Raw genomic sequence first — 72,089 nt, forward strand, 5'->3', positions numbered from 1 at the left:
GATGAGGAAAGTTACAATGGAAGAAGTGGAGGAAACAGTCAGGAACATGAAAAGGAACAAAGCTCCCGGGCCGGATGGGTATACGGTAGAATTCTACCAAGCAGGATGGCATTTCCTTGCTGAAGAAGTTCTAGAAGTGGTGGAGGAAGCTAGAATCAATCAAAGAATATGGCCAGGTATAAACTCAACCCTGCTAACTTTTATTCCTAAAACTACCCAAGCGGATCAAGTTGAAGGCTTTCGCCCTATAGCTTTATGTAACGTTATCTATAATATAGTGGCATCAGTGGTCGCACAGAGGCTGAAATCTATTCTCCCAAGCATAATATCCCCAGAACAAACTAGGTTTGTAGAAGGAAAACAAATTCTGGATGGATTAGTGGTGGCCCAGGAAGTAATCCACACTTTGAAAATGAAGAAGGAAAAAGAAATGTTGATAAAATTAGACCTGTCAAAAGCCTATGATAGGTTAAGCTGGAGATATCTAGAAACCATCCTTCAAGCCTTTGGATTCTGCGACAGATGGGTGAAGTGGGTCTTAAGCATGATTTCCACACCGAATTTCTCCATCCTGCTAAATGGAGCCCCATCTGCTACTTTTAATGCTTCAAGAGGACTCCGACAAGGGGATCCCCTATCCCCCTTTCTCTTCATAATAGCAGCAGAAGGATTAGGTAGATACTTCAAAAAAGAATTAAGAGAAAGGAAAATCCAGGGTCTGAGACTATGGGGAAATCATACTACTGTCACCCACCAACAGTTCGTGGACGACATCATGATATACTGCAAAGCATCCTTGAATGAGGTGAGAAGGATAAAGAGAATTCTAGAGGTATTCATGGAAGGTTCAGGTATGGAGGTAAATAATGAAAAATCAAGAACATTCTTTTTTAATACAGTGGAACCCATCAAAAATCATTTAACCAGGATCTTGGGCTATAGAAAAGGGGAACTCCCAACAAAGTACTTAGGAACTATGCTAGACTCATCATCCCTCAAAATAGGAAACTGGAAATCCATCTTGGAAAAGATCATGAAAAGACTGGAAAATTGGTCCTTCCGTACTCTGAACCTTGCTGCAAGGGTCGTTTTGCTTAAATCTACCATTCAGGCGATCCCGATATATCCTTTATCAGTAATGGCAGCACCAAAAGGGATATGCAATAAACTGATAGAGATATACAGAAAATTCCTATGGGGAGGACCTAAGCAACAAAAGAAATGGGCTCTTTGTTCATGGGATAGCCTAACGATGAAGACCAACGAAAGCAATGAAATCAGAAGGGGAAACGCAAAGAATTAAGAGGCTTGTTAACTGTCTTTTTTTGAATTTAGACGATAATGCTCTGGTTTTGGAAATTAGTTTGCATGCCACAACAGTAGTAGTAAAGTTAGGTCTTTTAGCAGATCTTGGAAAGAATAGTTTTGGAAACATTTGGAGTGAAAGGGTTTAATGTCCTGCATGTTTTTTATGACAATATATAGAATGAAAAATAGTATTGAACGTTTGATGAAGAGGAACCAACAGATCCAGTTTCCCATCTGGGCGGATTGAGGTTTCTAAGTATGTATTTTTAAATTTGATGTAGATAATAGAAATGCAGTAGCTTACAAAAAAAAACAATTGAAAATTCTTTAAAACCGTTTTAAAATGTTTTAAAAACAATTTAAAAAGATTTAAAGTACTTTAAAATGTTTTTAAAACAATTTTAAACGCTTTAAAAACAATTTAAAATGCTTCAAAAGCAATTTAAAATGATTTTGAAACAATTTAGAACATTTTAAAAACAATTTTAAATAGTTTAAAATAATTTAAAAACACTTTAAAATGTTTTAAAAACAATTTTAAATTCTTTCAAAATGATTTAACAGCAATTTAAAAAGCTTTAAAGTACCTTAAAATGCTTTTTAAAATTCTTTCAAAACAATTTAAAATGCTTTAAAAACAGTTTACGAAACTTTAAAAACTATTTAAAATAATTCAAAATAATTTAAATTGCTTTAAGAACAATTTTAAATGATTTTGAAATGCTTTAAAAATAGTTTACAATGCTTAAAAAACAATTTAAAATACTTTAAAAATAATTTAAATTGATTTAATAACAATTTTAAATGATTTTAAAATGTTTCGAAAACATTTTAAAATGTTTTAAGAATAAGTTTAAGTGGTTTAACAACAATTGAAAATGTTTTAAAACCGTTTTAAAATGTTTTAAAAGCAATTTAAAAAGCTTTAAAGTACTTTAAAATGTTTAAAAAGAAAGCAAATTAAACACTTTAAAAACAACTTAAAATGCTTTAAAAAAATTTAAAATGTTTTTGAAACAATTTAGAACGTTTTAAAAACAATTTAAAATAGTTCAAAATAATTTATAAACAATTTAAAAAACTTTAGAATGTTTTAAAAACAATTTTAAATTCTTTTAAAATGCTTTAGCAACAATTTAAAAAGCTTTAAAGTACTTTAAATGTTTTTAAAATATTTGCAAAACAGTTTAAAATGCTTTAAAAACCGTTTACAATGCTTTAAAAACTGTTTAAAATACATCAAAAATAATTTAAATTGCTTTAAGAACAATTTTAAATGATTTTAAAATGCTTTAAAAATAGTTTACAATGCTTTAGAAACAATATAAAATACATCAAAAATAATTTAAATTGATTTAAGAACAATTTTAAATGATTTTAAAATGTTTCAAAAACATTTTAAAATGTTTCAAAAATAAGTTTAAGTTCTTTAACAACAATTGAAAATGCTTTAAAACCGTTTTAAAATGTTTTAAAAACAATTTAAAAAGCTTTAAAGTACTTTAAAATGTTTTTAAAACAATTTTAAACGCTTTAAAAACAATTTAAAATGCTTCAAAAGCAATTTAAAATGTTTTTGAAAAAATTTAGAACATTTTAAAAACAATTTTAAATAGTTCAAAATAATTTAAAAACACTTTAAAATATTTTAAAAACAATCTTAAATTCTTTCAAAATGCTTTAACAATAATTCAAAAAGCTTTAAAGTACTTTAAAATGTTTTTGAAATTCTTTAAACCCGTTTTAAAATGTTTTATAAACAATTTAAAAAGCTTCTCCATGCAGGGATTCAATAATCGAGTTTAGGCTTCTGTGATCCATATCAAGTTAGAGAAAGATTTCGGCGAAAATCACATGGAATCTCATTTGTCGACGCGTTTCGAACCAAATAGTGTGGTTCATCGTCCTGACGATGAACCACACTAGTTGGTTCGAAATGCGTCTACAAATGAGATTCCATGTGATTTTCACCGAAATCTTTCTCTAATTTAAAAAGCTTTAAAGTACCTTAAAATGTTTTTAAAACAATTTTAACGCTTTAAAAACAATTTAAAATGCTTTAAAAACAATTTATAATGTTTTTGAAACAATTTAGAATGTTCTAAAAACACTTTAAAATAGTTCAAAATAATTTAAAAACAATTTAAAACACTCTAAAATGTTTTAAAAACAATGTTAAATTCTTTTAAAATGCATTAACAAAAATTTAAAAAGCTTTAAAGTACTTTTAAAATGCTTTTAAAACAATTTAAAATGCTTTAAAAACCATTTACAATGCTTTAAAAACTATTTAAAATACTTCAAAAGTAATTTAAATTGCTTTAAGAACAATTTTAAATGATTTTGAAATGCTTTTAAAATAGTTTACATTGCTTTAAAAACAATTTAAAATACTTTAAAAATAATTTAAATTGATTTAAAAACAGTTTTAAATGATTTTAAAATGTTTCAAAAACATTTTAAATATTTTAAGAATAAGTTTAAGTGGTTTAAAAACAATTGAAAATGTTTCGAAACTGTTTTAAAATGTTTTTAAAACAATTTAAAAAGCTTTAAAGTACTTTAAAATGTTTTACAATGCTTTAGAAACAATACAAAATACTTGAAAAATAATTTAAATTGATTTAAGAACAATTTTAAATGATTTTAAAATGTTTCAAAAATAATTTAAAATGTTTTAAAAATAATTTTAAGTGCTTTAACAACAAATGAAGATGCTTTAAAACCGTTTTAAAATGTTTTAAAAACAATTTAAAGAGCTTTAAAGTACTTTAAAATGTTTTTAAAATGCTTTCAAAACAATTTAAAATGATTTTAAAATTCTTTAAAATAGTTTGCAATGCTTTAAAAGCAATTTAAAATACTTTAAAAATAATTTAAGTTGATGTAAGAACAATTTTAAATGATTTTAAAATGTTTTAAAATATTTCAAAAACATTTTAAAATGTTTTAAAAATAAGGTTAAGTGCCTTAACAACAATTGAAAATGCTTTAAACCCGTTTTAAAATGTTTTATGAACAATTTAAAAAACTTTAAAGTACTTTAAAATGTTTTAAAAACAATTTTAAACGCTTTAAAAACAATTTAAAATGCTTTAAAACAATTTAAAATGCTTTAAAACAATTTAAAATGTTTTTGAAACAATTTAGAACGTTTTAAAAACAATTTAAAATAGTTCAAAATAATTTAAAAACACTTTAAAATGTTTTAAAAACAATTTTAAATTCTTTTAAAATGCTTTAACAACAATTAAAAAGCATTAAAGTGCTTTAAAATGCTTTCAAAACAATTTAAAATGCTTTAAAAACTGTTTACAATGCTTTAAAAAATATTTAAAATACTTCAAAAATAATTTAAATTGCTTTAAGAACAATTTCAAATGATTTTGAAATGCTTTAAAAATAGTTTACAATGCGTTAAAAACAATTTAAAATACTTTAAAAATAATTTAAATTGATTTAAAAACAATTTTAAATGATTTTAAAATGTTTCAAAAACATTTTAAAATGTTTTAAGAATAAGTTTAAGTGGTTTAACAACAATTGAAAATGCTTTAAAACCATTTTAAAATGTTTTAAAAACAATTTAAAATAGTTCGAAATAATTTATAAACAATTTAAAACACTTTAGAATGTTTTAAAAACAATTTTAAATTCTTTTAAAATGCTTTAACAACAATTTAAAAAGCTCTAAAGTACTTTAATTTTTTTTAAAATGCTTTCAAAACAGTTTAAACTGCTTTAAAAACCGTTTACAATGCTTTAAAAACTATTTAAAATACATCAAAAATAATTTAAATGGCTTTAAGAACAATTTTAAATGATTTTAAAATGCTTTAAAAATAGTTTACAATGCTTTAGAAACAATATAAAATACTTTAAAAATAATTTAAATTGATTTAAGAACAATTTTAAATGATTTTAAAATGTTTCAAAAATAAGTTTAAGTTCTTTAACAAGAATTGAAAATGCTTTAAAACCGTTTTAAAATGTTTTAAAAACAACTTAAAAAGCTTTAAAGCACTTTAAAATGTTTTTAAATCAATTTTAAACGCTTTAAAAACAATTTAAAATGCTTCAAAAGCAATTTAAAATGTTTTTGAAACAATTTAGAACATTTTAAAAACAATTTTAAATAGTTCAAAATAATTTAAAAACACTTTAGAATGTTTTAAAAACACTTTAGAATGTTTTAAAAACAATTTTAAATTCTTTCAAAATGCTTTAACAACAACTTAAAAAGCTTTAAAGTACTTTAAAATGTTTTTAAAATTATTTCAAAACAATTTAAAATGCTTTAAAAACAGTTTACGACGCTTTAAAAAGTATTTAAAATAATTCAAAAATAATTTAAATTGATTTAAGAACAATTTTAAATGATTTTGAAATGCTTTAAAAATAGTTTACAATGCTTTAAAAACAATTTAAAATACTTTAAAAATAATTTAAATTGATTTAATAACAATTTTAAATGACTTTAAAATGTTTCAAAAACATTTTAAAATAAGTTTAAGTGCTTTATCAACAATTGAAAATGCTTTAAAACCATTTTAAAGCATTTTTTCACAATTATGCACAGGGCAGGAAGGTCACCAACACTATATGGAGCATGCCGAATCCAGAAGGTGTGGCTGACACATTTAGCAAACTCTCTCACCTGGGATCAACACATTTCAGGAATCTCTATAAAAACCCTCCAGGATCGACTCTTGCTGACATTATAAATATTGCTGGTCATTTCCCCAGATTTGTAAATGGGGATGAAGCAGAGGCACTATTTGATCCAGTGACTCCTGGGGAGCTAGAGGGCACCTTGAAATGGTTCAAAAAGGATAAAAGCCCAGGGCCGGATGGGTGGACCATAGAATTCTACCTGGCGTTCTACGAGCTTCTCAGCAATGACCTGCTAAGAGTCGTGGAGGAATGTCGGATATCCGGAACAATGTATAATGCTATCAACACGACTTTTATCGCCCTCATCCCCAAATTGGACTCCCCATCCTCCTTTGATGATTACAGACCCATCTCACTTTGCAACTGCCTCTATAAGATCATCTCCAAGATCATTGCCAATCGTCTCCGCCCAATCCTATCTCGACATATTGCTCCTCAACAATTTGCTTTCCTTGAGCACCGCCAGATTCATGAAGCTATTGGCTCGGCCCAGGAAGCCATCCACTCCATTTGGACCAAACACCTAAAGGCCATCACCCTTAAGATAGACCTGGCTAAGGCATTTGACCGTGTCAGTTGGCTATATATTAAGATGATTCTCATACACTTGGGGTTCCCCCACAACTTCATCACATGGATCATGGCTTGTATCACCACCCCTACCTTTAGTGTGCTCATCAATGGATCTGCGTCGCATTTCTTCCACTCTGAAAGAGGGCTCAGACAGGGCTGCCCCCTGTCACCACTACTTTTTTTTATTGTCATGGATGGCCTCAGTCGGTTGATTGCATCAGCTAAGAGGGTGGGTGATCTTGGTGGTCTCAAGATATCAGAGGACTGCTATCTCACTCATCTCCTGTTTGTGGACGATGTTATCATTTTTCTTGATGGCAGTATCAGGGACTCCCGCACCTTCTCAAAGATCCTATCCCTCTTCTCATCTGCCACTGGCATGCTAGCAAATCACTCAAAATCCTCCATCATATATACTCGCACATCCATCCAAGAGTCCCAATATGCGCACCGCTTGTTTCCTTATGGAATCACCCCACTTGATCGGGGTCTAAAATATCTAGGTTACTGGATAAAGCCTGTTGCTCAGAAAATTGCAGATTGGACTTGGCTAGTAACAAAACTGGAGAAGCGGTTAAAAATTTGGAGTCACAGATACTTATCAAAAGCTGGCAGGCTTGTACTGGTAAAATCTGTCCTTGAGGCCACACCTGTTTATTGGATGGCTCTTGCCTGGATTCCTAGGAACATCTTGGTCAGGCTACATCAAATATGTAACAGATTTCTATGGAATGGGAACCAAGACAAGAGGATTTTTTCCTGGGTGGCCTGGAACAGGATAGCTGTGCCTAAGAAATGGGGAGGCTGGGGCCTAAAAGACCTGCCTCTATTTGCCCAGGCACTTGCTGCAAAAATGGGGTGGACATTGATCACGGGACAAAATCTTTGGACGAGCATTACTTATCATAAATATATCTGGCCAATGAATATCATGGAATGGATTCGGCTCCCAAATTGGCCCAAAAATGGCATCTCTACAGTCTGGAAGGCACTACTACATTCACTGCCTCTTATCAGGGACAATTTGATCTGGAGAATAAATAATGGACAATCAGCCCGCATAGGTATTGACCCATGGATTGGGAGCGGTGGACGACATCGTTTAACCAGGAATCTTATACAGCATATACATGGCCAAAACATCAAGGTCATGGCAGATATAGCAGACCCTCACAATACCACCATTCTTGCCCAAGGATGGATGTCCGCACAACACCTCAATCTGCCCCATTGCTGGCACCACGAATGGACTGAATATATCACAGCACTCCTAGAATCTCACATAAGGATAAAAGAGGGACCGGATCAACTTATTTGGAACCAATCAGACAGCGGTACCTATACTCCAAAAGAGGGCTACCAAGTGTTGATTTCTCACAAAGTTCCTGACATGATTACTTTCTGGTGGAAGGCCATTTGGAAGCTTACAGCGCCACCGCGGGCCAAATTATTTTTCTGGTGCATACTAAAAAACAAAGTCCCCACAGCGGAGAACCTTATGCACCGAGCCATTCACGGGCCTACCTGGTGCTCGTTGTGTAAAAACGATGTTGAATCGACGATACATCTCTTTCTGAAGTGCACGGCCCTGAAGGAAATATGGCATAGCATATCATCAGTAATCCACTTCACGGGCACCTGGGAGGGCGACGATCTAAACAGAGTCTGGGAAGACTGGTACCAACGGAACAGGGGCTCCAAAATACAAAGTCTGCCTCTTATCATTAGCTGGCAACTATGGTTGACGCGGAATCGTATCATTTTTTATGGAAAAAACGCAATCTGGCCGCACATATATGCTCGCATTATAACTGTCTATAATGAAATGCCGGAACCACCTCAACCTCGTGCCAGAAGGCCCCGTGACCCGCCTATCATAGATAAAAATACCCCATGGGCGTTCTTTGATGGTGCGGCCCAACAGCAGGGATGTGGGGGAGGATTTATCCTCTACATAAACGAACAACACTATTATAAAGTAAAATTGGGATTGGGGACTGGATCAAACAATTATGTTGAACTCATTACTCTTCGTCACCTCATGCATTTCTCATTGGGCCACAATTGCATGAACATACATATATTCGGCGACTCAAAGATCATCATAGACTGGTTTAATGCTACAACTGAATGTCACACACACACACTCAGCAATATACTGGATGAAATAAATATCATGAAGGTACATTTTAATGACATTACTTGTACTCATATTTACAGGGAACACAACAGCTGTGCCGACGAACTATCCAAGGTGGCCACGACACTACCCCGAGGAGAGTGGATGATCCAGGAGCAGAGAGGGTCAAATGCTTTTCAATATTATCATCGGCCCTATATAGACCCTCAATACCACAGGGCGGACAGCCCATGATCTGAATATGATACAAACTGTACAGGTTTTTTGATTACATTTTGACGGAAAGTATATAACCGGCCCTGCGTGGCAATATGTATATAATCTAAACAAAAACTAAATGATCATCCTGCGTGATGAACTGGTTATCTATGCTGATATATATGTCACCTATTCTTGCTGAGCCATCAGGCTGACCAGACTATAGCATATGCATTCAGGTGCATCTACAATATGTAATTTTTCAAAGTATAATGAAAGATTACGATTTTTCCAGGGGAAAAAAGATTAAGTGCTTTAACAACAATTGAAAATGTTTTAAACCCATTTTAAAATGATTTATAAACAATTTAAAAAGCTTTAAAGTACTTTAAAATGTTTTAAAAACAATTTTAAACGCTTTAAAAACAATTTAAAATGCTTTAAAAACAATTTAAAATATTTTTCAAACAATTTAGAATGTTTTAAAAACACTTTAACATAGTTCAAAATAATTTAAAAACAATTTAAAACACTCTAAAATGTTTTAAAAAAAAAATTAAATTCTTTTAAAATGCATTAACAACAATTTAAAAAGCTTTAAAGTACTTTAAAATGCTTTCAAAACAATTTAAAATGCTTTAAAAACCGTTTACAATGCTTTAAAAACTATTTAAAATACTTCAAAAGTAATTTAAATTGCTTTAAGAACAATTTTAAATGATTTAAAAATAGTTTACAATGCTTTAAAAACAATTTAAAATACTTAAAAAATAATTTAAATTGATTTAAAAACAATTTTAAATGATTTTAAAATGTTTCAAAAACATTTTAAAATGTTTTAAAAATAAGTTTGAGTGGTTTAACAACAATTGAAAATGCTTTAAAACCGTTTTAAAATGTTTTAAAAACAATTTAAAAAGCTTTAAAGTACTTTAAAATGTTTTAAAAACAATTTTAAACACTTTAAAAGCAACTTAAAATATTTTAAAAACAATTTAAAATGTTTTTGAAACAATTTGGAACGTTTTAAAAACAATTTAAATTAGTTCAAAATAATTTAAAAACAATTTAAAACACTTTAAAATGTTTTAAAAACAATTTTAAATTCTATTAAAACGCTTTAACAACAATTTAAAAGCTTTAAAGTACCCTAAAATGGTTTTAAAATTCTTTCAAAACAATTTAAAATGCTTTAAAAATAATTTACAATGCCTTAAAAACAATTTAAAATACTTTAAAAACAATTTAAATTGATTTAAGAACAATTTTAAATTATTTTAAAATGTCTTAAAATGTTTCGAAAACATTTTAAAATGCTTTAAAAATAAGGTTAAGTGCTTTAACAACAATTGAAAATGCATTAAACCCGTTTTAAAATGTTTCATAAACAATTTAAAAAGCTTTAAAGTACTTTAAAATGTTTTAAAAACAATTTTAAACGCTTAAAAAACAATTTAAAATGCTTTAAAAAGAATTTAAAATGTTTTTGGAACGATTTAGAACGTTTTAAAAACAATTTAAAATAGTTCAAAATAATTTAAAAATACTTTAAAATGATTTAAAAACAATTTTAAATTCTTTTAAAATGCTTTAACAACAATTAAAAAGCTTTAAAGTGCTTTAAAATGCTTTCAAAACAATTTAAAATGCCTTAAAAACCGTTTACAGTGCTTTAAAAACTATTTAAAATACTTCAAAAATAATTTAAATTGTTTTAAGAACAATTTTAAATGATTTTAAAATTCTTTAAAAATAGTTTACAATGCTTTAAAAACAATTTAAAATACTTTAAAAATAATTTAAATTGATTTAAAAACAATTTTAAATGATTTTATAATGTTTCAAAAACATTTTGAAATGTTTTAAGAATACGTTTAAGTGGTTTAACAACAATTGAAAATGCTTTAAAACCGTTTTAAAATGTTTTAAAAACAATTTAAAAATCTTTAAAGTACTTTAAAATGTTTAAAAATAAATAAATTAAACACTTTAAGAACAACTTAAAATGCTTTAAAAACAATTTAAAATGTTTTTGAAACAATTTAGAACGTTTTAAAAACAATTTAAAATAGTTCAAAATAATTTATAAACAATTTAAAACACTTTAGAATGTTTTAAAAACAATTTTAAATTCTTTTAAAACGCTTTAAAAACAATTTAAAAATCTTTAAAGTACTTTAAAATGTTCGTAAAATGCTTTCAAAACAGTTTAAAATGCTTTAAAAACCGTTTACAATGCTTTAAAAACTGTTTAAAATACATCAAAAATAATTTAAATTGCTTTAAGAACAATTTCAAATGATTTTAAAATGCTTTAAAAATAGTTTACAATTCTTTAGAAACAATATAAAATACTTTAAAAATAATTTAAATTGATTTAAGAACAATTTTAAATGATTTTAAAATGTTTCAAAAATAAGTTTAAGTGCTTTAACAAGAATTGAAAATGCTTTAAAACTGTTTTAAAATGTTTTAAAAGCAATTTAAAAAGCTTTAAAGTACTTTAAAATGCTTTAAAAAAAAAAATTAAATGCTTTAAAAACAATTTAAAATGTTTTAAAAACAATTTTAAATTCTTTCAAAATTCTTTAACAACAATTTAAAAGGCTTTAAAGTACTTTAAAATGTTTTTAAAATTATTTCAAAACAATTTAAAATTCTTTAAAAATAGTTTACGACGCTTTAAAAACTATTTAAAATAATTCAAAAATAATTTAAATTGCTTTAGAACAATTTTAAATGATTTTGAAATGCTTTAAAAATAGTTTACAACACTTTAAAAACAATTTAAAATACTTTAAAAATAATTTAAATTGATTTAATAACAATTTTAAATGATTTTAAAATGTTTCAAAAACATTGTAAATGTTTTTAAAATAAGTTTAAGTTCTTTAACAAAAATTGAAAATGCTTTAAAACCATTTTAAAATGTTTTAAAAACAATTTAAAAAGCTTTAAAGTACTTTAAAATGTTTTAAAAACAATTTAAAATGTTTCTGAAACAATTTAAAATGCTTTTGAAACAATTTAGAACGTTTTAAAAGCAATTTAAAATAGTTCAAAATAATTTAAAAACAATTTAAAACACTGTAAAATGTTTTAAAAACAATTATAATTGTTTTAAAATGTTTTAACAACAATTTAAGAAGCTTTAAAGTACTCTAAAATGTTTTTAAAATGCTTTCAAAACAATTTAAAATGATTTTAAAATGCTTTAGAAAGAGTTTACAATCATTTAAAAACAATTTAAAATACTTCAAAAATAATTTAAATTGATTTAAGAACAATTTTAAATCATTTAAAAATGTTTCAAAAACATTTTAAAAATAAGTGTAAGTGCTTTAACAACAATTGAAAATGCTTTAAAACCGTTTTAAAATGTTTTATAAACAATTTAAAAAGCTTTAAATTACTTTAAAATGTTTTAAAAACAATTTTCAACACTTTAAAAACAATTTAAAATGCTTTAAAAACAATTTGAAATGTTTTTGAAGCAATTTAGAACGTTTTAAAAACAATTTAAAATAGTTCAAAATAATTTTAAAACACTTTAAAATGTTTTAAAAACAATTTTAAATTCTTTTAAAATGCTTTAACAACAATTTAAAGAGCTTTAAAATGGTTTTAAAATGCTTTCAAAAAACTTTAAAATGCTTTCAAAACTATTTAAAATAATTCAAAAATAATTTAAATTTCTTTAAGAACAATTTTAAATGATTTTAAAATGCTTTAAAAATAGTTTACAATGCTTTAGAAACAATATAAAATACTTGAAAAATAATTTAAATTGTTTTAAGAACAATTTTAAATGATTTTAAAATATTTGAAAAACATTTTAAAATGTTTTGAAAATAATATTAAGTGCTTTAACAACAATTGAAAATGCTTTAAACCCATTTTAAAATGTTTTATAAACAATTTAAAAAGCTTTAAAGTACTTTAAAATGTTTTAAAAACAATTTTAAACGCTTTAAAGACAATTTAAAATGCTTTAAAAACAATTTAAAATGTTTTTGAAACAATTTAGAATGTCTTAAAAACACTTTAGAATAATTTAAAATAATTCAAAAACAATTCAAAACACTCTAAAATGTTTTAAAAACAATTTTAAATTCTTTTAAAATGCATTAACATCAATTTAAAAAGCTTTAAAGTACTTTAAAATGCTTTCAAAACAATTTAAAATGCTTTAAAAACCATTTACAATGTTTTAAAAACAATTTAAAATACTTCAAAAGTAATTTAAATTGCTTTAAGAACAATTTTAAATGATTCAAAAATAGTTTACAATGCTTTAAAAACAATTTAAAATACTTTGAAATTTTTTTAAATTGATTTAAAAACAATTTTAAATGATTTTAAAATGTTTCAAAAACATTTTAAAATGTTTTAAAAATAAGTTTGAGTGGTTTAACAACAATTGAAAATGCTTTAAAACCGTTTTAAAATGTTGTAAAAACAATTTAAAAAGCTTTAAAGTACTTTAAAATGTTTTAAAAGCAATTTTAAACACTTTAAAAACAACTTAAAATGCTTTAAAAACAATTTAAAATGTTTTTGAAACAATTTGGAATGTTTTAAAAACAATTTAAATTAGTTCAAAATAATTTTAAAACAATTTAAAACACTTTACAATGTTTTAAAAACAATTTTAAATTCTACTAAAACGCTTTAACAACAATTTAAAAAGATTTAAAGTACTCTAAAATGTTTTTAAAATTCTTTAAAAACAATTTAAAATGCTTTAAAAATAGTTTACAATGCTTTAAAAACAATTTAAAATACTTTAAAAATAATTTAAATTGATTTAAGAACAATTTTAAATTATTTTAAAATGTTTCAAAAACATTTTAAAATGCTTTAAAAATAAGGTTAAGTGCTTTAACAACAATTGAAAATGCTTTAAACCCGTTTTAAAATGTTTTATAAACAATTTAAAAAGCTTTAAAGTACTTTAAAATGTTTTAAATACAATTTTCAACGCATTAAACACAATTAAAAATGCTTTAAAAACAATTTGAAATTTTTTTGAAGCAATTTAGAACGTTTTAAAAACAATTTAAAATAGTTCAAAATAATTTAAAAACACTTTAAAATGTTTTAAAAACAATTTTAAATTCTTTTAAAATTCTTTAACAACAATTAAAAAGCTTTAAAGTGCTTTAAAATGCTTTTAAAATGCTTTCAAAACAATTTAAAATGCTTTAAAAACCGTTTACAATGCTTTAAAAACTATTTAAAATACTTCAAAAATAATTTAAATTGCTTTAAGAACAATTTTAAATGATTTTAAAATGCTTTAAAAATAGTTTACAATGCCTTAAAAAAAATTAAAATACATTAAAAATAATTTAAATTGATTTAAAAACAATTTTAAATGATTTTAAAATGTTTCAAAAACATTTTAAAATGTTTTAAGAATAAGTTTAAGTGGTTTAAAAACAATTAAGAATGCTTTAAAACCGTTTTGAAATGTTTTAAAAACAATTTAAAAAGCTTTAAAGTACTTTAAAGTGTTAAAAAAAAAATTAAACACTTTAAGAACAACTTAAAATGCTTTAAAAACAATTTAAAATGTTTTTGAAACAATTTAGAACGTTTTAAAAACAATTTAAAATAGTTCAAAATAATTTATAAACAATTTAAAACACTTTAGAATGTTTTAAAAACAATTTTAAATTCTTTTAAAACGCTTTTACAACAATTTAAAAAGCATTAAAGTACTTTAAAATGTTCTTAAAATGCTTTCAAAATAGTTTAAAATGCTCTTAAAACCATTTACAATGCTTTTAAAACTATTTAAAATACATGAAAAACAATTTAAATTGCTTTAAGAACAATTTTAAATGATTTTAAAATGCTTTAAAAATAGTTTGCAATGCTTTAGAAACAACATAAAATACTTTATAAATAATTTAAATTGATTTAAGAACAATTTTAAATGATTTTAAAATGTTTCAAAAATAAGTTTAAGTGCTTTAACAAGAATTGAAAATGCTTGAAAACCGTTTTAAAATGTTTTAAAAACAATTTAAAAAGCTTTAATGTACTTTAAAATGCTTTTAAAACAATTTTAAACGCTTTAAAAACAACTTAAAATGCTTCAAAAGCAATTTAAAATGTTTTTGAAACAATTTAGAACATTTTAAAAACAATTTTAAATAGTTCAAAATAATTTAAAAACACTTTAAAATGTTTTAGAAACAATTTTAAATTCTTTCAAAACGCTTTAACCACAATTTAAAAAGATTTAAAGTACTTTAAAATGTTTTTAAAATTCTTTGAAAACAATTTAAAATGCCTTAAAAACAGTTTACGACGCTTTGAAAACTATTTAAAATAATTAGAAAATAATTTAAATTGCTTTAAGAACAATTTTAATTGATTTTGAAATGCTTTAAAAATAATTTACAATGCTTTAAAAAAATTTTAAAATACTTTAAAAATAATTTAAAATGATTTAATAACAATTTTAAATGATTTCAAAATGTTTCAAAATCATTTTAAAATGTTTCAAAATCATTTTAAAATGTTTTTAAAATAATTTTAAGTGCTTTAACAACAATTGAAAATGCTTTAAAACCATTTTAAAGTGTTTTAAAAACAATTTAAAAAGCTTTAAAGTACTTTAAAATGTTTTAAAAACAATTTTAAATGTTTTGAATACAATTTAAAATGATTTAAAAACAATTTAAAATGTTTCTGAAGCAATTTAAAATGATTTTGAAACAATTTAGAACGTTTTAAAAACAATTTAAAATAGTTCAAAATAATTTAAAAACAATTTAAAACACTGTAAAATGCTTTAAAAACAATTATAAATTCTTTTAAAATGTTTTAACAACAATTTAAGAAGCTTTAAAGTACTCTAAAATGTTTTTAAAATGCTTTCAAAACAATACTTCAAAAATAATTTAAATTGATTTAAGAACAATTTTAAATCATTTTAAAATGTTTCAAAAACATTTTAAAATGTTTTAAAAATAAGTGTAAGTGCTTTAACAACAATTGAAAATGCTTTAAAACCGTTTTAAAATGTTTTATAAACAATTTAAAAAGCTTTAAAGTACTTTAAAATGTTTTAAAAACAATTTTCAACGCTTTAAAAACAATTTAAAATGCTTTAAAAACAATTTGAAATGTTTTTGAAGCAATTTAGAACGTTTTAAAAACAATTTAGAATAGTTCAAAATAATTTAAAAACAATTTTAAATTCTTTTAAATGCTTTAACAACAATTTAAAAAGCTTTAAAGTACTTTAAAATGGTTTTAAAATGCTTTCAAAACAATTTAAAATGCTTTAAAAACCATTTACAATGCTTTAAAAACTATTTAAAATACTTCAAAAATAATTTAAATTGCTTTAAGAACAATTTTAAATGATTTTAAAATGCTTTAAAAATAGTTTACAATGCTTTAGAAACAATATAAAATACTTGAAAAATAATTTAAATTGATTTAAGAACAATTTTAAATGATTTTAAAATGTTTTAAAAATAAGTTTGAGTGGTTTAACAACAATTGAAAATGCTTTAAAACCGTTTTAAAATGTTTTAAAAACAATTTAAAAAGCTTTAAAGTACTTTAAATTTTTTTAAAAGCAATTTTAAACACTTTAAAAACAACTTAAAATGCTTTAAAAATAATTTAAAATGTTTTTGAAACAATTTGGAACGTTTTAAAAACAATTTAAATTAGTTCAAAATAATTTAAAAAATATTTAAAACACTTTAAAATGTTTTAAAAACAATTTTAAATTCTACTAAAATGCTTTAACAACAAATTAAAAATCTTTAAAGTACTCTAAAATGTTTTTAAAAATCTTTCAAAACAATTTAAAATGCTTTAGAAAACAATTTAAGAACAATTTTAAATTATTTTAAAATGTTTCAAAAACATTTTAAAATGTTTTAAAAATAAGTTTAAGTGCTTTAACAACAATTGAAAATGCTTTAAACCCGTTTTAAAATGTTTTATAAACAATTTAAAAAGCTTTAAAGTACTTAAAAATGTTTTAAAAACAATTTTAAACGCTTTAAAAACAATTTCAAATGCTTTAAACACAATTTAAAATGTTTTTGAAACAATTTAGAACGTTTTAAAAAAAAATTAAAATAATTTAAAATAATTTAAAAACACTTTAAAATGTTTTAAAAACAATTTTAAATTCTTTTAAAATGCTTTAAAAACTATTTAAAATACTTCAAAAATAATTTAAATTGCTTCAAGAACAATTTTAAATGATTCCAAAATGCTTTAAAAATAGTTTACAATGCTTTAAAAACAATTTAAAATGCTTTAAAAATAATTTAAATTGATTTTAAAACAATTTTAAATGATTTTAAAATGTTTCAAACACATTTTAAAATGTTTTAAGAATAAGTTTAAGTGGTTTAACAACAATTGAAAATGCTTTAAAACCATTTTAAAATGTTTTAAAACAATTTAAAAAGCTTTAAAGTACTTTAAAATGTTTAAAAAAACTAGATTAAACACTTTAAAAACAACTTAAAATGGTTCAAAAACAATTTAAAATGCTTTTGAAACAATTTAGAACGTTTTAAAAACAATTTAAAATAGTTCAAAATAATTTATAAACAATTTAAAACACTTTAGAATGTTTTTAAAAAAAATTAAATTCTTTTAAAACGCTTTTACAACAATTTAAAAATATTTAAAGTACTTTAGAATGTTCTTAAGATGCTTTCAAAACAGTTTAAAATGCTTTAAAAACCATTTATATTGCTTTAAAAACTGTATAAAATACATCAAAAATAATTTAAATTGCTTTGAGAACAATTTTAAATGATTTTAAAATGCTTTAAAAATAGTTTATAATGCTTTAGAAACAATATAAAATACTTTAAAAATAATTTAAATTGATTTAAGAACAATTTTAAATGATTTTAAAATGTTTCAAAAACATTTTAAAATGTTTCAAAAATAAGTTTAAGTTCTTTAACAACAATTGAAAATGCATTAAAACTGTTTTAAAATGTTTTAAAAACAATTTAAAAAGCTTTAAAGTACTTTAAAATGTTTTTAAAACAATTTTAAACGCTTTAAAAACAATTTAAAATGCGTCAAAAGCAATTTAAAATGTTTTTGAAACAATTTAGAACATTTTAAAAACAATTTTAAATACTTCAAAATCATTTAAAAACACTTTAAAATGTTTTAGAAACAATTTTAATTTCTTTCAAAATGCTTTGTCAATAATTTAAAAAGCCTTAAAGTACTTTAAAATGTTTTGAAAACAGTTTCAAATTCTTTTAAAATGCTTTAACAACAATTTAAAAAGCTTTAAAGTACTCTAAAATGTTTTTAAAATGCTTTCAAAACAATTTAAAATGCTTTAAAAACCATTTACAAGGCTTTAAAAACTATTTAAAATACTTCAAAAATAATTTAAATTGCTTTAAGAACAATTTTAAATTATTTTAAAATGCTTTAAAATTAGTTTACAATGCTTTAGAAACAATATAAAATACTTGAAAAATAATTTAAATTGATTTAAGAACAATTTAAATGATTTTAAAATGTCTCAAAAACATTTTAAAATGTTTTAAAAATAAGTTTAAGTGCTTTAACAACAATTGAAAATGCTTTAAAACCATTTTAAAATGTTTTAAAAACAATTTAAAAAGCTTTAAAGTACTTTAAAATGTTTTTAAAACAATTTTAAACGCTTTAAAAACAATTTAAAATGCTTCAAAAGCAATTTAAAATGTTTTTGAAGCAATTTAGAACATTTTAAAAACAATTTTAAATACTTCAAAATAATTTAAAAACACTTTAAAATCTTTTAAAAACAATTTTAAATTCTTTTAAAATGCTATGTCAATAATTTAAAAAGCTTTAAAGTACTTTAAAATGTTTTGAAAACAGTTTCAAATTCTTTTAAAATGCTTTAACAACAATTTAGCAAGCTTTAAAGTACTCTAAAATGTTTTTAAAATACTTTCAAAACAATTTAAAATGCTTTAAAAACCATTTACAAGGCTTTAAAAACTATTTAGAATACTTCGAAAATAATTTAAATTGCTTTAAGAACAATTTTAAATGATTTTAAAATGCTTTAAAATTAGTTTACAATGCTTTAGAAATAATATAAAATACTTGAAAAATAATTTAAAATGATTTAAGAACAATTTGAAATGATTTTAAAATGTCTCAAAAACATTTTAAAATGTTTTAAAAATAAGTTTAAGTGTTTTAACAACAATTGAAAATGCTTTAAAACCATTTTAAAATGTTTTAAAAACAATTTAAAGAGCTTTAAAGTACTTTAAAATGTTTTCAAAACGATTTAAACGCTTTAAAAACAATTTAAAATGTTTTTAAAATGCTTTCAAAACAATTTAAAATGTTTTTAAAATGCTTTCAAAACAATTTAAAATGCTTTCAAAATGATTTAAATGTTTTAAAAACAATTTAAAATGCTTTAAAAACAATTTAAAACGTTTTTGAAACAATTTAGAAAGTGTTAAAAACACTTTAAAATAGTTCAAAATAATTTAAAAACAATTTAAAACACTTTAAAATGTTTTAAAAATAATTGTAATTCTTTTAAAATGATTTAACAACAATTTAAAAATCCTTAAAGTACTTTAAAATGTTTTTAAAATTCTTTCTAAACAATTTAAAATTCTTTCAAAACAATTTAAAATGATTTTAAAATTCTTTAAAAATAGTTTCCAATGCTTTAAAAACAATTTAAAAATACTTTACAAATAATTTAAATTGATTCAAGAACAATTTTAAATGAATTTAAAATGTTTTAAAATATTTTAAAAACATTTTAAAATGTTTTAAAAATAAGATTAAGTGGTTTAACAACAATTGAAAATGATTTAAACCCGTTTTAAAATGTTTTATAAACAATTTAAAAAGCTTTAAAGTACTTTAAAATGTTTTTAAAACAATTTTAAATGCTTTAAAAACAATTTAAAATGCTTTAAAAACAATTTAAAATGTTTTTGAAATAATTTAGAATGTTTTAAAAACACTTTAAAAGAATTCAAAATAATTTAAAAACAATTTAAAACACTCTAAATGTTTTAAAAACAATTTTAAATTCTTTTAAAATGAATTAACATCCATTTAAAAAGCCTTAAGGTACTTTAAAATGCTTTCAAAACCATTGGAAATGCTTTAAAAACCATTTAAAATGCTTTCAAAACAATTTAAAATGATTTTAAAATTCTTTAAAAATAGTTTGCAATGCTTTAAAAACAATTTAAAATACTTTACAAATAATTTAAATTGATTCAAGAACAATTTTAAATGAATTTAAAATGTTTTAAAATATTTCAAAAACATTTTAAAATGTTTTAAAAATAAGATTAAGTGGTTTAACAACAATTGAAAATGATTTAAACCCGTTTTAAAATGTTTTATCAACAATTTAAAAAGCTTTAAAGTACTTTAAAATGTTTTTAAAACAATTTTAAATGCTTTAAAAACAATTTAAAATGCTTTAAAAACAATTTAAAATGTTTTTGAAATAATTTAGAATGTTTTAAAAACACTTTAAAAGAATTCAAAATAATTTAAAAACAATTTAAAACACTCTAAATGTTTTAAAAACAATTTTAAATTCTTTTAAAATGAATTAACATCCATTTAAAAAGCTTTAAGGTACTTTAAAATGCTTTCAAAACAATTGGAAATGCTTTAAAAACCATTTACAATGCTTTAAAAACTATTTAAAATACTTCAAAAGTAATATAAATTGCTTTAAGAACAATTTTAAATGATTTAAAAATAGTTTACAATGCTTTAGATACAATTTAAAATACTTTAAAAATAATTTAAATTGATTTAAAAACAATTTTAAATGATTTTAAAATGTATCAAAAACATTTTAAAATGTTTTAAAAATAAGTTTGAGTGGTATAACAACAATTTAAAATGCTTTCCCCGGCTGCGGGTGATTAGTCTGCCCATAAATGAACGGGCCGCCTCATTAAAAGGCAAGTGGCAGCCCGCTCCAGACGTGTGGACGGAAGCGTCTCGAAACCGCCTCCTTCGTCCAGCTCAGTTAAATGCAGCCATTACTTCGCATGGGAGAATGGTCACCCGGCATTCTATTTCATTCGGCTCCATCGGCTCGACGATGCATTATGCAAGGGTGGTAATGGTGGGTATGGTCTGTAACTGGTCTCGGGGTTTAGCCTGCAACTTGCTCAGCTTGTGGATGAGATTGTTTTGGCCGAGTGTGCCAGGCTTTAGACCTTGGCCCTCTGTGCAGAAGGCCTTGGTCTTCATCCTGGCTCACTCTGGCTCTCTGGTTTATCTGCTTCAAAAGAATTTGGCACCTGTGCGGTCTTGTTGGCTCCAAAGTTTCTGGGCTCTGTACCATACTCTCAGCGTCGCCCTGGTTCACTTCGGTCAGCATTCGGGGGTGGTAAGCTCTGGTTTTTCCCTGTCTGTCATTTCAATTGATATTTCCTCACCTGGTCGGCTTTTGTGTGGCGAAAGGCTCCTTTGTACACCAGGCAGCACGATACCAGAATGCCGCGAGAACGAATGCGGTAACCTTGCCGACGGGGAGGCTCAAGAGGTGGCGCTCGTGGACGAGCTTCTCCTCCGCGGTCCTCAGCCTCACTCGGTTCTCCTTCCGAAGAAATTAACTCTCTAGGTGCTCGGAGGGGCCGCGACAGAGGACGAGGGCGGGGTGGCACAGCGATGTGCTCGCTCGGCTCTCACCCTTCCATGCGGTTCCGGTTCCCCTGTGTTTTGGATAACGCCACCTTTTATGTTACTGTTCGGCTCGAGAAATGCGAGCACACCGACCTACCAGCAGCTCCAGCGGAGCCACGACCACCCTCGCCTGTTCAAAGCTCTCGACTGCAACCTGCGGAGGCCTCGGGTGCGGCTGCGGGAGCAACGGCTGGAACAAGCGAGCTTGCATGCAATGAACCTCCCCACACGGATACGAGCGCCTCTGTTCCCTACGCCTGCCGAGTGGTGGAGGAACAACCGTCCACCTCCATGGATGAGTAAGTCCTCTGCTTGGCTGCGCTTTCAATTCCAGAATGGCGGCTCCATGGTTTTTGCACGATACTTATCATCGTATGTAATGTCGGTCAAGTGTCTTGGGATGGGTATGAATGGTAGCTCTGAGTCTGTAATGGGAGCGGGTAGCATAGCTCAATGTCTGTTACGTGTCTTGTCTTTGGATCATTGGGAAGTTCCCTGTCGTTTTGGCAGGGACAGAAAGCAATCTGCGTGTAACTAGTTTGTTATCTGCGTGTAACTAGTTTGTCATGTGTCCGGGTCTAGAGTCAGTGGACAGCTCCTTAGCTCCACAGTTTTCAGGTTTATGTTCAGTCATAGCGCGCTCAAATGTTCAGTGGCGGCCATCTTAGCATGGCGGTTGTACTCCTTTGTAACAATTTTTGTATAATATAATAGCAGTAGTCAAATTTACAAAAAAAAAAAAAAAAACAATTTAAAAAGCTTTAAAGTACTTTAAAATGTTTTAAAAACAATTTAAAAAGCTTTAAAGTACTTTAAAATGTTTTAAAAACAATTTGAAACAGTGTAAAAACAACTTAAAATGCTTTAAAAACAATTTAAAATGTTTTTGAAACAATTTGGAACGTTTTAAAAACATTTTAAATTAGTTCAAAATAATTTAAAAACAATTTAAAGCACTTTAAAATGTTTTAAAAACAATTTAAATTACTTTAAAATGTTTTAAAAACAATTTTAAATTCTACTAAAACGCTTTAAAAACAATTAAAAATTCTTTAAAAACAATTTGAATTTTTTTTTGTAGCAATTTAGAACGTTTTAAAACCAATTTAAAATAGTTCAAAATAATTTAAAAACACTTTAAAATGTTTTAAAAACAATTTTAAATTATTTTAAAATCCTTTAACAACAATTTAAAAAGCTTTAAAGTACTATAAAATGGTTTTAAATTGCTTTCAAAACAATTTAAAATGCTTTAAAAACCATTTACAATGCTTTAAAAACTATTTAAAATACTTCAAAAATAATAGAAATTGCTTTAAGAAATATTTTAAATGATTTTAAAATGCTTTAAAAATAGTTTACAGTGGTTCAGAAATAATATAAAATAGTTGAAAAATAATTTAAATTTATTTAAGAACAATTTTAAATTATTTTAAAATGTTTCAAAAACATTTTAAAATGTTTTAAAAATAAGTTTAATTTCTTTAACAACAATTGAAAATTCTTTAAAACTGTTTTAAAATGTTTTAAAAACAATTCAAAGAGATTTAGAGTACTTTAAAATGTTTTTATAATGCTTTCAAAACAATTTAAAATGCTTTCAAAACGATTTAAATGCTTTAAAAAGAATTTAAAACGTTTTTGAAACAATTTAGAAAGTTCTAAAAACACTTTAAAATAGTTCAAAATAGTTAAAAAACATTTTAAAACACTTTAAAATGTTTTAAAAACAATTTTAAATTCTTGTAAAAACTTTAACAACAATTTAAAAATATTTAAAGTACTTTAAAATGTTTTTAAAATGCTTTCAAAACAATTTAAAATGATATGAAAATTCTTTAAAAATAGTTTGCAATGCTTTAAAAATAATTTAAAATACTTTGAAAATAATTTAAATTGATTTAAGAACAATTTTAAATGATTTTAAAATGTTTTAAAATATTTCAAAAACATTTTAAAATGTAATAAAAATAAGATTAAGTTCTTTAACAACAATTGAAAATGCTTTAAACCAGTTTTAAAATGTTTTATAAACACTTTAAAAAGCTTTAAATTAATTTAAAATGTTTTAAAAACAATTTTAAACGCTTTAAAAACAATTTAAAATGTTTTTGAAACAATTTAGAACGTTTTAAAAACAATTTAAAATAGTTCAAAATAATTTATAAACAATTTAAAACACTTTAGAAAGTTTAAAAAAAAAAATTAAATTCTTTTAAAATGCTTTTACAACAATTTAAAAAGCTTTAAAGTACTTTAAAGCGTTCTTAAAATGCTTTCAAAACAGTTTAAAATGCTTTAAAAACCATTTACAATGCTTTAAAAACTGTTTAAAATACATCAAAAATAATTTAAATTGCTTAAAGAACAATTTTAAATGATTTTAAAATGCTTTAAAAATAGTTTACAATGCCTTAGAAACAGTATAAAATAATTTAAAAATAATTTAAATTGATTTAAGAACAATTTTAAATGATTTTAAAATGTTTCAAAAACATTTTAAAATGTTTTAAAATAAGTTTAAGTGGTTTAACCACAATTGAAAATGCTTTAAAACCATTTTAAAAGGTTTTTAAAATGCTTTCAAAACAATTTAAAATGCTTTAAAAACCGTTTACACTGATTTAAAAACTATTTAAAATACTTCAAAAGTAATTTAAATTGCTTTGAGAACAATTTTAAATGATTTAAAAATAGTTTACAATGCTTTAAAAACAATTTAAAAAATGGTTTAAAATTGTTTTAAAATGTTTTAAAAACAATTTGAAAAGATTTAAAGTACTTTAAAATGTTTTTGAAACAATTTAGAACATTTAAAAACAATTTAAATTAGTTCAAAATAATTTAAAAACACTTTAAAATGTTTTAAAAACAATTTTAAATTCTATTAAAACACTTTAACAACAATTTTAAAAGCTTTAAAGTTCTCTAAAATGTTTTTAAAATTCTTTCTAAACAATTTAAAATTCTTTAAAAATAGTTTACAATGCTTTAAAAACAATTTAGAATACTTTAAAAATAATTTAAATTGATTTAAGAACAATTTTAAATTATTTTAAAATGTTTTAAAATGTTTCAAAAACATTTTAAAAATAAGCTTAAGTGCTTTAAATATAGTTGAAAATGCTTTAAACCCTTTGAAAGTGTTTTATAAACAATTTAAAAAACTTTAAAGTACTTTAAAATGTTTTAAAAACAATTTTAAACACTTTAAAAACAATTTAAAATGCTTTAAACACAATTTAAAATGTTTTTGAAACAATTTAGAACGTTTTAAAAACAATTTAAAATAGTCAAAAAAAATTAAAAACACTTTAAAATGTTTTAAAAACAATTTTAAATTCTTTTAAAATGCTTTAACAACAATTAAAAAACCTTAAAGTACTTTAAATTGCTTTCAAAACAATTTAAAATGCTTTAAAAACCATTTACAATGCTTTAAAAACTATTTAAAATACTTCAAAAATAATTTAACTTGCTTTAAGAACAATTTTAAATGATTTTAAAATAGTTCAAAGTAATTTAAAAACAATTTAAAACACTGCAAAATGTTTTAAAAACAATTATAAATTCTTTTAAAATGTTTTAACAACAATTTAACAAGCTTTAAAGTACTCTAAAATGTTTTAAAAATGCTTTCAAAACAATTTAAAAGTGATTTTAAAATGCTTTAAAAATAGTTTACAATGCTTTAAAAACAATTTAAAATACTTCAAAAATAATTTAAATTGATTTAAAGACAATTTTAAATCATTTTAAAATGTTTCAAAAATATTTTAAAATGTTCTAAAAATATGTGTAAGTGCTTTAACAACAACTGAAAATGCTTTAAAACCGTTTTAAAATGTTTTATAAATAATTTAAAAAGCTTTAAAGTACTTTAAAATGTTTTAAAAACAATTTTCAACACTTTAAAAACAATTTGAAATGTTTTTGAAGCAATTTAGAATGTTTTAAAAATAATTTAAAATAGTTCAAAATAATTTAAAAACACTTTAAAATGTTTTGAAAACAGTTTCAAATTCTTTTAAAATGCTTTAACAACAATTTAAAAAGCTTTAAAGTACTTTAAAATGTTTTTAAAATGCTTTCAAAACAATTTAAAATGCTTTACAAACCATTTACAAGGCTTTAAAAATTATTTAAAATAATTCAATAATAATTTAAATTGCTTTAAGAACAATTTTAAATGATTTTAAAATGCTTTAAAATTAGTTTACAATGCTTTAGAAACAATATAAAATACTTGAAAAATAATTTAAATTGATTTAAGAACAATTTGAAATTATTTTAAAATGTCTCAAAAACATTTTAAAATGTTTTAAAAATAAGTTTAAGTGCTTTAACAACAATTGAAAATGCTTTAAAACCATTTTAAAATGTTTTAAAAACAATTTAAAGAGCTTTAAAGTACTTTAAAATGTTTTTAAAATGCTTCCAAAACAATTTAAAATGCTTTCAAAACGATTTAAACGTTTTACAAACAATTTAAAATATTTTTAAAATGCTTTCAAAACAATTTAAAATGCTTTCAAAACTATTTAAATGCTTTAAAAACAATTTAAAATGCTTTAAAAACAATTTAAAATGTTTTTGAAACAATTTAGAAAGTTTTAAAAACACTTTAAAATAGTTCAAAATAATATAAAAACAATTTAAAACACTTTAAAATGTTTTAAAAACAATTTTGAATTCTTTTAAAATGCTTTAACAACAATTTAAAAATCCTTAAAGTACTTTAAAATGTTTTTAAAATGCTTTAAAATGATTTTAAAATGTTTTAAAATATGTCAAAAATATTTTAAAATGTTTTAAAAATAAGATTAAGTGGTTTAACAACAATTGAAAATGATTTAAACCCGTTTTAAAATGTTTTATAAACAATTTTAAAAGATTTAAAGTACTTTAAAATGTTTTAAAAACAATTTACAATGCTTTAAAAACAATTTAAAATGTTTTTGAAACAATTTAGAATGTTTTATAAACACTTTAAAATAGTTCAAAATAATTTAAAAACAATCTAAAACACTCTAAAATGTTTTAAAAACAATTTTAAATTCTTTTAAAATGCATTAACATCAATTTAAAAAGCTTTAAGGTACTTTAAAATGCTTTCAAAACAATTTGAAATGCTTTAAAAACCGTTTAAAATGCTTTAAAAACTATTTAAAATACTTCAAAAGTAATCTAAATTGCTTTAAGAACAATTTTAAATGATTTAAAAATAGTTTACAATGCTTTAAAAACAATTTAAAATACTTTAAAAATAATTTAAATTGATTTAAAAACAATTTTAAATGATTTTAAAATGTTTCAAAAACATTTTAAGATGTTTTAAAAATAAGTTTGAGTGGTTTAACAACAATTGAAAATGCTTTAAAACCATTTTAAAATGTTTAAAAAACAATTTAAAAAGCTTTAATGTACTTTAAAATGTTTTAAAAACAATTTTAAACAGTTTAAAAACAACTTAATGCTTTAAAAACAATTTAAAATGTTTTTGAAACAATTTGGAATGATTTAAAAACATTTTAAATTAGTTCAAAATAATTTAAAAACAATTTAAAGCACTTTAAAATGTTTTAAAAACAATTTTAAATTCTACTAAAACGCTTTAACAACAATTTAAAAATCTTTAAAGTACTCTAAAATATTTTTAAAATTCTTTCAAAACAATTTAAAATGCTTTAAAAATAGTTTACAATGCTTTAAAAAAAAAATAAAAATACTTTTAAAATAATTTAAATTGATTTAAGAACAATTATAAATTATTTTAAAATGTTTTAAGATTTTTCAAAAACATTTTAAAATGATTTAAAAACAATTTTAAAATGTTTTAACAACAATTTAAGAAGCTTTAAAGTGCTCTAAAATGTTTTTAAAATGCTTTCAAAACAATTGACAATGATTTTAAAATGCTTTAGAAATAGTTTACAATGCTTTAAAAGCAATTTAAAATACTTCAAAAATAATTTAAATTGATTTAAGAACAATTTTAAATCATTTTAAAATGTTTCAAAAACATTTTAAAATGTTTTAAAAATAAGTGTAATTTCTTTAACAACAATTGAAAATTCTTTAAAACCGTTTTAAAATGTTTTATAAACAATTTAAAAAGCTTTAAAGTACTTTAAAATGTTTAAAAAAAAAAAACGCTTTAACAACAATTTAAAATGATTTAAAAACAATTTGAAATGTTTTTGAAATAATTTAGAACGTTTTAAAAACAATTTAAAATAGTTCAAAATAATTTAAAAACACTTTAAAATGTTTTAAAAACAATTTTAAATTCTTTTAAAATGCTTTAACAACAATTTAAAAAGCTTTAAAGTACTTTCAAAAAAATTTAGAATGCTTTAAAAACCATTTAAAATACTTCAAAAATAATTTAAATTGTTTTAAGAACAATTTTAAATGATTTTAAAATGCTTTAAAAATAATATACTATGCTTTAGAAACAATATAAAATACTTGAAAAATAATTTAAATTCATTTAAGAACAATTTTAAATGATTTTAAAATACTTTCAAAACAATTTAAAATGCTTTCAAAACGATTTAAACGTTTTAAAGACAATTTAAAATGCTTTAAAAACAATTTAAAACACTTTAAAATGTTTTAAAAACAATTTTAAATTCTTTTAAAATGCTTTAACAACAATTTAAAAATCTTTAAAGTACTTCAAAATGTTTTTAAAATGCTTTCAAAACAATTTAAAACTCTTTCAAAACAATTTAAAATGATTTTAAAATTCTTTAAAAATAGTTTACAATGCTTTAGAAACAATATAAAATACTTGAAAAATAATTTAAATTGATTTAAGAACAATTTTAAATGATTTTAAAATGTTTCAAAAACATTTTAAAATGTTTTAAAAATAAGTTTAAGTGCTTTTCAAAAACATTTTAAAATGTTTTAAAAATAAGTTTAAGTGCTTTAACAACAATTGAAAACGCTTTAAAACCGTTTTAAAATGTTTTAAAAACAATTTAAAGAGCTTTAAAGTACCTTAAAATGTTTTTATAATTCTTTCAAAACAATTTAAAATGCTTTCAAAACGATTTAAATGCTTTAAAAACAATTTAAAATGCTTTAAAAACAATTTAAAACAATTTAGCAAGTTTTTAAAACACTTTAAAATGTTTTAAAAACAAATTTAAATTCTATTAAAACGCTTTAACAACAATTTAAAAAGCTTTAAAGTACTCTAAAATGTTTTTAGAATTCTTTCAAAACAATTTAAAATGCTTTAAAAATAGTTTACAATGGTTTAAAAAAAAATTAAAATACTTTAAAAATAATTTAAATTGATTTAAGAAAAAATTTAAATTATTTTAAAATGTTTCAAAAACATTTTAAAAATACGTTTAAGTGCTTTAAAAACAATTGAAAATGCTTTAAACCTCTTTTAAAATGTTTTATAAACAATTTAAAAAGCTTTTAAGTACTTTAAAATGTTTTTAAAACAATTTTAAACACTTTAAAAACAATTTAAAATGCTTTAGAAACAATTTAAAATGTTTTTGAAACAATTTAGAAGGTTTTAAAAACAATTTAAAATAGTTCAAAATAATTCAAAAACACTTCGAAATGTTTTTAAAACAATTTTAAATTCTTTTAAAACGCTTTTCCAAATATTTAAAAGCTTTAAAGTACTTTAAAATGGTTTCAAAATGCTTTCAAAACAATTTAAAATGCTTTAAAAACTGTTTACAATGCTTTAAAATCTATTTAAAATACTTCAAAAATAATTTAAATTGCTTTAAGGACAATTTTAAATGATTCTAAAATGCTTTAAAATAGTTCACAATGCTTTAAAAACAATTTAAAATACTTTAATTGATTTAAAAACAATTTTAAATGATTTTAAAATGTTTCAAAAACATTTGAAAATGTTTTATAAATAAGTTTAAGTGGTTTAACAACAATTGAAAATGCTTTAAAACCGTTTTAAAATTTTTTAAAAACAATTTAAAAAGCTTTAAAGTACTTTAAAATGTTTTAAAAATAATTTTAAACTCTTTAAAAACAACTTAAAATGCTTTAAAAACAATTTAAAATGTTTTTGAAACAATTTAGAACGTTTTAAAAACAATTTAAATTAGTTCAAAATAGTTTAAAAACAATTTAAAACACATTAAAATGCTTTAAAAACAATTTTAAATTCTATTAAAATGCTTTAACAACAATTTAAAAACCTTTAAAGTACTCTAAAATGTTTTTAAAATTCTTTCAAAACAATTTAAAATGCTTTTAAAATAGTTTACAATGCTTTAAAAACAATTTAAAATACTTTAAAAATAATTTAAATTGATTTAAGAACATTTAAAATCTTTCAAAAACATTTAAAATGTTTCAAAAACATTTAAAAATAACTTTAATTGCTTTAAACACAATTGAAAATGCTTTAAACCCATTTTAAAATGTTTTATAAACAATTTAAAAAGCTTTAAAGTATTTTAAAATGTTTTTAAAACAATTTTAAATGCTTTAAAAACAATTTAAAATGCTTTAAAAACAATTTAAAATGTTTTTGAAACAATTTAGAACGTTTTAAAAACAATTTGAAATAGTTCAAAATAATTTAAAAACACTTTAAAATGTTTAAAAAAAAAAAAAAAAAATTCTTTTAAAACGCTTGAACAACAATAAAAAAGCTTTAAATTACTTTAAAATGCTTTCAAAACAATTTAAAAAGCTTTAAAAACCATTTACAATGCTTTAAAAACTATTTAAAATACTTCAAAAATAATTTAACTTGCTTTAAGAACAATTTTAAATGATTTTAAAATGCTTTAAAAATATTTTACAATGCTTTAAAAACAATTTAAAATACTTTAAATTGATTTAAAAACAATTTTAAATGATTTTAAAATGTTTTAAAAATAATTTTAAGTGGTTTAACAACAATTGAAAATGCTTTAAAACCGTTTTAAAATGTTTCAAAAACAATTTAAAAAACTTTAAAGTACTTTAAAATGTTTAAAAAAAAAATTTAATGCTTTAAAAACAACTTAAAATGCTTTGAAAACAATTTAAATTTTTTGAAACAATTTAGAACGTTTTAAAAACAATTTAAAATAGTTCAAAATAATTAAAAAATAATTTAAAACACTTTAAAATGTTTTAAAAACAATTTTAAATTCTTTTAAAACGGTTTAACAACAATTTAAAAAGCTTTAAAGTACTTTAAAATGTTTTTAAAATGGTTTCAAAACAATTTAAAATGCATTAAAAACCATTTACAATGCTTTAAAAACTGTTTAAAATACATCAAAAATAATTTAAATTGCTTTAAGAACACTCTTAAATGATTTTAAAATGCTTTAAAAATAGTTTACAATGCTTTAGAAACAATATAAAATACTTTAAAAATAATTTAAATTGATTTAAGAACAATTTTGAATGATTTGAAAATGTTTCAAAAGCATTTTAAAATGTTTTAAAAATAAGTTTAAGTGGTTTAACAACAAATTAAAACACTTTAAAATGTTTTAAAAACAATTTTAAATTCTATTAAAACGCTTTAACAACAATTTAAAAAGCTTTAAAGTACTCTAAAATGTTTTTAAAATTCTTTCAAAGCAATTAAGAATGCTTTAAAATAGTTTACAATGCTTTAAAAACAATTTAAAATACTTTTAAAATAATTTAAATTGATTTAAGAACAATTTTAAATTATTTTAAAATGTTTTATAAACAATTTAAAAAGCTTTAAAGTACTTTAAAATGTTTTAAAACAATTTTAAACGCTTTAAAAACAATTTAAAATGCTTTAAAAACAATTTAAAATGTTTTTGAAACAATTTAGAATGTTTTAAAAACTATTTAAAATAGTTCAAAATAATTTAAAAACACTTTAAAATGTTTTAAAAACAATTTTAAATCCTTTTAAAATGCTTTAACCACAATTAAAAAGCTTTAAAGTACTTTAATATGTTTTTAAAATGCTTTCAAAACAATTTAAAATGCTTTAAAAACTATTTACAATGCTTTAAAAACTGTTTAAAATACATCAAAAATAATTTAAATTGCTTTAAGAACAATTTTAAATGATTTTAAAATGCTTTAAAAATAGCTTACAATGCTTTAGAAACAATATAAAATACTCTAGAAATAATTTAAATTGATTTAAGAACAGTTTCAAAAACATTTTAAAATGTTTTAAAAATAAGTTTAAGTGCTTTAACAACAATTGAAAATGCTTTAAAACCGTTTTAAAATGTTTTAAAAATAATTTAAAGGGCTTTAAAGTACTTTAAAATGTTTTTAAAATGCTTTCAAAACAATTTTAAATGCTTTAAAAACAGTTCGCATGGAGTAGCTCAAGTGGCAATGGCCGTGGAAATGAAGTCTCACCGAACCGGAGATCTTGGGTTCGATTCTTGTGCTACCCTCCCAGGAAATGGGGTGAATAACGGACATGTAAAAACTCGAAAATGAGAAGGTCCCACCTAAGCTTACAAAAAAAAAAATTGCTTTAAAAACAATTTAAAATGCTTTAAAAACAATTTAAGATGTTTTTGAAACAATTTAGAACGTTTTAAAAACAATTTAAAATACTTCAAAATAATTTAAAAACACTTTAAAATGTTTTAAAAACGATTTTAAATTCTTTTAAAACGGTTTAACAACAATTAAAAAGCTTTAAAGTACTTTAAAATTCTTTTAAAATGCTTTCAAAACAATTTAAAATGCTTTAAAAACCGTTTACAATGCTTTAAAAACTATTTAAAATACTTCAAAAATAGTTTAAATTGCTTTAAGAACAATTTCAAATGATTTTAAAATGCTTTAAAAATAGTTTACAATGCCTTAAAAACAATTTAAAATACTTTAAATTGATTTAAAAACAATTTTAAATGATTTTAAAATGTTTCAAAAACATTTTAAAAAATTGAAAATGCTTTAAAACCGTTTTAAAATGTTTTAAAAACAATGTGAAAAGCTTTAAAGTACTTTAAAATGTTAAAAAAAAAAATAAACACTTTAAAAACAACTTAAAATGCTTTAGAAACAATTTAAAATGTTTTTGAAACTATTTAGAACGTTTTAAAAACAATATAAAATAGTTCAAAATAATTTAAAAACAATTTAAAACACTTTAAAATGTTTTAAAAACAATTTTAAATTCTTTATAACGCTTTAACAACAATTTAAAAAGCTTTAAAGTACTTTAAAATGTTTTTAAAATGCTTTCAGAACAATTTAAAATGCTTTAAAAACTGATTAAAATACATCAAAAATAATTTAAATTGGTTTAAGAACAATTTTAAATGATTTTAAAATGCTTTAAAAATAGCTTACAATGCTTTAGAAACAGTATAAAATAATTTAAATTGATTTAAGAACAATTTTAAATGATTTTAAAATGTTTCAAAAATATTTTAAAATGTTTTAAAATAAGTTTAAGTGCTTTAACAACAATTGGAAATGCTTTAAAACCTTTTTAAAATGTTTTTAAAATGCTTTCAAAACAATTTAAAATGCTTTAAAAACCATTTATAATGATTTAAAAACTATTTAAAATACTTCAAAAGTAATTTAAAAGTAATTTAAATTTCTTTAAGAACAATTTTAAATGATTTTAAAATAGTTTACAATGCTTTAAAAACAATTTAAAATACTTTAAAAATAATTTAAATTGATTTAAAAACAATTTTAAATGTTTTTAAAATGTTTCAAAAACATTTTAAAATGTTTTAAAAATAAGTTTATGTGGTTTAACAACAATTTAAATTGCTTTAAAACTGTGTTAAAATGTCTTAAAGACAATTTAAAAAGATTTAAAGTACTTTAAAATGTTTTAAAAACAATTTTAAACACTTTAAAAACAACTTAAAATGCTTTAAAAACAATTTAAAATGTTTTTGAAACAATTTAGAACATTTTAAAAACAATTTAAATTAGTTCAAAATAATTTAAAAACAATTTAAAACACTTTAAAATGTTTTAAAAACAATTTTAAATTCTATTAAAACGCTTTAACAACAATTTTAAAAGCTTTAAAGTTCTCTAAAATGTTTTTAAAATACTTTCAAAACAATTTAGAAGGCTTTAAAAATAGTTTACAATGCTTTAAAAAAAAATTAAAATACTTTAAAAATAGTTTAAATTGATTTAAGAACAATTTTAAATTATTTTAAAATGTTTCAAAAACATTTTAAAAATAAGTGAAGTGCTTTAACAACAATTGAAAATGCTTTAAACCCGTTTTAAAATGTTTTATAAAAAATTTAAAAAGCTTTAAAGTACTTTAAAATGTTTCAAAAACAATTTTAAATTCTTTTAAAATGTTTTAACAACAATTAAAAAGCTTTAAAGTACTTTAAAATGCTTTCAAAACAATTTAACTTGCTTTAAGAACAATTTTAAATGATTTTAAAATGTTTTAAAAATAAGCTTAAGTGGTTTAACAACAATTGAAAATGCTTTAAAGCTGTTTTAAAATGATCTAAAAACAATTCAAAAAGCTTTAAAGTACTTTAAAATGTTAAAAAAAAAAAAAAAAATTAAACACTTTAAAAACAACTTAAAATGCTTTAAAAATAATTTAATTTTTTTTGAAACAATTTAGAACATTTTAAAAACAATTTAAAATAGTTCAAAATAGTTTAAGAACAATTTAAAACACTTTAAAATGTTTTAAAAACAATTTAAATTTCTTTTAAAACGCTTTAACAACAATTTAAAAAGCTTTAAAGTACTTTAAAATGTTTTTAAAATGCTTTTAAAACAAATTAAAATGCTTTAAAAACCGTTGACAATGCTTTAAAAGTTGTTTAAAATACATAAAAAATAATTTAAATTGCTTTAAGAACAATTTTAAATGTTTTTAAAATGCTTTAAAAATAGTTTATGATGCTTTAGAAACAATATGAAATACTTTAAAAATAATTTAAATTGATTTAAGAACAATTATAAATGATTTTAAGATGTTTCAGAAACTTTTTAAAATGTTTTAAAAAATAGGTTTAAGTGCTTTAACAACAATTTAAAATGCTTTAAAACCGTTTTAAAATGTTTTAAAAACAATTTAAAAAACTTTAAAGTACTTTAAAATGTTTTAAAAACAATTTTAAACACTTTAAAAACAACTTAAAATGCTTTAAAAACAATTTAAAATGTTTTTGAAACAATTTATAAGGTTTCAAAAACAATTAAATTAGATCAAAGTAATTTAAAAACAATTTAAAACACTTTAAAATGTTTTAAAAACAATTTTAAATTCTATTAAAATGCTTTAGCAACAATTTAAAAAGCTTTAAAGTACTCTAAAATGATTTCAAAATTCTTTCTAAACAATTTAAAATGCTTTAAAAATAGTTTACAATTCTTTAAAAAAAAATTAAAATAATTTAAAAATAATTTAAATTGATTTAAGAACAATTTTAAATTATTTTAAAATGTTTCAAAAACATTTTAAAAATAAGTTTAAGTGCTTTAACAACAATTGAAAATGCTTTAAACCTGTTTTAAAATGTTTTATAAACAAATTAAAAAGCTTTAAAGTACTTTACAATGTTTTAAAAACAATATTTAACACTTTAAAAACAATTTAAAATGCTTTAGAAACAATTTAAAATGTTTTTGAAACTATTTAGAACGTTTTAAAAACAATTTAAAATAGTTTAAAAACACTTTGAAATGTTTTAAAACAATTTTAAATTCTTTTAAAATGCTTTAGCAGCAATTAAAAAGCTTTAAAGTACTTTAAAATGCTTTCAAAACAATTTAAAATGCTTTAAAAATTGTTTACAATACTTTAAAAACTATTTAAAATACTTCAAAAATAATTTAAATTGATTTAAGAACAATTTTAAATGATTTTAAAATGCTTTAAAAATAGTTTACAATGCTTTAAAAACAATTTAAAATACTTTAATTGATTTAAAAACAATTTTAAATGATTTTAAAATGTTTCAAAAACATTTTAAAATGTTTTAAAAATAAGTTTAAGTAGTTTAACAACAATTGAAAATGCTTTAAAACCGTTTTAAAATGTTTTAAAAACAATTTAAAAAGCTTTAAAGTACTTTAAAATGTTTAAAAAACAATTTTAAACTCTTTAAAAACAACTTAAAATGCTTTAAAAACAACTTAAAATGCTTTAAAAACAATTTAAAATGTTTTTGAAACAATTTAGAATGTTTTAAAAACAATTTAAATTAGTTCAAAATAATTTAAAAACAATTTAAAACGCTTTAAAATGTTTTGAAAACAATTTTAAATTCTATTAAAACGCTTTAACAACAATTTAAAAATCTTTAAAGTACTCTAAAATGTTTTTAAAATTATTTCAAAACAATTGTGAATGCTTTAAAAATAGTTTACAATGCTTTAAAAACAATTTAAAATACTTTAAAAATAATTTAAATTGATTTAGAAACAATTTTAAATGATTTTAAAATGTTTTAAAAATAAATTTAAGTGGTTTAACAACAATTGAGAATGATTTAAAATCGTTTTAAAATGTTTTAAAAACAATTTAAAAAGCTTTAAAGTACTTTAAAATGTTTAAAAAAAATAAATTGAACACTTTAAAAACAACTTAAAATGCTTTAAAAACAATTTAGAACGTTTTAAAAACAATTTAAAATAGTTCAAAATAATTTAAAATCAATTTAAAACACTTTAAAATGTTTTAAAAACAATTTTAAATTCTTTTAAAAGGCTTTAACAACAATTTAAAAAGATTTTAAAATGCTTTCAAAACAATTTAAAATGCTTTAAAAATCGTTTACAATGCTTTAAAAACTGTTTAAAATACATCAAAAATAATTTAAATTGCTTTAAGAACAATTTTAAATGATTTTAAAATGCTTTAAAAATAGTTTACAATGCTTTAAAAACAATTTAAAATACTTCAATAATAATTCAAATTGATTTAAGAACAATTTTAAAATATTTCAAAAAAAAATTAAAATGTTTTAAAAATAATATTAAGTGCTTTAACAACAATTGAAAATGCTTTGAATCTGTTTTAAAATGTTTTAAAAACAATTTAAGAAGCCTTAAAGTACTTTAAAATGTTTTAAAAACAATTTTGAATGCTTTAAAAACAATTTAAAATGCTTTAAAAACAATTTAAAATGTTTTTGAAACAATTTAGAATGTTTTAAAAACAATTTAAAACACTTTAAATTGTTTTAAAAACAATTTTAAATTCTATTAAAACGCTTTAACAACAATTTAAAAAGCTTTATCCCGGATGCGGGTGCAATTACTGCCTGTTAATTACAGTGCATGCAAACGCGGCAGCTGTCCAAACACTTGGACGGATCCGGTAGTCCACACAATTCAATATCAGCTGATATGAAAGGAGAAGATTGTGGAATTAAGGCTCTGGTTGCAGCATTTAATGTTCATTCGGTTCGAGATCCTCAGCCAAGCGATTTAACCATGGCGTGCTCTCTGGTGTTTGCAGCTGATATTTGCAATCCTGTCTTCCTCTTCTCGTTATGCTTTTCTAATGCAGCCCAGGCCGCTTCTACCTGGATCTCCGACAACCAAGCACATAAAAGCTTGTTTCATGGCGTTGTAATCTCATGACTTATAAAAGCCATGCTTGGAATTAACACACAATGCTATAAAACCATACTTTGTTAACACATGGTTTTCTTCAAGAAACTCTTAAAAGAAACATTGTCATGCGCATACCGTATATATATATATATATATATATATATATATATATATATATATTCACTTACCACATCCGCATCAATTCTTTGGTATCGGCACGGCCTTTATTCTTTACCATAGACCGGCTTTCATATATGTATATTTTACACAGGCTCTGGTTAGACGCAGAGTTACCATGGCAAAGCTATACAACCCTGCCTCGATGTTGCTTCTAGTTGGAGTGTATTATATCATGCCTTGATGTTGCTTCTGTTGGAAATAATACTGAGAGGGGGGGTGATTCAGTATTATATAATTCTTTTAATAAATCTTCTTTATTTGTTCTTTGAATTATTTTTGCATGTCAGTACCATAAAATAATGAGCATGAACAAAAGAAAACAGATAGTCACACCAAAGAACACAAGATGTAAGGTGGAAACCCAATGTGGGTGAAAACCAGCTGCCGCAATATGTCTCTATCTTCTTTCAAATTAGATACTCCTTTTACAATGGTTTTGTACTGGTGCAGTCCTTTACCAGTACGCAGGCTGCAACCTGCAGAGAGCTACAACTCTCTCTCGTTTTCCAGTCTCTCCTGGAAGGGAGCTACAACCCCCTACTTCTTTTCTTACAAGGACCACTTTTCATAAATTTTCAAACTGGATCCATAAGCATCAATTGATCATCAAGTATAAGAGAATCACCCAATCAACTGTAGTAACCAGATCAACAATAATAGGACCAAACCCAGAACACAACAATGATAAACAAAGATTTTAAGAGAAGTAAGCACCCTGCTCAACTGCTTGCCTGCTTACGTAAGCACCCTGCTCAACTGCTGGCCTGCTTACTGTACTCACCCTGCTCAACTACTTGCCTGCTTACAGTACGCACCCTGCTCAACTGCTAGCCTGCGTACCGGACGCACCCTGCTCAACTGCTAGCCTGCGTACCTCGCTCTGAGTCTATTGAACTGCCTGCGTATGTACGCACCTGCAACCCTTCTGTGCCTGCGTACCGGCGCACCTGCAGCTCTTCTGTGCCTGCGTACTGGCGCACCTGCAGCTCTTCTGTGCCTGCGTACCGGCGCACCTGAACCCTTCTGCGCCTGCGTACCGGCGCACCTGAAACGCTTCGTTCCTGCGTATGTACGCACTTTTCTCTTACTGCACCTGCGTACCTCCGGGCATAGATGATTTCAAGACTTCAGAAGTAACCCAAACAGTCAGATCTACATATCTGAACATGCACCGAAGAGATCTCGGTCCATTAGTAGATTCGCCTTGTTTAGATCTAGACCAGATCTAGCCCTCATAAGATATTCAACCCAAAACATGCTCAAGCCAAATGATCTCCTTTGCTTTATATAGGAAAGCTCTTCCTTAAATCATGGATCAATACCACGAGCCGACACCATAATAACACAATACCGTCGGCTAAATACCAAGAGTAAAACATAAGAAAACCCCACATGTACTTTTCTCTGCCTTGAAATGTGTGCACTGGGGGGACGCACCTCCTGAACGGCTGGCCTGCGTATCTGGACGCGGTCCCTGCATGGTGTACCTGCGGGTACGCACCTCCTGAACTGATTTCCTGCGTACTTCTTGATTTTCAACAAATTGAGAGTCTTGCCACGGGAGTTGCCATCAAGTACAACATCTGTAACATATAGCCATACCAGAAACATAATGCCAACAGCTTCTGGTTGGAGTGTATTTAATTGTAATTGCGCAGGCAACCGATGGCCCGATACACTCGTATGCGGCCTCTAATATGTCGCTGCTCAACCGATTCCCACATCTCAACCTTCTTATGCAATCGAACTATATATATATAACAGTCAACGATTCCCATGCCTCAACCTTCTTATGCAACCGAACTATATATATATAACAGTTACATGTTATAAGTCGGGCACAGGCATAACAAATTTATAGAACCTTTTTTCCGCCAATAAAGCTTCCGGCGCAAGTAAACATACTGCAGGCATATGAATTTTCAAATGGTTATTACACATACGCATACCACTTACGCCCATCCGCAAGTTACCCCCGTCGATAATCATGGACCGAGCGTTACCATATAAAAAAAGCGCGGCTCTTCAAGGAGTAACAGCTATACACATTCGCCTTATATTCTGTCCTGGTGCACATATATATGGATAAGCCCGAATCATAATAATAACGCCGAGCGCCTCACTACCAAGAAAGCAATCGCTTTATTCAACACACCCAGTTTATTATGCGTGGGAAAACGATATCCACAATTCAGTCAAAACAAAGGATTGTCATCTGATTTTAATGAAATCAAATTAGAATGCACAGTCAAATGATAAGCGGAGAAATAAAAAGACCATTCACGCCTTCCAATCCACAGTTAAATCAACCATTGGATACATGTATAGTATCATATCTCAGAATTCATTAAACGCAATCAAGTTCATCCATAACTGAATTCAACATACTCATATTTACATAAAACAAGCATACACAACAGTTATATTCATGGCCAGATATGCAAATCCATGGCCCTTTTACAAACTGCCCGAAGGCTCCCAAGGAGAATCCTTGCTCACTTCTCACACTCACTCCTCACACACCCTCCTTGCCTTCCATGCCTTTGAGGCTCCCTAATTTATTAAACTTAGCATGATAAAAAAATCCTAAAATCACTCAACTAAAGCTCATGCAATGCATACATATGGCAAAAGCATCTTTTCAGCTTTATTCCATCTTTTTTCCTGTTCTAGAATAGAAAAGCTGTCCTTATCACTTAAAGGTCCACATCCACTCCTTTATGCCTAAAAGCTCTCCTAGTTTTATTTATTTATTTTGAGAATATCTAAGTTACTTGGAATTTAGGAAACTAATGCATGACCCCTATGTCTATTATTTACAATAATTTCCTTTTGGGTTGATGCTCCCGCATCATTTTCGCACCCATGCTCTGTTCAGGGTGTATGGAAGCCCCTCTGGTTTCGTAACTTGGTTTATTTCGCCTGCACCTGGTTTCTTAACCTGATTTATTCTACATGTGTCTGGTCTCTTAACTTGGTCTATTCTGCCTGTGTCTGGTCGCCCTCTCTCCAATTCTGGTCATCCTATTTACCTAAGCTACCTGCGCACCCTGCAATGGCTCGACGTTGAGGCGTCCCCCGGCGTGGAAGAAATTCTGGTACTCGTGGCGTTTCTTGGCGTCGTGGTGGCTCTGCCCCTCAGAGCATCACTCCTTTAGCCTCTGCCTCTCCATCCTCTCCGCCTTCTAATCATTCTCGGTCCTCTCTGAATAGTTCCTTTCAAACTACCCGGTTCAGGTTCAGAAGTAGGCTCAATAGGCCTTTAATCTCAGCTACTATCACTGTAATTTTCTCGGAGGAGGAAGATGAGCTTACGATCTCGGATGACACCTCCAGGGCTCAGTCTCAGTCTCAGGATACAAGCGAATTTCAGGGTGACATGGCTGGAGTAGTCCTCAATGACAATTCCAAGCAGAATGAGGATGGCCTTCAGGAAGCCCCTCAACCCCAGTCAACTTCTCCACAAGAGAAAATTTTTGCTTGTGAACCAGTGCGCTTTTTTGGAAGCGTTATGAATCTTGTTATTCCCCTTGAAGGCAGTATGATGGGAGCTGAAGACAATGAAATGGTGACCTGGATTGGCTCCCCCAACCAGGCAAACGTGGACGCGACAGGCTTTCCTCCGCAGAAATAAAGACTCCTGGCTTAAAATGCCATCACCGCAGTCCCTCTTCTGTTTTTTGGTACTCAAGTTATGTTTCCATGGTCCTTTCTATGCACATCTCAGGCTTCTTTTTGATATCAGCCTTAAAGGATAGTATTTCTGTAAGTGATCAGCTACCTCTGAAGCATAGATCAACTATAGGACAGTCTAGTTTTTTGTCTCTCAAGCTCACTTCAATTCTTGCTTCAAAAACTCTCAATTATGTAAAAGGACTGAAGTTTGCTATATGCATAAGTCTCTTTGGTGATGGGCAGGCTACGGCCCCCTAAGAGGTTTAATCCTCTCTGTAAATATTTTTAACTTTTTTAATAGAATAGTCTTTATCCAGAAGAAGAAAAAGAAAAAGAAAAAAAAAACAACAACAACAATTTAAAAAGATTTAAAGTACTCTAAAATGTTTTTAAACTTATTTCAAAACAATTTAAAATTCCTTAAAAATAGTTTACAATGCTTTAAAAACAATTTAAAATACTTTAAAAATAATTTAAATTGATTTAAGAACAATTTTAAATTATTTTAAAATGTACTAAAATGTTTCAAAAACATTGTAAAAATAAGTTTAAGTGCTTTAACAACAATTGAAAATGCTTTAAACCCGTTTTAAAATGTTTTATAAACAATTTAAAAAGCTTTAAAGTACTTTAAAATGTTTTAAAAATAATTTAAAATGCTTTAAAAACAATTTAAAATGCTTTAAAAAAAAATTAAAATGTTTTCGAAACAATTTAGAACGTTTTAAAAACAATTTAAAATAGTGAAAAATAATTTAAAAACACTTTAAAATGTTTTAAAAACAAATTTAAATTCTTTTAAAACGCTTTAAAAACAATTAAAAAGCTTTAAAGTACTTTAAAATGCTTTCAAAACAATTTAAAATGCTTTAAAAACCGTTTACAATTCTTTAAAAACTATTTAAAATACTTCAAAAATAATTTAAATTTCTTTAAGAACAATTTTAAATCATTTTAAAATGCTTTAAAAATAGTTTACAATGCATTAAAAACAATTTAAAATACTTTAAATTGATTTCAAAACAATTTTAAATGATTTTAAAATGTTGCAATAACATTTTAAAATGTTTTAAAAATACGTTTAAGTGGTTTAACAACAATTGAAAATGATTTAAAACCGTTTTAAAATGTTTTAAAAACAATTTAAAAAGCTTTAAAGTACTTTAAAATGTTAAAAAAAAAAAAATAAACACTTTAAAAACAACTTAAAATGCTTTAAAAACAATTTAAATTTTTTTTGAAACAATTTAGAACGTTTTAAAAACAATTTAAATTAGTTCAAAATAATTTAAAAACAATTTAAAACACTTTAAAGTGTTTTAAAAACAATTTTAAATTCTATTAAAATGCTTTAACAACAATTTAAAAATCTTTAAACTACTCTAAAATGTTTTTAAAATTCTTTCAAAACAATTGAGAATGCTTTAAAAATAGTTTACAATGCTTTAGAAACAATATAAAATAATTTAAAAATAATTTAAATTGATTTAAGAACAATTTTAAATGATTTTAAAATGTTTCAAAAACATTTTAGAATGTTTTAAAAATAAGTTTAAGTTCTTTAACAACAATTGAAAATGCTTTAAAACCGTTTCAAAATGTTTTAAAAACAATGTAAAGGGCTTTAAAGTACTTTAAAATGTTTTTAAAATGCTTTCAAAACAATTTAAAATGCTTTCAAAACAATTTAAACGCTTTAAAAACAATTTAAAATGCTTTAAAAACAGTTTAAAATGTTTTTGAAACAATTTAGAACGTTTTAAAAACACTTTAAAATGGTTCAAAATAATTTAAAAACAATTTAAAACACTTTAAAATGTTTTAAAAACAATTTTAAATTCTTTTAAAATGTTTTAACAACAATTCAAAAATCTTTAAAGTACTTTAAAATGTTTTTAAAATGCTTTCAAAACAATTTAAAACGCTTTCAAAACAATTTAAAATGCTTTAAAAATAGTTTACAATGATTTAAAAACAATTTAAAATACATTAAAAATAATTCAAATTGATTTAATAACAATTTTAAATGATTTTAAAATATTTCAAAAAAAAATTAAAATGTTTTAAAAATAAGATTAAGTGCTTTAACAAGAATTGAAAATGCTTTAAATCCATTTTAAAATGTTTTAAAAACAATTTAAAAGGCTTTAAAGTACTTTAAAATGTTTTAAAAACAATTTTAAACGCTTTAAAAACGATTTAAAATGCTTTAAAAACAATTTAAAATGTTTTTGAAACAATTTAGAATGTTTTAAAAACACTTTAAAATAGTTCAAAATAATTTATAAACAATTAAAAACACTTTAGAATGTTTTAAAAACAATTTTAAATTCTTGTAAAACGCTTTAGCAACAATTTAAAAATCTTTAAAGTACTTTAAAATGTTTTTAAAATGCTTTCAAAATAGTTTAAAATGCTTTAAAAACCGTTTACAATGCTTTAAAAACCGTTTACAATGCTTTAAAAACTCTTTAAAATACATCAAAAATAATTTAAAATGCTTGAAGAACAATTTTAAATGATTTTAAAATGCTTTAAAAATAGTTTACAATGCTTTAGAAACAATATAAAATACTTTAAAAATAATTTAATTTGATTTAACAATTTTAAATGATTTTAAAATGTTTCAAAAATAAGTTTAAGTGCTTTAAAAACAATTGAAAATGCTTTAAAACCATTTTAAAATGTTTTAAAAACAATTTAAAGGGCTTTAAAGTACTTTAAAATGTTTTTAAAAACAATTTTAAAATGTTTTAACAACAATTATAAATTCTTTTAAAATGTTTTAACAACAATTTAAGAAGCTTTAAAGTACTCTAAAATGTTTTTAAAATGCTTTCAAAACAATTGAAAATGATTTTAAAATGCTTTAGAAACATGTATGTATAGAGGAGGCTCAAGTCATTGCCAAAATTGCGCAGTTTCACCATCGCAAATTTAGAGAGGCCCTGGAGATTGAGAAAAGGCCGAACAATCTTAATAGGGATGATGGCTGGAGGATTAGCAGTTGCTGGGTCCCAGCCTTGTCTTCCTAGCTTCCTCTTCCCTTTTTGTTAGGTCTTAGGATTTCTGTCTTCCCCCTCCCTTAATTTTTATTTTGGCAGATTGGTCCTAATATTTTGGAGTGTTTGAGTCGTTAATTTGTTATGAATTAATTTCGGGCTAATTATTGTATTAACCTGTTTACTATTGAGCATTTTATAATTGGATTTTGTCTCCCTTTAACTATTGTCTAAAAACCCCTTTTAAACCTTATTGACATAGTTAACCTTAATATTAAATATGGATAAATTATGATATACCTATAATATTAGTTATAGTAATAAACATGGACTTTATCAACCCTGAATTATGGTATTTATCCTGTAGTAATAACATATTTACCTAGGGTCTTAGTTATCTTTAATATTTTATTGGAATTATTAAATATTGAACTAATATTGATTATTTGACCATTAAGTTTATAAGATAAACTATAATATTCCAATAATATTAGTTATTCTATTATTAATAAACTTGGCTTTAACAACCCTATACGAGGGTATTTACCTATTGTGACTAAATTCTAGGAATAATATTGATTTAACAATTTTTTTAGAATTATAAATTATTTAGTAGATATAGATTATTTAATATACATACATTATTGTTTATAACTTATTATCTTGATGGACCATTTTATTTAAATAATGAATATGATATACTCTAAAAAAAGCAAAATAATGATGATATAACTTACCAAGGACCATTGAATTTTTATCACACAACTATCTAGGTAAATATTTTCTTAAAATAATTGATTACCTTTTACTTGTATTTAAATTATATTGGATTAATATTAAATTTAGATTATTTAATATATATAATTTATTAATAACCATTATAATTAAAATATTAATATTATACTATGAATTCTCTTAATATTTGAGATAATAATAATAATATATCTATTTTTAATTAACAATTGAATTCCTTTATTTACCTTTGTCGATAAATATTATTAACCATTTTAGTGGTTTGACCATGATCATTGGTCAAAATTAGCCGTTAGCATTATAGCTGTTGGAATCTCTGCACACTCTATTTAATCAAGCTAAGCCAGATTGGTCTTCAACTTGTCCTAACGATGAACCACACTGGTTGGTTCGAAACGCGTCGACAAAATATTGGTTATGTGATTTTGCCGAAGATTATCTATACAATTTAAAATGTTTTTGAAACAATTTAGAACGTCTTAAAAACAATTTAAATTAGATCAAAATAATTTAGAAACAATTTAAAACACTTTAAAATGTTTTAAAAACAATTTTAAATTCTATTAAAACGCTTTAACAACAACTTAAAAAGCTTTGAAGTACTCTAAAATGTTTTTAAAATTCTTTCAGAACAATTTAAAATGCTTTAAAAATAGTTTACAATGCTTTAAAAACAATTTAAAATACTTTAAAAATAATTTAAATTGATTTAAGAACAATTTTAAATTATTTTAAAATGTTTCAAAAACATTTTAAAAATAAGTTTAAGTACTTTAACAACAATTGAAAATGCTTTAAACCCATTTTAAAATGTTTTATAAACAATTTTAAAAGCTTCAAGAATGCCTCGAGAACCACCATCTGAAATCGGAAAATGAAGTGATCACAAAAGAAGTCCTTGACAAGGAGGCAGATCTTCAGCAAAAGCTTCTCAAAGCAAGTTCGACCGAGGAAGAGTATTGGAGGGTCAAATCTCGGAGGCTTTGGCTCAAGGCAGGAGATAGAAGCTCTGCCTTCTTGCACAAGCAAGCTCAAGCTCGGAAAAATTTCAACTCCATCTCCGAAATTAAGGTAGAGAACACCAATCACAGTGATCTGCAAAGTATAAAAAATGCTGCCTTCCTCCATTTCAAAAACCTGTATAGTGAGAAAGAGGCCCTGGGGCAAACTTCCACCTTAGTCAATGAGGTGCCCACTCTGATATCGGCTAGAAAGAACCAGTCCTTGGAAGCAGAAGTCACCAACGAAGAAATCAAAATCGCTCTTTTTGCCATGGAACCTGACAAGGCCCCGGGCCCAGATGGCTTCACTGCCAGATTCCTGCAGAATTGTTGGCAGATTGTGGAAAAAGACTTGTGCAGAATGATCCGGAAATCTCAAGCTTGTCAGAAATTAGGGGGTAGCACCAATTCAGCTTTCCTAGCCCTTATCCCTAAGGAAAAAGGAGCCAACACCTTCTCCAGATTCCGCCCCATCTCCCTTTGCAACATAGGCTACAAACTGATAACAAAAGTGATTGCCAACGGGCTGAAAACTATTCTTCCTTCCATTATTCCAGAGAATCAGGGAGGTTTTATTCAAGGAAGACAGATAGTGGATAATTATATCCTAGTCCAAGAGGCGATTCACTCAAGCTTGACCCGGAAAGAGAAAGGAATGGTTGTCAAATTAGACCTGGAAAGCGCCTTTGACAGGGTGAGACACAGATTTCTGTTTGATGTTTTGCATAAGTTTGGGTTTGGGGCCAAATTCATCAGTTGGATCAAGGCATGTATCAGTGAGCCATGGATCGCCCCTTTGGTGAATGGGAGGGCCGCTGACTTTTTCAAAGCCTCCAGAGGGCTGAGGCAAGGGTGTCCCCTATCCCCCTTGCTCTTTGTCCTCCAAGCCTCTGTCCTCAGCTTCCTCTTGAATAAAAAGCAGACTGACCAAGAAATATTGGGACTAAACATAGCAAGAGTTGTTAAAAGCATAAATCATGCACTGTTTGTGGATGACTCTCTCCTGCTGGGTGCTGCCTCCTTACCCTTGGCTGTAAGATTCAAAGAAGTGGTGGATGCCTACTGCGAAGATTCAGGAAGCAACCTCAACAAAAGCAAATGCCACATTTACTGCTGGAATGCAACGATCAGATCGATTCAAGCCATATCTAACTGTTTTGGTTTTGCAGCCTCTTTTACATAGTGACGAAATTGGAGGGAGAAAATGAAGCAATAGCATACAACAGCAGTATCATAGGCAATTACTCGGTAGATTCTTTCCTCGGCAATTTCAATGCTCATATTTCACCTTACTTAGAAAATTCAGTTTTGTCCCAAGTTGAAAATTTTTCCCAAACTGATAATTCAAAATGTGTTAATTTTTTATATAACCCTATAAATACATCTTTGTTTTGGAAATTATATTTTGATGGCTCCAAATCTAACGAGGGAGTAGGAGCAGGATGCATTTTGATTAGCCCAGACGGAAATAAGACCATGCTTACGTGCAGACTTGAATTCGATTGCACAAACAATACAGCAGAATACGAGGCCTTAGTACAAGGCCTATACAAAGCAATCGGGTTGAAAGTTAAGTACCTTCAAGTCTTTGGAGACTCTGAGATCGTCGTCAAACAGGTACGTAACACCATACATTGCCTATCAGGTCATTTGAAGCACTATCAATCTTTAGTATAAGATCTGACTGCACATTTCATATCATTCAATATTTCGTCAATCCCAAGACTCCAAAATGCGAGCGCAGACCTGTTAGCTAACGTAGCCTCTAGACTTATTCCCTCCAAAGATTTTAGTCCAGATAAATTCTCAATAGAATTAATCTTTAGACCATCCATCCCTGACAACATCACCAACTGGAGAGTATTCAACGATGATCCTGACATTGTAAATTTCCTCACTTCTGAAGGATCCTACTCAAACCAAATAATTGACGAAGACCATCATGATCACCAAATACAACAAAATAGCACTGATAATGCTATACCTAAATCGGTGGTTAAGTTAGAAGACTTATACGATTTGAAAAGCCGGTTTAAAAAGTCTACCAATTCTAAACTTTACAGTTCGACTCTGAACTATGAATTAGTGAACCTAGGAACTGATGAGAAGCCACAAAACGTTAATCTAGGCCACGGCCTAGCTCCTGAAGAAAAATTAGCGTATATCCGTCTTCTGAGACAATACAAAAACGTTTTTGCCTGGAATTATGATGAGCTGAAGACATACGACACCTCTATCATTCAACACACTATCCCTATGATTGACAACGAAAAACCTGTCCAGCAGAAGCTCAGAAAAATCCACCCCAATCTAGAAAATCAGATAAAAACTGAGCTAAATAAGTTGTTGAGACCCAGAATAATTTTCCCCGTCGGAAATTCCAAATGGGTATCCAATATGGTGCCCGTTAGAAAGAAAAACGGAGATATTAGAATCTGTATCGATTTCCGGAATCTCAACAAAGCCTGTCAAAAAGAAAATTTTCCCCTCCCACCTATGGAGCAAATATTACAGGCAGTAGAAGGCTCAGAATTAATGTCTTTTCTGGATGGATTTTCAGGATACAATCAAGTGCTGGTACACCCCGATGATCAGTTAAAAACCACATTCCGAACCAAGTGGGGCACATACGCATATCGAAAGATGCCATTTGGTCTAATCAATGCTGGCGCTACCTTTCAGAGAGCCATGGACATCGCATTTAAAGGTTTAGTCAATAAATCTGTAGTGATTTACCTGGATGATATAACAGTGTACTCCAAGAAGCGAAGCGACCATATCAAAGACTTGAAACAAATCTTTCAACGATGTTTAAGGTACGGGATTTCACTTAACCCAAAGAAATCTTTTTTCGCATTAAGTGAAGGGAAATTGCTAGGATTCATAGTGTCAAAATCTGGTATTCACATTGAACCTGACAGAATCAAAGAATTTTCCGAAATATCCATGCCTCATAACAAAAAAGCCATGCAATCTTTCCTTGGTCAAATCAATTTTGTAAAGAGAGTTGTCCCAGATTTTTTACGTATTGTTTCTCCTTTGCAAAATATGATAAAAAAGAATTCAAATTTTAAATGGGGTCAAGACGAGCATGAAGCATTCAACTCGATCAAACAAGCCATCATTAACGCTCCATCTTTAGCGACCCCAAATTTTTCAGAATCTTTTATCTTATACATATTCGCCTCAGAGAAATCTTATGCCGCGATTCTAACTCAAGCAAATCAAGAGAAGGCGGAAGCTCCAATCGCATTTTTTAGCTCGAACTTACAAGGTGCTGAACTCAATTATTCAGACGTGGAGAAACAGGCATATGTTGTTTTCAAAGCGATCAAGTATTTCAGACCTTTCTTACTTAAATCCCATACCAAAGTTGTAGTACCGTTTCCGGCGGTAAGAAACCTTCTGATACAGAAGGATGTGGGCGAAAAGAGAGAAAATTGGATTACCGCTTTACAAGAATACGATCTTGAGATCAAGTCAGCAAACATCGTAAGAGGTCAAGGCTTCTGTAAGATGTTAGCTGGAGCATCGCAAATTCCTGAGAACTCATCTGAAGAGGTACATACGTATGAGGTAAGCCTAAACAACGCAGAATCATTATATGCTGACACCATTTATTATCTTAAGAACGGGTATGCTCCATCACACCTGGATCACACCAAGAAAAGAGCTCTGAGATTGAAAGCTAAACAATACCAGCTCATAAATTATGTTCTGTTTAAAAGGAATTATGATTCCGTGCTTCTTAGGTGTCTTGAGAAAACTGAAACCGAAAAGGTTTTGCAGGAACTCCACGACGGACCAGCAGGCGGACACTATGCTGGAGATGCTACTGCACATAAACTATTACGTGCAGGATATTATTGGCCCACGTTGTTCAAAGACTCATACAATTACGTAAAGAAATTCCAAGTCTGCTAGACTGCTGCAGGAAAACAAAGGAAATCGTCCATGCCACTACAGCAGGTTAACATCGAGCAATCATTCAGTCAATGGGGCTTGGACATAATAGGTGAGATCGTTCCTCACTCTTCTAAGCAGCATAGGTATATCCTCATGACAACTGATTATTTTACTAAATGGGTAGAAGCAGTTCCTCTCAAGACAGCTAATTCTGAAAACATTATTGAATTCATAGATCAATTTATAATCACTAGATTTGGATTTCCAACGGCCTTAATGTTTGATAATGCCTCATACTTTTCTGGAAATGCAATGACTGAGTTTTCACTTAAAAGAGGGTTCAAACTGAAATATTCTGCCAACTACTATCCACAAGGTAATGGATTGGTTGAATCAACAAACAAGAACCTAATCAGGATTATTAAAAGAACAGTCGACCAAAACCAAAAGAATTGGCACAAAGCACTGGTAAATGCTTTATGGGCAGATAGAATTACGAAGAAAGCTTCAATCGACACTTCTCCCTTTAATTTGGTTTATGGGAAAGAAGTGGTTCTTCCAACTCACTTAGGCATTCCCTCTTTTTCTTTAGTACAATACATCGATGAAGTATCTACTTCCTCCTTACAACTGAGATAAATGGAAATAATCAAATTAGAAGAACAACGAGAACAAGCTAAGAAAACCCATGCTCATCACCAGGCGCTAGTAAAATCCTCTTTTGACTCAAGCATAATGACCAGAAAAAACTTTCAGATGGGAGATTTAGTTTTGAAATGGGATAAGGCTCATGAAGAAAGGGGCAAACATACGAAATTTCAGAAGCTGTGGCTTGGTCCTTTTCAGATTGTAGAAGTCATAGGCCCATCGACGTTTGTGTTGCAGGATTTGGTAGGTAGAAGAGATTCTTTGCCTGTTAATGGACAGATTCTTAAAATATATTTTCCATAGAAGATCATTCTTCTATTTTTGTAGGATAGTTTTTAGTTTTTATTTGTTTTTCTCTTTCTTATAAATAAAACCAGTTGTAGATGGTCACTAAAAGGATTCATGAAAGAGCACACCAATCCTCTATCAGATTTTGATTTCGCTTGTACAAGTAGAAAAACTTTTCGAAAAATCTGATTTTTATTATTGACAAATAGAGTTAACTTTACCCTGAATATGATGTTAGTTTCAACCTCAAAAAAACTTTGATGAAAGCAGCCTTTGGTAAAAAATTGTTTTATATCAGCACAATGAAAGGTATCAATAATAAAATAAATATTCTCTATAAAGCTGCTGTTTTCAAACTCTATTATTGTCGTCCAGAGCTTCCTTAAGGAAAAACAATGACTTCCTCCCTGCTAAAGGAAATCGCAGCATTCAGAGGAACAATCCGAGAAAACACTATATCTCAAAGAATAAGAGGTCTCATCACGAGCCGGCTTATCATGATCACAGATATTATAACTTGCTGACTTTGCCAAATACTGTCTACCAAAACAGGGCAACGACTCAAGATTAGTGCAATCAAAAGACAAGGGGTCTCATCACGAGCCAGCTTGTTCAACAAAAGTGTAAATCAAGTGAATGACTGTGTCATAATTTGGCCACCAAACCAAGACATTGTTCTTTAGAGAATAAAAAAGGAAAAAGTGTCAAAAAGGTTTTTCTCTGAAATGTTGTAAATAACCTCAAGCAGGATAAAGGATCATTGCTGGATAATAGGTAACCCTGTCGAGGCTATGGACGCTTGCGGGCAGCAGAGGCTCTACCTACGAAAAATGAGCATATTTTAAAATCCAGTACGCAGAGAAGACCTTATTTTATCTTTAAAAGACCAAGTAATGTCTGGTGCGAATACAAGAACTAAGCCCGAGGAAGCAAAGAATTGGAATATGAAAAGGTTGAGACAAAGTATCATTGACAGGATAAGGGGTAATGTACTCTATCTGTCCATAACAAAATTTAGACATACAAAAAATTTTATGTTTCGGAAGTGGAAATTCAATAGAAAAGCAGAGATAATTGGTTCTTCACAGTGAATCACCATTGTTGTGGTCACCAACAACCCCCCTCTTTATTTGGTATTAGCAATAACAACAAGCAAAGGGGGACCCTTAACAAAAAAAAAAAAAAATCCAAAAAAATATTTTTATCAAAATTTTTGTATTTTTACTCCTTAAAGCTATATCGCATCGTGAAGAGAGAGTGAAGCATTTCCTATGCGCGTAAATAAGCTACGAAGAAGTGATGCGAAATTCATCGCATCGCATATATTGAAAGCACCCTTAAATGAGAAACTCAAGGAATCGCCGACGCCGATATGCGACGTCGCATATCGCAACATCGCATAAGCAGCACACAGTGATTGAATGAAAGCGCGATCTTGCGATCTGCAATCCTGCGATTTGCGATCTGCGATGAATGAGACTATCAATTCCTATGATGACACTTCTTGACATCGCAATCCTCGATATTGCGATGCGAATCGCAGAAACCACTCATCGCACAATTTCCTCGACATAGTCTGTAAACCAAAAATTGAGCGCGCACCTTAAGGGAAATTAATGATTGTACGCCAAGATATCCAAGAATTATTGTGTTGCGTTTTTCGAAGAGTCAAGTCATTATGAGTGTCATGATTATGCATTCATTAGAACTTAAAGCTTTCATGTCAATCTTTTCATCGTTTCTCTTTTCCTTTGCGTAAACTGTAAGGCAGCAACTAATATAAATCAATATGCAGGAAACATCTAAGGAAAAGGGGAAAGCGCCAATACTCAGAGAACAGAGAGGAGATGCCTTCGCAAATGGATGCCGCATGCAGCAGGACTGCGGATTCCAGAGTATCACTCAACAGACACTGATGAAAATAGAATATCCAAGACTCAGAGTCAAAGGCGCACAAAAGCGGCATGTTTACAAAAGATCCTGAAGCTCAGACTGGGTAAAGCAAAAAGAAAGACGCTAAGGAAGGAAGACGCTTCAGAAAAGCCTGGAACAAAGAACAAAAGCAATCTGCAATACAGAAAATTGTTCAGGCGGAACGAAATCCCTAACTCATTGAGTCATCCGCATGGCCGGAGACCGAAATAGCAACATCACAATCAGTTTGAAAGAAATCTGGGTTATACCAAGTATACACACAGCGAATACACCAAGCCAGAGGAAGATTTTCGAAAATATCTTCTAGTTTGTCAGAAAGCGGTGCCAGCTCTTGTTATTTCTACTTTTATCGCTCGAACGAAAGGAGAGGACAACCAACCGACTCTTCTCAGGCGAACATTGCATTGCTTACAGCACTAAGGAGCAGATACAGAAATGGTTAGAAATTAGATTCAATTTTTAGAAATAAATCTGTTTTAGTAAAAGGGCGGTCATTTGAAGCCGTTTCCTAAATTTGTGTAATTAAGATTAATTAGTTAGTATTATTTAACCCTTCTCATGGCATTTGGAGAAGGGTCAGAAATCCTTCAAAAAACTTGTCCTCAGAACATGCACTTTTGCACCCTCGGAGGGGGTTTTTGATGAATGGATGGATCAAGATTTATCAATGTTTTCATTTAATGTCTGCCCCTTATGTTGCACTTCTGTACTCTTAGTAGATATTAGAACAAGTAGAGATAAATCGTTATTGCTTGAAGTTTATGAGTGAAATCAGTCATAAATGGTACTTTTATCTCTTGACCAATTTCTGCTTATATTCTTAGAGTGATATGCAGTTTTAGTTGTTTATATGTTAATGTATGAATGTGTGGGTTACCATTTGGCACTTCTGTACGGTGGAGTCATTTATTTGTGCTTGACATATGAATAACTTATTATGCGATATGCTGTTCACAACTGTTTTGCCTAACTTTTTATGCAGAATGGTTTATCTTAATTGATTTCTATTCTTATGATAGCTGAATGATCTTTATTACCAGTTATTGTTCGAAATCTCTTTAGATCGCATAATAGAAGGAATACACCCCGGGTTAGTGTAGATTAGATGTGTTGTTTTTATTAGATTACAATAGCATAGATTTAGCTTAGAAGTTTGAATTAAATTAGCTTAAAATACTTCTAGATCAACATCAACCAACTCTACACACACACACCCCCTAGATTGGGAAACTGGTCCCATTATCCCCAGTCGGACCCGCTATACCAAACGGACAAGGAGCTGCCAACCAAGTTCCGGACTGGGTGGGTATCCCCCTTGTTGTCGACCCGATTTTCAGGGCCTTCAACAGGATCATAACCAGGTTGAGGGTAAGATTGATAATTCAAAGGTACATTTCCCGTTCCTTGAACATATGATTGACCGGAGGGTGGTTGGAAACCTTGGTTCGAGTACTGATACTGGGGTTGACCTTGAGGTATAAATTGATACTGGGGTTGACCTTGGGGTACATATTGAGTCTGGGGTTGACCTTGAGGAACGTATTGTCCTGTAGGTATGTACTATCGTTGAGGTTGCCCCCAGATGCAAATTGGGTACCTTGAGGTTTCCCCCCAGGCGATAATTGAGGCTGCCCCCCAGGCGGTAACTGGATACCTTGAGGTTGAGGATTGGGAATAGAACCTGACATCATGAGAATATCTTCTATGCTCAATAGCTTAGTACCATTGCTTCCAGTTAATAACCCTTTCTCAATGGGTTGAGGAGATGCTCTCGAAAAAGTACCAGAAAGTGACTGATACCCAGAGGGAACAGAAGTACCACCATACAAAAAGGATTCAGGCGATTGAGTAAACATGGACGACTGTATTGACATATTTAACGGAGGATAATAACCTCTAGGTGTTGGGTGATAAGGAACATGAGGTGGTGAAAAACTTAACCCTGGGTTTTCTAAGAAATTAGTCAAAGAAAGATACCAAGTACTGCTCCTAGGTGGACTGTAAAAAATTGATTCACGCTCCCTTAGCTCAATAACAGGTTGATTTTCAGGGATAGGGATGCCTACTTCTTCTTTCAGATTAGCAAGTTCTTCAATAGCTATAAGTCCAGAAGGAAGATCTTGCGTGATTACTCTTTCTACCCTAGGTGAACCAGGACCATTAGAAGCTGGAGAAGCAAACCCCGATGTCGGAGTAGTAGCAAATTCACTTTCAGGTTCGGATATCTCAGGTTCCTCACCTATATCACTAGTAGATGAAAAGCTACCAGTAACTTCGGAAACAGACACTGATTGCGGATTATAATCTGCTACTAAAGCTTGAAAATCAGGATGTACCACCAAATAAGACTCTCCTTCTTCAGGTGACCCAACTCTACTGTCTCTAGGAGTTACGAGGACTTTCAAACCTTCAAGCTGGCTTGGTGAAAACTCAGGAGGTTGGCCCCGAAGTCTACGGGACTTCCTCGGTAATTCAGCCACGGTTAAAAACTTTTAACTACTTCACACACAAACAAAGTAAAATCTCAATGAAAACCACCTAAAGCCTCTAAAGAACTAAACAAATTTGAATCACACGCCTAAAGAATCTAGGAGGTCAAACACACACAAATAGTAACTTTCCGTACTGAAAACACTAGTTGGTGATGAAATCCAACGTCGCAGAGTTCAATACAGAAATGGCGGTTGGAACAGTTACCTCGGAAACCTGCTTAATGAATAGAGTGGCACAAGTTCCTCCAATTAACCATCTCGAGTGAAGAGAACCCCCCAGAAAATCCAAGTGAGTCTAGCCGACGTTTGCTCCAGGTACAGTGGGATCTTTCCACCACTGTCACCTCAGGAAGAATCCTAAAGAATATGGCCACTAAGGTTACCGACTGAAACAAATATACCTGGGGGAATAGTCTACGATTCGATACGCACGCAAGGGCAGAGTATCAAGCTCAATCCCCTTGAAGGCTCCTTGACATAATCCAAGGTTTACCAACAAGTGACCCCAGGCTCCTCGACAATGGTTAATCCGAGGTTTACTGTTTTTAATACGTGAATATCTGGCGTCATTTCCAATGAGGAAGGATTGATTCCCACACTGGTTCGGACACGATATCGTGCTTCTCCTTTAAGAGGAGCTTTCCCAGAGCATAAATGCAACAATTGGATTTCTTCCCTACCACAAGATATAGCTACTTGTTTGTTTTTACTGTCTTGGAGAGTTAATTACTCTCCTACTCCAAGACACTAGCCTAAGCTAAGTTGGTGTATCAGAGCCCTAGAAGTAAAAATGTTACTAGATGAATTTTACTTTAAGCGTTATTTTTATTGGTTTTTGTTTAAGTCAAAAGGTGCGGAGATGAAACTCGTGGTATGAAGACTCGACTCAAAATTACTAAAAATGCACCTAAGATGATTTAAACAATCTTTTCTCTTCGATGAACTTCTAGCTAGGAAAGAGTTTGAGAATGCAAAATACTTTGTAAACGCAAATCTTTCTTAACACACAAATTAAAAGAAGAGATTTTGTCCTTTCCAATGCACTCAAAACGAGACAACTAGTAATTTCACAAAAATTTCCCTTTTCTTTTCAAAGCACTCAACCACTACAAAAAACAAACTTTTTTCCAAAAGAGATTTTTATTTATTTATTTTATAAAACACTCAAAACTATGCAAACAACTAACTTTGAGATCTATAAACTATAAAAACCTATTTGAAGTCAAAGCCTACAAGATGTCTTTTTTAAGGATGTTTTACTTAGCTAGATGTAAGCTAAGGACCAATTTATGCAGGATCACAAATCAGTAAAAAACAACCAATTTTGTTTTCTTTTTAAAAATGAAAATCCAAACTTTTAAACACAAGCTTTTCGAAGTTTTGTAACGAGAAAACACAAAGCAGATTCCTCAATAAGGGTAGATTTCATTAATGGTCAGACTCATAAGAAGGTTGGTAGAAACCAATGTGATCTGAGGTCCCTACAGCTTCTAAGCTCAGAGCTACTACAAGACCAAAACGAAAAACAAACCCAACAAGCAAAACTCTTAGGAATTTCACCTAAAACCCTAACACTAGTGAAATCAACCTAAGGAAAGCTCCTGACAGGTTATATGCAGGTCTGGGCAGTAGATAATAACTTCTAAACAAAAACTAAGCTGACTAACAGAGGAAATCTTAGGTTTTCAAAATTTTGACAGGGTTTGCAGGCCCATAGTTAACACAGGTGCGGTACCACTCTGTGCTAAAAGCAAAAGTGCGGATAAGTACACACTATGTCAAAAGGCTAGGGTGCGGTCCTCTCCCAAAGCTATGAAAAATGAAAAACAACCCTGGATCTACAATTTCCACCCAATTCCACACACAACAGGCCAAAAACAGAAACAAAAACACAGTTTCTCAGGTAAAAGTAAAAACAAGGAAAAAATCAAGTCCCTAGTATGGTCGCCATTTTGTCACACGGAATAAGTTGATCTTACGGACAAGATAGACCTTCCTAGAATCTAAAGAAGACCTAATGACAAGAAAACCAATCAGACACTATCTTTCTCTAAATATACTTTTATAAACAAAGGTAAACAAGTGTTTTGGGCCTACCTTAGGTCCAACGCAAGTTTGTGGATGTCTTCGCCCCTTCGATCCAAATGAGTTCCTTTGTCGCGAATCTGCAAACACAAACAAGGCAAATAAATTAAATAGCACCCGAAAAGCCGATATCATAAAACCTATTTAACATGAAAGTCAAGGAATTCATGAAACAAATGACATGAGACAATTTGTTGAGAAAAATGAGTTTGATTGTATTAATTCAAATCAAGAAGAACTTTACAACCTGTGCCTTGATGTTGTACAAGCTCCTCCCAGGGTCCAGTAAGAAGTCTCCTCTACTTTGACAAGTTTCACTCTCTTCCCAATGAAGCCAAAAAGGTATGTGATCTCTCCTCTTAAGCTCAACTAGGAAGTCTTAATTTCACCAGCATTTACCCTCAAAAATGTTCAGCTTCTAACCTCTCTAGCAACCAGCCCAATGCCTGAATTTATAGTGCAATGGAGGGAAGTTACTAGGTCCTCCTTCAAAGGGATGAAGCCCTCCTTCAAAGGGATAACTCCTCTCATCAAGGGATTAGCTCCTTCTCTTTTGGGATGCATGAACCACCTAAGAGCGACCAATCCACTCAAAATTCCTTCTAGAATAATCTAGAATTAACCCAAAGTGAGTTTTTGAGAATAAACTTGCGCCTTTTTGACTTTCACAGGGGTTCGCACCCACACCTTTAGGGACAGAGCGGGCAGCTCCGCAGTTTTTGTAAACAGAAGGTGCGGGACCGCAGGTAACAGTGAGAGAAAGTGCGGAACCATAGTTTCATTGATTTTCAATGTCTTTCTCTCATTTTCAAAGCTTGACTTGAAGAGATGAGGTCTGAGACTTGCTCAGGAGGACAGTACAAGTGATGATAGACCCATATTGACTGCAAATAATCATGGTGACGATATTTTTGTGTAACACCTCAAGAGTGAGATTTGGAGCTATAATAGAGAGGGAAAGAAAGAGAGAGAGAGATAGAGGGAGAGGGGGAGAGTGAGAGAGAGAGAGTGAGAGAGAGAGGGAGAGATTAAGAGAAGGGAAGAGGGGGGCAGGGAGAGAGAGAGAGAGGAGGAGAGGGGGAGAGGGAGAGAGAGAGGGAGAGAGTGAGAGAGGGAGAGAGGGGGAGAGAGGGGGGGGGGCGGGAGAGAGAGGGGGATAGAGAAAGAGAGGGAGAGGGAGAGGGGGGCAAGAGAGAGAGGGAGAGGGAGAGAAAGAGAGAGAGAGAGAGAGGGAGAGAGAGGGAGACGGAGAGCAAGAGAGGGAGAGGGAGAGCAAGAGGGAGAGAGGGAGAGGGAGGAGAGGGAGAGGGAGAGAGCTAGAGGGAAGGAGAGAGAGGGAGAGAGCGAGAGGGAAAGAGAGAGAGATAGGGAGAGAGGGAGAGGGGGGAGAGGGAGAGAGAGAGGGAGAGGGGGGAGAGGGAGAGAGAGAGAGGTAAGGGGAGAGAGAGAGAGAGAGGGAGAGAGAGAGAGGGAGAGGGAGAGGGTGAGAGCGAGAAAGAGAGAGAGAGATTGGGGGGGGAGAGGAGAGAGGGAGAGAGAGAGAGAGAGAGAGAGAGAGAGAGAGTGAGAGAGGGGGAGAGAGAAAGAGGGAGAGGGGGGAGAGAGAGAGAGAGGGAGGGAGAGAGCGAGAGGGAGAGAGAGAGAGAGAGAGGGAGAGGTGGAGAGTGAGAAGAGAGAGAGAGAGAGAGAGAGAGTGAGAGAGAGAGAGAGTGCGGGGGTGAGAGAGAGAGCGAGAGAGAGAAAGAGAGGGAGAGAGTGACAAGTGTTATGCTCCTATACCAATAGGTGTCATATTTCATGATTGACTATTGAAGTGCCAAATATGTTCACCCTTTCCATGCTGCAAAGGTTCCATATTTTGAAAGAATCAAAAAATAAAAAAATGAAAAGAGGGTATGCCCTAAAAGAAAGATCAAAGGAAAAAAAGAGTGAGTTGGTCAAAAAGAAAGAAAATGAACCACAAAGAAAGGACCAAGAAAGTGTGCTAGTCCAAATTGCCACTACTATCCTATTTTTTGCAAAGAAGTTCAATGTGTGCACTTAAGTGACTTCTGCCACACTTGATGGATGGCCAAACAACTTAATCTTGGTCAGTCCATGTTTAAATTTCCTGTTTTAGAGATAGAGAGTGAATTCTGTCCAAACAGTTCAAGCTTGACAGATAAGCAGTTAGGTAGAGAAGCAAAGGAGCTCAACAGTTAAATCTGAGCCCCTGGAAGAAATAAGGGTAGACTTAGATAGGATTGCAGCTGAAATAAAAGAAGAGAGTAAGGGTTTGCTAGTTCAAGCACCCAAGAAAAAGGAAGAAAAAAATGTCAGGTGTATTAGGCTGGGTAGGTAGTTTTGATGTTGCAGAAGTAGGTTTGTGAGCAATTTTTGTCTTTAAAGATGATTTATCTCATGGATATCATAAGTGCCATGGCAAGGTGGCTACAAAACAGATGAAGCATGACTAACTTCCCTCCTCATTTCTCCAAAAACACTTACTAACCTCCCCACAAGGACATTGGGATCTGCTCAGTGCTCCTAGTTCACTTCATTTCATGAAAAAGACTAAGTAAAACTCTATTTTACTTAGGTAAAGGAAGCCACAGTTCTTGTGTAAAAGTGCTTTTTCTCCATTATGCTAAGTTTCCCAAATTCATAGCTAGGACACTTTTCATTTTCCTAGAGCTAAGTTTCACTTTTCAAACTTAGTATTTTGATTAAATCTACCTTCCACACTAATATACTAACTTTATTATATAGCTCCCATATAAAATTTTCTCTCCCCATACTATATTTATATATGAAAACCCCAACAAAACTTTAATATCCCGACCCTCAGCTAAATATAGCCATATACCAATTTTTATGGGGTTAATGGCTCATTCGGGGCCATTAATAACCCTACGCATGCATACCACGAGATTTATTTAACATTTGGTTAAATAAATAACCAACCCGCCCGACAAACCTAAAACAAATACACCGCGAAACATTACAGATTCATTAAATATTATGGTGGGTCCCCACGCCGTAGCCTCCGCCACCAACCGTTGGATCGGGGCCTGCCCATCCAACGGCTCCAATCCATATCGCAAGCCCTCCTGCGTCCGATGATTAGCATCCGGTGAATGGGCGGTATTGCCACCATACAGAAAACATGTGGCGCCCACTCGGTATGATCGCTGCCCTCCAATACCACTCCCATCCAAAAGCGGTGCGGGGGCCAAACCGCTTACCGCCTATGCCCCCTCCCTGCTGACATCACCCTCGCGTCCTCCACTGATGTCGCAACCACATCATCACTACGTCAGTGCCAAGTCACCCCGCTACATGACAAAATACCGCGTTAGGCTGATGTCACCTGACCGAAGCGCACCAAGACCCACCAAAATCAAATTTTTTGTCAAAAAGGAGTAAAAACGACGTTTTTTGTTGATTTCTACTTATTGTCTCTACGTGACCTCTGCACGTTGTTTCATTTTCAAAGCAATGTTTAAACCCACCGTCCGTCACCAGGCCAAATCAAGCCCGCAAACTGGTCTTCTAGCTCGGTCTGCCACCTGCATTTCACACCGGGCGCTCATTAAAATAGGTATTTACCCGAATTTCGCTCCCAAACCTTGTTTTTTAATTTTCCTCTGCAAAGTCTCCAAAAAATGCCCAAATTTGAGTTAAATTCATCAAATCACCTGAAAAGAGGCACACTGTAACCACTGTCATAGCCCATTTTACCAAGGAATCCCGCAAACTCTGTCTCCCACAGTAAATTTCACCCACTAAGCTAAATTCAAGCTCATTTCGGCCTGCAATGCCCGCAGAAAGGACCCAAAAGTGTTATTTTACCTACTATTGCTGCAAAGACCGAAAATTTCAAATTGAAAAATCACAGAAAATTGAGTAATGGAGGCTCCAGTGGCCCTCAATGTTGCCCCCCCCAATGCACCTCACAAAGAATTAGAGTGGTTTCCCTTAGCTGATAGGGACTTCCAAATACAAGACTTAATTGGTGACAAAGACCATCTGCAAGCATTTTGTGAAATTAGAAATAGCTACCTGAACAAAACTGATCTCTATGGGATATGGGAATCCAATCTTCCCATATACTATCTCCCCTCAGTAAATGTATTCCCAGATATAATCCACCTGTGTTGTGCCAACTATGAGCCTACTCAAAGAGCAGTCATGACCCCATCTGGAACTGTCCTTTTTCATATAACTCCTGACTCAATCAATGAGATGTTTCACTTCAAACCTAGTCAGCCTCTGACTCCTCTTTCCATGAAATATTTGCTGGACCAAGGCTCTAAACTATCCACTGCAGAAATAGGCCGAATTGCCAAGTTATTCATGAGCCCAGATTGCCAGCCTAGAGATTCACCTCCTTTTCACCATGTCTTGTTCAATGAAGCTGGAAGATTTTTTATTGATATGATATCCTATGTCCTGGGATTTAAGACAAGTGAGTATGTTGATGATACCATTTTAGATCTGATGTCCATATTTATTCCAGGACATCCTCCTGTTGTCAAATTTGACTTTGCTACTTTCATTTCCAACAAAATCCATGAACAATTCACAAGTATAAATAGAGAAGGAGTCTTCAAGTACACATCATATATATACATCTATTCTTATACTATCAAACAGATAGTTTTCAGGTCCCTATCAGGAAATTGGATGCTAAAGGAGAAAGGAGGTCTGTGATATTTTGGACCTCAATCTTCCATCAAGTCCATAATTATCCTTACACTTATTGTGAATTCATTGATTTTTTCATACACCCTGTCTCCTCTCTGCTGATGAAAACTCATCCTATCAGACTCTCTGGTGACATGTAAAAAATTTTACATCTCTCCAAAAGCTATAAAATAGGTGACTGGTACTTTTACCAGAATCACACTGGGATCAGGATATATCGCTGTGAGCTATGCCCCTATAAATTGCCAAAATATGTGCATATGAGACTGTTTGCCCTTGAATACTTCAGGCAATTTATTAGCTCAGGTTTGACTCATTTTTATGCTTCCAAGAAAAAGGCACAGCTGAAATTAAGAAACCAATTAGGCCCTTTCATCATTAACAAAAAGGAAGGATAGAAGGATGCTGAAAAGATATTGGGTGAACAACTCAAATTAAAAAAGAGCTTTTGGTGGGTACCCTATGACCCAAATGGATTCATCTGTGATAGAAAGGTAAAAAATAGGATATCAGGCTATGATCATTGTAGAATCCCTGAATTAGAGCAGTATGCTAATCAAGATGAGTGGGTAGAGGGCACATTGGTAAAACATATTACTGAGGAAGAAAATATGGAACAAGCAACGAAAAATCTTGAAAAGACTCTTGACATGGACTCTTTTGGACAGGTCTATTTCAAATTGCCTTGGCAAACCGGAGTGGGCACATCATCTGCTACAACTTCACAACAACCTGTCCAAGAAAGCACTACACCAGCTGTAGGGACATCTAAAGGCAAAGAAGTGTTGGATTCAGAGCAGCACATAATGACATATCAACCAACATAATCAAAACAACAAGGCCAAGGGGAAATTCCTCCTGCCCAGACCAAAGTACCAGAGATACCAGCATTTCAGACTCCTCTCAATGAGGAAAAAGGCAGGAAAATGGACTGAGAAGAGGCCACACCTATAAGTGGGCCAACAGAGCAACCAGAGGCAAAAAGGTAGAGAGTGGATCCTCTACCTGAAGAGGAAGTTATAGAGGAGATCATAGAAAGTCCAATAAGTGAGAGGGTGTTGAGGCCTCGAAAATCGCTGCAACAACATAGGGGAAACCACCCAGTCCGAACCTTAGTACAGCTCCTTTTCCGTTTGGAATAGTGGCTCCGACTGGGGATAATGGGACCAGTTTCCCAAAAATGGATAAAAATGGGATGGATGAGCGACTTATGATATATGATGGTGATAAGCAAACAACTAAAACTATCGGCGAAATATACTTAACTATAATCTAATCCCGGGACTTATCAATTTTTAAAGCGTAGCGTTTGATAATCTGTGCTTTAAGGCAGGCATATAGATGACTCTAACGCTAAAGCATAGATGTTTAAATCATTTAAACATTGCTCTGCATAATTAGTTATGCAGAGCGATAATAGCGAATTACTACACTTTGTCATTCATATCATTGCTACATGCATGATTAAAAGAGAGGGCATATCACAAAACATCCAATAGTGGAATGAAATGAAGATTTGCTGTTACAGCGCATACATGTATTCAACAATAGCAAAAATAATAACACAACAATTCATATAAGAGGAAAGAGCACAGATGCAGATAAAAGTACCATGTAAGCTGCTTAACAATCCAGTATATTAATTGCTATGTCGCAGTCCTTCCTTCAAACCAGAAAGCATTCCAAACAAGAGACAATAGTGCGCAATTGTATAAAACAACCTTCTCGTTAAATTAAGAACTATCGGTCAAATTTCACAAAAGAATATAGGCTGAAGCAGAGTAGTGCAAACTTCAGCCTTTAAGTCTATTACAAAATTTTATGACCCTTTCCAAAACAATGAAAGGGTCTATAAATACTAAGCTATTCTAAATATCTAAGAAACTGAAAAGCTATTAAAATGGCATCAATAAATATTTCTTCCATCTTCCTTGGCGATCTGGCAGTCGGCGGCAATGCTTCATCAGGTGGCCTCTTTGCCTTTAAACCTTAGCTGACATATCGCCAGCATTGGCTCTACTTCCGGTGGAGTGTTGAGACGCGAAGTGAGCTGGGCATCATATGTGGCATCCTGAATGTCGGGGATCAGGCATCCGAGAGCATCTGTTAAACATTTGAGGGCCGACCTTTGAGTGTGTGGCTTGATTAGAAAGAGCCAATATGCCTCGGAGGTTAAAGTATTTACTCCAGCGATTAACCTTCCATTTTCCTCCAAGTCATGATAACTTATTTTTTCAATCATGCTTGCTGTTGTTATGCTTCCAGGTGTGCACTGGGAAATCATGTTTGCCAAATAGAGTGTATTGTTGACTAAATCAATCATATTGCTGGCAATCATTTTACACCTTGAAGCTGCCCTTTCCGCTTTCATCACCTGAGTGTTCCACTCCATGAAGAGTATGTCCTTGTATGTCTCATAGATTCTAGGCAAGTTCGCTGCCTTCCCCACATCAGAATCTTGCCAATCAAGATATTCGGCTATGGTTTCTTCGGCCTGATCTAGCTCACTTCTGGCTTTCTCTATCTGCTGACATACTGTTGTAGATATTTCACATAATGGCTCAGCCTCAGTAAGTTGTCGGCACAGGAGTCTAATCTGAGATATTAATGCGCTATTTATTTGAGCTGCCTCTGCTCTGAAATCCTCCACTTTCTGGGTGCCCTTGATGCCTTCAAGCTGCACTAATAGTTGAGTTATTTGCTCGTCTTTTGATTTCATCATCAGCTCATTCGCCGCTTTCAACTGTGCCAATGCCTCCGATAATTCTTTCTGCTTCTAGATTGCGCTCTGGTCGATTCTCTGTTTTTCAGTCTGCAGTTGCTGGGTTTATACATTGTTTGCTTGTTGTTGTGCCAGCAACTGCTCTTCTATCTTCGCTGCCTTGTTTTTCACCTCGGTTACTTCTGCCTGTAATGCACAAATCTCCTGGTCCTTAGTCTTCAATAGAAGACTTACCTCCGATGCCTTGTCAATAGTCGCTGCAGAATAAGCTCCCGCATACTGCGACAGCTTGGTTAGATCATCGGAGGGGTCCAATTCCTCCTTCCAGACTACATTGCCCGTGACTGTTTGCTCAGGAAAGATAGAAGGTTGATCAAGCCTTCGTCTCTTCCTTGAGTGCTTAACAACGGCTTTATGCCTTGGACTGTAGAAAACATCCAGGGGAGGAATAACTTCCACCTAGAGAACAATTTGATCGGAAGGGTCTTTAGTAATTACCTCGACATCCTTTGAAATGGGTGGGCCGCTGGTTCCGCTTAGAACCTGAGAAGAAGTGGTATCTGGTGCATCGCTTGTCTTAGAGGTGTCTGTGTCTTTGGAGCCTTCCTTTCCACTGATAATGGAATCGAATTGGTTCCATTGTTTAAGCAATTCAGGATCAATGGAGGTCTGTTTATGTTGCTCTGTGTGGGATTTGCTCCACTCTTTTTCTTGTTCTAACCTCTGCTGCTCCTCTAGTCCTTTTCGCTGCTGCTCCTCTAACTCTTTTCTTTGTCTCTCTTCTTGCTCCCTTTTCTGCCTATCTTCCAATTCCTTTTTCTGCCTATCAGCCAGTTCTTTCTTTTGTTTTTCTTCTTCTTCCTTCTTCCTCTATTCCTCTATCTCTTTCTGCTTTCTCTGTTCTTGATCCTTCTGCGCCTTTTGCTGTTTTTCTATCTGCTCCTTCTTCTGCCTCTCAGCTTGCTCTTTTCTTTGCTTTTCTGCCTGCAGTTTCTTTTGCCTCTTCTCCTGTTGTTTCTTTTGTTCCTTAGTTGTAACAGGAGGTTGGCTAGTCTGTTGCCGACCAGGCTCGCTTGAGGAAGACGCTGGGGTTGTTGTCAATAAATCTAGAGGCAGAGTTTGCAACCTCTGCTCTCTAAGTTTATTGAACTCAGTTAACGTCTCATCATTGTATTTCATTCTAGCAAGCTCTTTGGCACCCCATATTGTATCGGCGGCGATGAACAGGTCATCAAACATATCCTCTTGATGGTCAACCTTTGTTAATTTGGCCTGTTCTAGGGCAGTGTAGGCAGTTTTATTTGGATCATAGAGTCTGCTTGGGAGAGTGGCTAGGGATAAAGCTTGCATCTTTGTTGCCTCTTTTTCTGCATGCTTGAGATCATGCAGAGTAAAAACACCAATTCTCAAGGGAAAAGAGGGCCAGCCCCTCTTCTTTTCTTTCTTGAGAGTTTGTGTGACACTCTCGGCCATAATCTGGTAGGAGATTTCTCGGGCCAACAATTTGTCTGGAACATATAAAGGGAGAACATGCGGCTTGGCCTGGCTCCCAAAAACCCTAATATAGGTAAAATTCTCTTCTCCGAACCAACTTGCTACAGCTGGTAAGTCGAAGGAAGCCAGATAGGAGATTTTGGGAATAGGCCGATCAAAAATGGAATAATGAATGGGAACCATAAAACCATTGCAAATTTGATACAAATGGTCCTTGTAAGAGGACTTCCACAATTTCTGATGGTACAAATGAATGGGTGAAGGGTCTTGGGTGGTCCACCTCCAACCGAGGATAGGAAACTCAGAATTAAAACACAAGGTATCCATAATGTAAGCACTATAATAAAATGGTGGGATTTTCCTTTCGGTGACTACGGATTTGGCTCTAAAGTCACGAACAACTACGGCCAACTTATCAGAAAGAATGGTGGCCCAATCCATGATTATACTATTAACAGCTGCTTCCATTAGGGGAACCATTTCTATGTCGAAATTAGCAGAGTCATGTAACCCCCATAGTCTACACATCATAATCCCCGCATAGCAATAGGGAGAAGCCAAAGAATCGACGGAGTACTTACCCGAGCTTTCGTGCTTGTGTTTGGCCGGATTCTGCCTCCAATCCCGGATGGGTTCAGATTGTACTTCATTTTCGGCTGCAAATTTCTCCACGAAGGCTTTGTTATAGATTTTCTCTGGTTCGGGCAAATGATACATTTGCCTTAGGTGCTCTGGCTTGAACGACCCGAAAATCCTTCCATCCCTTGTGTGAAACGTTCTATCGATGATTGGAATTTCCTCGATTGCCCATCGCACTACATCAGTGTAGGGAAGGACTTGCTCTCTGGCTGCTATCCTGTGGAGGAAGGAATCGGCCAAATCTTTGAGAGTAGCATCGGACTTCTTCAGTACATCCACACTAGCCTCTGTCACTATCGCTTTCGGTTGTTCAGCCTCTAATAGATTATATGTGCCCTGCCATGAAGTCCTATTGAGACCAGTGCACGTAGTGTCTGAAATTAGGCCTTTCTTCTTATCCGCGGCAGCTTGTCCTGCAACAGATGTAGCAGCGGAGCCCGCGGTCCTCTTGGATTTCTTCCCCATCATGCTCAGGCTTCTCTCAACAGATGAATTCTACACAAGTGCAAGAGAAATCGTAACAAGGAAATAACAATGACAATCCATAACGGGAAAGATATATCATTTGAAGCGTGGTGAGATTAATTCCCAAAAGTGGCTGCGGATCCAATCACTGGGAAGATATTGCAAATGCATTAATGGTGATTTAAGGCCTGCCACCCATTAAATGACTATTACACCATTATCCGGCTGAATGACCCCCTTAAGCGTGCAACAGATATTTTGGTGGTTAAACGCAAGTGTTCGTTAATCGAAGGGGCAAAGTTTTAAATACACATGCATTACCTTATCCCTGCATTAACGGCATTTTGAAATTTGCGCTTTATCAATCGGATATCAATATAACTTTAAGGCTTCAAGTGATGACTTTTTGAGAATGCCGACCGCCGATGAGCGATATCGCATCGCATCGGGGAATAGATGCTACACAATCATTAGAAAAAGATCCTGCCGAGTGCCGATTGCGACATCGCATCGGACTAGCGCGTGGAAACATTACAAAGTGCATATAAAGTGTTTTTCCGATTTCCGATTGCGATATTGCATCGCATCGGGGGTAAGACCCGAGCGCCTTATCAAAGTGCATGGGATTCTGCCGACGGCCGATAGCGATATCACATCGGGTCGGGGTTTATAACTTAAAGCGTTTTTTCCCACATGAGGCAGCGCCGATAGCCGATCGCCGATATCGCGTCGCGTCGGGGCGTGAGTTATGTGCCCTTATTAGGTGTGCATGGAATATCGCCGATCGCCGACAGCGATATCGCATCGGCGGAGAACGAGGTGACGTTTTAATATATTTCTCATGTCATTGCGATATGCGATCTTGCGATCGCTTTATCGCAATAACAAAAGATTGTTTTATTATTGGAACACTATTATTCAAAAAGGCTTAAATACATGAACTCATTTGATTATCATACCTTTTTGAACACAAAAGCATTGATGCCAATTAAATTTTAAAAGGGACCCATTCCATATGTTAATTTTTTGTGCGAATGAAAATGTTATCAAATGGGGGGTTGTTGTAGAGCACAACAGAGGGCAACCAGACCGTAGACATCTCCAGTGCTAGAAACATCCACCAGTTCTCATGGGCAGTAACTGGGGAAACAACATAGTGTGGAAATTTCCTCAGCAAGGCCACAACGTAAGCAAAGTTCTGATATTAAGAGAACATTCACGGACATCAAGGCACAAAATGAGCCAATAATACTACAGCTTTACAATCAATTTCTCAAAATGACCCCTGCCAAACAGCAAAGGTTGATGTCTGCATATGATATTAAGGAAGGAAAGATGATCTTGAGCAACTTCAAGCCTAAAGTGCAGCAGCCACAGTCAGATGCTGATTATATTAGAACAAATGTGGAGGCTCTTGCCAAAGATATTCACCCTATGGACTAGATTGAGTTGCACAAGTAAACTGGTGAAATGATCTACTCCACATTGGCAGACAAAGCCATACTAGCTCAACAATTGCAAAATTCATTGAACAACACATCTGCCCAACTAGAGTTGGAAAAGGCATCCTCTTTGGCCAAGGACAACAGGATAAAGTCCTTGGAGGAAATTATCATTGAGCTGGGACATGATCCCAAGGATGCCAAGGGAATAAAAGCATTAATGAAGAAAAAAGAGGATGACATAGCTGCCCTCAGGAAACAATTGAAATTGCCAATTACTATGCATCCACAAACCACAGAGGTTGTGCAAGAAAAAGCAGAAGAAGACATGATGGACCTGATAATGAAAATGAATCAAAGACTAAATGAGGTAGAGCAGGAATTGGAGAAGGCATTACAGGAATAGAAAGGAGTGTCAACCTCCCAGCCATCTCAAACAGCTCCAACAGTTACGATTTCTCCTCCTGTAGCAACAACAACAGTCCCTCCCATTGGCCCAGCATCAGCAGCAGGTACTTCAATAACAACAGCAGAAGGCAGCAACACTACCATGACCACTGAGGAATTGATAAAGGCTATGGAGGATTTAAAACTCCAAGTATTAGAATTAAAAGAGGTTAAATAGAAATTGGCAAAGTTGGAAATAGGTTATGAAAAATCTAAAATGACTGGCAGAAAAATCAAGGGAGGTAAAAGCATTGGAAAATAAAGTAAGAGCCTTAGAAAAGGATCTCTCCCTGCATAAACCCTTGGTATAAATCAAAATAATTTTATGTACGAACATTGGCCAATCCCTCACTGATATATGGGAATCCATACAGATAATTCATGAGAAAATTGATTTGGTAACAATAGCTCAAGCGGAAATTCAGAAGGCCAGGGATTTATTGGGACACATGCCTAAACAGGCCAATAGGCTAATACACTTTTTGAACACCCACACCAAGGAAGAGTTGGCAGCACTGGATATCAAGGACAATATAGGCACCATTCTAACAATCAAAAGAGTCCTGACCATGAATAACTTCATACAAAATCTGGAGAGGAAGTGCCAGGACATGCAAGTGGAGATAAATGCTTTCACACAGAAGTTTACAGCTTTGCAGGAAAAGGGTCTGCCCAGTTTATTAACCAATGACTATAGACTGATGACACATGCAAACTATGCTCACAGGTTGAATACATATGTGGCTAATCAAATCACAACATCATCAAGTTCTGCAGAAGAGAAGGCACTCCCATCTGGACAGAGCCTGTATCACAATTTAGAAAATCTATTTTATATTGAGCATGAAGTGAGACATCTTTTCACATACAACCTACTTTCTTCAGGTACACGGATGCTGATGAAACTCTAATAAAAATGTGTAGACACCAATTACCAGATGACCAGTGGTGGAAAAGCATGTTAGAGATCATGTAGGCATATCTCTGATTTCTTTATATATCTTTGGGAAATCAAAAGTTCGTGTCACGCACCATAAAGTGGAAAAAAGGAAGGGACGAGAATCAAGCTGGAGCAACAACATATTAAAGACGGTCCAGATACAGCTGGGAGAGCCAGGGCAGCAGCGCGCAATATCAGCGGAAACATCCACCGGCCGACTCATCGAGCTAACAGTCAACATATATCAGCAACCGAGCAGCCAGCACAATAGCATTTACTCCTGCATTCATTTCTTCCTGTTCCCAAGATCATTTACTTCTCCTGTAAAGTAGGTGAAAGAATTTATTGCAAGATATTATCTCTTTGAGATATTTTGTAAACATTTTTGTACAAATACCTCCCCAAGTGAAGTATTGGGGGTTGGTGATACATCTTTGAGACTGCACTGTAACTCTGAAAATATTCTGAATAATAAAGCTACTGGAATGTGTTGTTTTTGAACTTGTTGGATGTGGATTTGATGGTAGAGGACCATGTTAAAGTATTCTTGAATTATTTCATGGATCAATAAATCTTTTTAACTCATGTTTTACTGTTTCTGTGTTTTATATATCATTCATATATTATATTCTAAATTACAGGGAAAAATAATAACTCAAAACTTACTTAACTGTACTCTGTGTTCAATCCCTGTTATTTTTAAATGTTTTCTTCAGGATTAGCATAGACAAGAATTCTTAACTGCTCCAGTTTCCCCTGGTTCTTGCATCTTGAATATAGCTAAGGAATTCTTAACTACTCCCTGGCAATATTCATCCACTTTCCCTCTGTCAACATGATGAAGGATTCTTAATTGCCCTTCACCCCTTAATTCCATTTCACCTGATTCTAGCTTGCAATTTGTTCCATGGTTAATTATCTTGCTCTGTAGTACCCCCATCTGTCAAAGAAATCATACCCAGCAGTTCATCCTCATAGACTCCATTAGCCCAATGGACTGAACTTCTCAGATTACACCCCTGTTTTATTGAAAAATCACCATCCAAAAATCAAACAAACCTTTGTACTTCATAACTAGCCTAATATACCTCAAAAAAAAGCTAAATCATAAAGAGAGAGCCCTCTCTGGATGTAGATTGGCTAGAATCTACATCTAAAATATTGGTTAGTGGTTACCTCGGCCATATTCCCTTTTCTTACAACTTTTGGGGAACAACCTGAGTGATAACATCATTGGCGACTCCACTGGGGAACTGAATTACTGTGTTTGTGTTTGTTACTGCTGCCTATTTTCTAAAGCTACAGATGGAGCCTAAAGTTAGCCAGGTAGCCTATGAAACTATTTTTGCTATGCAATTACAGGAGTAAATAAACGCTACTTCAGTCTATCTCCAGTCTAGTTTTAGGCTTTGAACAACTGTCTCAAAAATTTGATCAGTTTCCTTTTTGTTTTCAAAAGATCTTCAAGAAAATTCAAGACTCTCATAATTCATAAGTTCCTAGAAAGATATTGTCAAAAGTTGCATTCTTCAAATACTTCAAAAAAAAAAAAAAACCCAAAAACAGATTTAGAAGCTGGCTCCAAAGAAGAAAGTCCGTTACACTAGATCAATTCCAAATTTGAATACTCCATATATCTTTGAAAATCCTAATTTGATCCCTAAGAACCTAAGAAGCCGAGAAAATCAAGAAAATTCTGCTGATTTAAACTTTGACAAACCTTAGCAGAACCTTACCCAATCTGAGCTTACTCCCGAAAAATCAGCAGTCCTTTCTCCCATTGCTGCAGCTTCTTCTAGTTTACCATTATCACTTTAGAATATCTTTTCCACTCCCCCATCCTCAACACATATTTCCACTGTTATCCCCATTCTTCCAGCTGTTCCTCTTTTCTCTGCAAATATGGCAAACCGATATGCTCCCCTGCAGTTACCTGCAAATACAAGGGCTATGCCTCAAGATTATCAAAGAAAAATTAATTATTTTGATGGTACTAGAACTTACACAGCTCAACGACACACCAAGAAGATGACATACTATTTTGAGAAGTATGAAATTGATGATAATGATGTCAGAATGAAAATTTTTGTCCAAATCTTAACTGGTGATGTTAGGACCTGGTTCAGGGCGCTCCCTCCAAACACAGTTTCTGATACAGATGCCCTT

Source organism: Pinus tabuliformis, chromosome 3_2 (genome assembly GCF_031772625.1).
Source record: "Pinus tabuliformis cultivar Carrire ecotype Pingquan chromosome 3_2, CPIR1, whole genome shotgun sequence".
Taxonomy (NCBI): domain Eukaryota; kingdom Viridiplantae; phylum Streptophyta; class Pinopsida; order Pinales; family Pinaceae; genus Pinus; species Pinus tabuliformis.